This window comes from Equus asinus, chromosome 4, assembly GCF_041296235.1.
Source record: "Equus asinus isolate D_3611 breed Donkey chromosome 4, EquAss-T2T_v2, whole genome shotgun sequence".
Lineage (NCBI taxonomy): Eukaryota > Metazoa > Chordata > Mammalia > Perissodactyla > Equidae > Equus > Equus asinus.
The window spans coordinates 6,463,942-6,536,030 of record NC_091793.1 but is presented as its reverse complement, the minus strand read 5'-3'; positions in this window follow the sequence as shown (position 1 = coordinate 6,536,030).

Sequence of the window (72,089 nt, the reverse complement as noted above, 5' to 3'; positions counted from 1 at the left end):
GCATCAGCTCAAACTCCCACCTGCAGTGCAGGAGGCTTCCCTTCTCTCCACCTGCTCTCTGAAACTTGTTGTTTCGTGTCTTCACCCTTATAGCCATTCTGACCACTGTGAGCTGCTATCTCATTGCACTTCGGATTTGCATTGGCCTCACACTTAATGATGAGGAACATGTTTTCATACAGCCTGTTGGCCATCTTTCTATCTTCCTGGGAGAAATGTGTGTTTCCATCTTTTGCCCAGGTTTTGTTGGGCTCATTGTTTTTTTTCCTGTGGAGATGTATGAGTTCACTGGATCTTATGGCTGTTCACCCCTTCTCCGATGTCTGTTCTGCAAACATCCTCTCGCAGTTGTTGTGCTGTCTTTGCATTGAGTCGATGGAGTCGTTGGCCCGGTAGAAGCTTCTGCATTGGATGGAGTCACGCTTGTTTCTTGTTTCTTTTGTTGCCCTTACCCAGTCACACATGCTTCTTCCAAGTAGGCGGCTATGCCAGATGGCAAAGAGCAAGCTGCCTGCATTTTCCCACAGAAGTTTCATGGTTTCAAGTCTTCCATTCAAAGCTTTAATCCATTTCAATGTGGTATGTGTGCCTGGTGTAACATCATGGTCTAGTCTCATTGTGCCACTTGTGGCTCTGAAGTCTTCCCAGCACTGTTTCTTTTCGAGACTCTCCTTCCTCTGCTGTCTCCTCTTGGCTCCCGTGTCGAAAATGGGCTGCCCATATATGTGGCAGTTGACTGCTGGGCTCAATTCTGTTCCATGGGTCTGTGTGCCTATTTTGGGGGAAAGGCTGTGCTGTACCGGTACCTAGCGCTTTGTCCTATATTTGGCCATCAGAAAGTGTGATACATGCTGCTTTCTTCGTTTTCCTCAGGATTCCTTTTCCTATTCAGGGTCCTTTGTTGCCACATAGAAACTTTAGTATTCTCTCTTCTATTTCTGTGGGAAAGATTGCTGCAACTTTGGGACGACATGGAATGCAGACATTGCTTTTTCTGGTATGAATGCTTAAAGTGTGTTTGTTCTTCCATTCAAAGAACATGGAATAGACTTCCGTTTCCTTGTGTCTTGTGGAATTTCTTTGCCCAAAGCTTTGCTAGATTTCGGTAGACATAGCTTTCTCCTGTTTGGCCAATGTTATTCCTAGATGTTTTTTTCTTTTTATTGGCATTCTTTCTTTTTTGCTGTTCCTTTTTTCTATTCTTAGCAACATTTAATTGGTTTGTTTTGGCAGAAGTTTATGGCTGTGCTCACATCTGCTGGCCATGCTGCTGTATTTGCTGAGCAAGAGTAGCGCGGTATAACATTGCTTCCCATATGCCTCTACATTGGGTCGCACGCCTGGCCCAGAACGGCTGGATAAGCGGTGAGGAGGCTCACCCCCAGGATTCCACGTGGCCGACCCTGGGTTGCCGACTCAGAATGCAGGGACTTCACGGCTGCCCCACTGGCTGGCCCCTTTCATGTTCCATTGGCAACCTGCAGTTGAGTGGAATGTACTTTAACATGTTACTTGAGCCCAACTCTGGCCCTGTGTAGATGAGGCCAGCTTCTTTTTCTGGACCACTGTGATGTCGGAGTATTGTCAGAATCGTGTCTCTTTTCCAATCAGGCTTCAGGGACACAGGGTTTCAGAGCCCGCGTGGAGCAGTCTCAGAACTCACCCTTCCCAGTTAGCCCAGCTTTGACCTTCAATGCAAGTTTTGGGGTTGTGACTTTCTCGGACTTTCAAACGTTCAAGCAGACCCTAACTAAACACTGAAGTCTATCACTGTGGATTATTGAGGTGTGATTTCTGTTTGCCTTCCATTTTCTGGGAGCTTGCTTTCGTTTCCATAGTCTAATCGTCATGGTTCTGAGCTATCTCCCTTCGATATGCTTATCAGTGTGTTCTCCTTCATTTCAAGTTAGGAGTTTGGTATTTCTTTAATCACCATAAGTTCTGTTGGCTGATGTGTGAGTGCTTTCGTTACTGTTGGGTGTTGTCTTTGAATTTCCATCGGTCAGTTGAAGGAATCTTTGCCATCCTAGCCTAGATCCAACTGAGCACTGAGTAAACGTGGTCATCTTGGTTGGTTCGATATTGTGAGATCAGAAACCCCATGTTTGAGGTTGTCCTGGAAACCACCTTCACAGACACAATGGTTCCGAGACAAATTAGATGAGTCTGATGGATTCCTCTCTCCAGGTGAGAGATCCTTCTGTCTCTTTTCTAGATTTGGAAAGTTCAGAACTTCACACCTGATCTTTGAAGGCTCCACTAGATTACGTCTAGATACTGGCTTACTTTATTTCCACAGGTTTTGTTATTTGTTTAATTTACCTCCTCAGCTGTGGCATGCTTATATTCCTTTAAGTAGAATGGTAATGTTCTAAGTTTCAGCAAACATCGTTATGCGTGGTGTCAAATACCTAAACAATACTCCTTCTACGGCAAGAGATGGGGGAGGGAATCTCATTGATCTCAACTGAGCACTCTAGCCTGGGAGGACAGCCTTCACACAGTAACGAAGCTTTCTGCAAAAGGGTCCTTTTGCGCACTCTTCCTGAGTCCTTCGAAACCAAGAGACATACCCCAAGCATGACAGGGGCCCATTCCTTCCAGGCTTCAAAGAGATGCCTAGTGACACATTACCATGTACCCAGTGGGTGCCTATGACGCCAGAGCTATGGAAAGTGAGACTTCTCTTCACAGAATACTAGGGACCTAGGACCGGGGCCTCTATTCTTCTCTTCAATGTCTTCAAGAGATCATTCTTGACTTTGGATTATGAGTAAGGCAGAAGGCCAACATAGGTCTGATAAGCCCAAGGTCCGGCCTCTAGTTTCAAGTTTCAAGCTTGAATCAGCATGGCCTCCCCATCGACTTGAGGAGATGGCAATGTTCTCCTCTCAGTGCTTGTCCCTCTGTTATCACTTCTTCCCAATGATTCCTTTCTTATCCATTGAATTAGCGTCTCTTGCATCTCTTCACGTTTCTGTGCCCAGATCTGTTTGCAAAAGCTTTATCTGGGTATCTGTCACTTGAGTATCCAAGCCTAGGCCAATCCTCGGGCTGGAGACCTGCGGCCATCTTGGGTGACATGTTTATCGTGATGTCATAAACACCCTCAGAATTCTAAGCTGTCCTGAAAACCTCCATGCACACAGTTCTTCACGACCATCTCATACCAGTCTGACTACTTCCCCTTTCCAGGTAGGATAGTTTTCCTTGTTCTGGATTCCGTGTCTGTTTATAACTTTATCCTCGAACTTTGAAAGGTCTACTACAATCCCGCTGGACACCAGTTTCTTTCCTTTCAGATTATCCTGGGTTTTATCTCTCATCATTTGTGGATGAGTCCAAATGGGTGGACTTTCCCCAGAGAAAGCCCTGGAGTCCCTCCCGAGATTGATTTTCCTGGTCAATCCTCTGATGCGTAATGATCGTGTCATCTCCATTTCCACCTTGGCAGGTCACATGTTTTCCTTCCTTCATCATTTGGGGAAGTGTTCTTGATGCGTTCATAGATTGTAATATTCCCATGGTTCTTACTCGGATGTGTATTCATAACGTCTCTTCACAATTTCGACTTCTTTAGGATGTCTGTCTGCACCATACCGTGAAATCTATATTTGCTAATGCTACTAATCTGATCTGCACCCGTGATGCTCGCCGATGAAGCCTGTACCACCCAAGTGGAATGTGGGAACTTACCCAGTACACCACAGGGCCGGCACTGAATTGGATTCTTGGACCAACATTTTGCCTGAACTGGGGAAGATGTTGGCCTGCTTTGATTATTTGTAAAGGTAATTAGTAGTAACATCATGGACGGTAACCTTTTCCTTTGGATCCTGAGTTTAGCACGGAACATGTTCTCTTGGTAGAGTTGTTCTTCAGCTGTTTGCCACTGTCTACCTTTCTGTAGCATTATTAAGCACTTGGAGGTGATTAGCCATGCTTGGAAGTTCATCTTCTCTAATCTCTTTCAGCCTCCAAAGCTTTAGGCCATAAACCTGCTTGCCTTTTTGTAGTTTTGATTTTACATGAATTGATTGCCATAACCCTGCATTATAACACCCTATTGTTTTCAGATTTACAACCTCCTAGATTTAGACTTCTTTGTATGGTACATCATCTTCACCACCGTAAGCCTAATGACATGCCCATACCACACACTGGTGCCTAATCAACTCTTTCTTCCACTGTCTTCTGCCACCGATTCCCTCTGGGAACCCCCAATCCCTTGTCATGTGCTACCTGTTTGTTTCTCCTTATTTTACTCTTCTCCTTGTAAGTGAGATGCTACGGTACTTGACTTTCTCCCTGGGGCTTCTTTCAGTTCCCCTCATACCCTCAGGAGCCATTCTGGTGTCACAAATGGCTGGACTGCACCCTTTCTTGCAGCTGAGTGCTATCCCATTGTGCGGCTATAGCCAATCTTCCTTCTCCATTCATCCCTTGATGGGCCCCAGGGCAATATCCAAGTCCTGGACATCAGGATTAAGGCTGTGGTGAACACAGCGGTGCAGGGATTCCTATGCGTTGGTGTTTCCAAGTTCTCCGGAGAAATACGCTGCAGAGGAATAGCTGGATCATATGGTAGATGGATTCTGAAATTTCTGCGGAAATTCCACACCGCTTTGCATAGTTCCCGCACCGGCTTACACTCCCACCAACGGTGCAGGAGGCTTCCCTTCTCTCCACCTCCTCTCCGACACTTGTTGTTTCCTGTCTTGTTCCTTATGGGCATTCTGACCACAATGTGCTGTTATCTCATTGCCATTTGGATTTGCATTGGCCTTACACGTAATGATTATCAGCATGTGTTCATACAGCTGTTGGCCATCTTTCTATCCTATTTGGTAAAACTCTGTTTCCATCTTTTGCCCAGGTTTTAATGGGCTTGTTGTTTTTTCTCTTGGGTTGGCATGTGCGGTCGTTGGCTCTTTTGGCTATTCAGTCCTTCTCCGATGTGTGGTTTGAAACATCCACTCACAGTTGTTGTGCTGTCTTTGCATTGAGTGGATGGTTTCCTCGGCTGGGCAGAAGATTCTGCGTTGGACGCAATCCCATTTGTTTCTTGTTTCGTGTGTTGCCCTTGCCCAGTCACACATGCTTCTTCCAAATAGGCGGCTATGCCACATGGCCATGAGCAAGGTGCTGGTTTTCTACTAGAAGTTTCACGGTTTAAAGTCTACCATTCAAGGCTTTAATCCATTTCGAGGTGGTGTGTGAGCCTGATGTAACATCATGGTCTACTCTCATTGTGTCACATATGGGTGTGCATTTTCCCACCACCTTTTCTTCTTGAGACTGTCCTTTCTCCACTGATCGTCTTGCCTTCCTCGTTGCAAATGGGCTGTCCATATATGTGTGAGGTGACCTCTGGGCTCTAGATTCTTTTCTGTTGATCTCTGTGTCTGTTTTTGAGACCAGACTGTGCCATTTGGGTACGTAGCACTTCGTCCTACATGTTGAAATCAGTAAATGTGACATGTCCTGCTTTGTTCGTTTTCCTCAGGATTCCTTTGGGTATTCAGGGTCCCTTGTTGCTGGATAGAGACTTAAGGATTCTCTCTTGTATTTCTGTGGGAAAGATTCTGCAACTTTGACTGGGATTGCATGGGATCCAGAGATTGCTTTATCCGTTATGGAGGTTTCAAGTATTTTAGTTCCTACATTCCTATAGCACGGAATACCCTTTCATTTGCTTGTGTCTTCTGGAATTTCTTTCCCCAAAGTTTTGTTAGTTTCCGATTTCCATATCTTGCACCTGTTTAGCTAAGCTTATTTCTAGAGATCTTATTCTTTTTTTCCTGAGGTTCGGTTTTTCTGTTCTTTTCAAATTTTCATTAGTTTTGTTTCAGCTGATGTTTATGGCTGTGCTCAGATCTGCTGTCGATGTTGCTGTATTTGCTGAGGAATACTGACGCTGTCTGACGTTGCTTCCCAGCTGCCTCTACACTACCTCCCATGCCTCCCCGAGAATGGCTGGACCAGCGGTGAGGAGGTTCACCCCCAGGATTCCGCATGGCCACCCAGAACGTGCAGTCTTCACCACTGCACCACGGGCCGGCACCTTTCATGTTCCATTGGCAACCTGCAGTTGAGTGGAATGTGACTTGAATATGCTACCTGAGCCCAACTCGGGCACTGTGTAGATGAGGCCAGTTTGTTTTTCTTCTCCACTGTGATGTCAGAGGATTTGTCAGAATTGTGTCTCTGCTGTCCCTGCAAACTTCATAGACACAGGCTTTCAGATCCTGATTTTAGCAGTCTCATAACTCACCCTTACCAGTTTTCCTAGGTTTGACCTTCGCTTGGGTTTTTGGGATTGTGACTTACTCTGACTTTCGAACGTTCAGAGTATGTCTAAAACTGACATCTTTCTTTATGTATTATTCATGTGTGATTTCTGTGTGCCTTCCATTTTCTGGGAACATTTTTTATTTTCCGTGGTAGAATCATTGATATGGGCTCAGCGAGCTGAAGACTTGAATGAAAGATTGCTCGGACTCTCAAGATCCTGCATTGGTGTTCTTTTATTGAGAGAACAGTACAGGGTATCATGGGGACAGGACACATTAGCAGTGAAGAGCTACTGCTGCTGCTGCCTGGGGACAGGACCCATGGGTAGTCAGAGCTATTGCTGCTGCCCTGACTAGAGGGTTAGGGCTAATTTCATAAGGCATGGGTATATGACTTATTTTTACTCGAAAAAGAAATAATGATGTAAAATGTCTTTAAATGATTTCAGTACAGATGGGGTCTGGACATTGTGTTGTCATATTTTTAGATACGAATCTGGCCATATAGATCAGCATGTAGGTGAGAATGCCCTGGGCTTCTTGCCCTGGGGCAGCCCTAATTCATACCATAAAAAAATGCACTGGGTCATATAGTTTGGCATGTAGTCCAGGTCACCTTCAGCTTCCCTAGCTGGGGCAGCCCTGATCCACATCATACAACCTCCCTGAACCTATTTGGACTGGAAATCTTTGGGGATATGGATTATGGTCAGTCTTCTGTAACTACTTCTGGCTGTACAGGGTCGTAGAGCTGTCCCTAAATGGGGCCATAGGTGCACTTAGGCAGTTTAGTGGACCAGAAGGCTTGCCCCATTGAGTTCAAGCCTGACAAGTTATACAGATCCTCTGGAGATGAGAAACTCATTGACAAGAGGTGGTCCAGGAAGTGAAACATTTTTGACATGCATAAGACAAACAATGAAACAGACAACAAAATATCATAAGAAATACAAGCAGTATGTTTAACCCAATGAATAAGGTTTTGAAGTAGTGCAGAAACCTTGTCCTGACTAGGAGTTTAACCAATCATTTAGATTTAGGGTTGGTCAGACATGGATTTAATTTGGTGGCTGGGATACCAAGCCAGAAATATTTTGACGGTAGTCAGGAATATAGACACAACATTCAGTTTTTATAATGGCACAGGTGCCCCCCTGTGCTGCTGTCAAGACATCCAGAGCCATTTGGATTTGGAGGACTGCCTTACACACTTGGGATACTTCTAAATTGAGCAGCAAAATGCTACGTTGTGTATCATTTAATGCCTTCACACTAAATCTGTTTAGGACTTCCATGTGCAAGACGACACTTTCGATTCCAAATTGGTGAAAGAAAATTGCGGAAAGATGGTCATACCAGTGGAAGACCGTGATCGTCAAGTGTTGTTGCAAGTTGGGTAGGATAGCAGGAGGAGATATAGTAAATGTAGTTCCACCTTGCATGCAGACAAAGCCTAGAGTGCATCGTCCAATCCATGCAGGTGGCAGCCAAGGTCATAAATTGGAGCCACATATCCACTGAGCACTGTTATGGGCTAACCAACTCGTGTTGAGCCATGTATCCCAGTCAGTCTGAAACCAATCAGTATTTTTTTTAAGGCTATGATATGAGAACACATATAACAGGGATTTTTTCCCATAGGTCGAGTGCTATAAGGACATGTATCACAGGGGTGATTTTTTTTCCCCAAAACAAAGTGGCCTTTTACTGAGTTGCCCACTAGTAGAGGTGAACCAAATATATTCATCCCAAATTTTGTATTGTCCATCCTGTGTGTATTAATAAGTTGGGGACATTACCTTTGGAACTTGTTCTGTATGATCCTAGTGTGACAAGGCAAATCTAGTTAGTATTTGGACAGTAGTATTGAAGGAAAATGTTTGATTGTGGCCAGGGAACTCCGAGGTGTCAGAGATAGATGGCCACAAGGAGACATTACTATTAATAATACATGAATATTGTGGAAGAAAAGAGCTAGAATCTAATATCCATGAATGCCTACTATAGCTTCTACAGAAACATAATTTTTTCTCTCTTAAATCACTCTCATTTTTACAAAAGATAGCCAAATCAGGATTAACGGGTTTGCAAATCAAGTGTAGTTTCAATACAACTTGCTCCAATTATTTACATCAGAGCAGCAGGAATAGAACTTGTTCATACAGGCTTTTTTAAATGTGCTTCGCTGGATCTTTTCCTGCAGAATCTCAGATTGAACTGTGAAGGCCTCTAGAGGCCAGAAAAGCCAAGCCAAGGACTTGCCATCAGATTTGGCCTGAAGTAGCTACAGATTTGAGTGGTGTTCTCTTTGAGGTCTCCCCAAATATTCGGAGGTTCCTTGCACCTGCCAGATAAGCAAGCTTCCTTACTTACCGGGTAAGATTGCCAAAATCTCAGTAAACAAGGTACCAGGCCTGTGTTTCCGAGTGGCTGTATTCCAGAAAGTCCAATCTTTGTTCCTGAAACGCTGTCTTGTCATATCTGAGGCTGTGTGTTTCAAATATGACATTCCAGTCAAAGCCTTGGTAATATAACCAATGTGTCCTGTTATAAGGAGAACAGATTCTTATGGAACTTATGCAAATATTGCCACGAAATGACCATACTCAGTCACAAAGGGTTTCCAAATTCCTTAGGGATAAGGTAGGGAGAAAAAGATAAATGTTTCAGTTTTGCTCATAAAGGTATAATTTCACCAAATGGCTGTAAGTTATAGTTAGCATAAGAGAAAAGAGAAAAAGATTTCCTTCATTATGAGAAAACAAAACAACACATCAAAACTCAACAATATCTCAAACAGAAGTCCTACACATTTATAATCGTCCTAATCAGTGCACACAGTCCTGTATAATCAATTCTTGAGCTGAATCTTCTGTTAGCAGATCGATGAGCATAGTTTCTGTTAGAATTCTTTCATTTCTTACTCCGTTCAGTTTTACAATCTGAAGGTTTATCAGAAACATGTCGTTTAGACTCTTTGTGTCAGAATCCTTTCCAGGAATTTCTCAGAAGTTGAAACATATTTGCAAAAGGAAAAAGCATCAGAGTAAAACAACAACTATCTGCAAATGGACAAAGAACTCAAAAGGGCAATTGGCAAAGAAACTTGACTACTTCTGTGACATATAACACTGCCAGATAATAAGTGAACTTATCACTGACAACCAGGGCAGACCAGAATTTTAGGAATGCTATCTAATTTTGAGACGTCTATATTAATATCATTTACCCATCAAATACCAGCTAAGAAAGTCTATTGTCGCTTATTTCACAATGTTTCCCATTTAATTTAATAGACCAAATAAGCCAAATTACTTTAGCATTTTCCTCCTTGTAGGAAGAGAGAGCAAATTTCATTGAGAAGTCTCAGGGACCCTCTGAAAATCCTCAGAGTAATCATTCTTCTGTCTACCAGGTCTAAAGAACGCCTTCATTCAGGATTTGAATATTTTTGAGCGAGAAACTTGTCACAACACATCAAAAGTTTTTAAAATGTTGTTCAAATAGCAAACAACACTCACTGTGAAACAATGCTCAGGTATCTATTCAAACTGATAACAGAAAGAGTCAAAAATATTAAGAGTAACCTCAGCCATTATTTTCACAAAACAGATTTGTCTCTTAGGTAGACGTACTCAAAGGAACAGCTCTTACATCCTCTTTACCAAGAGCAGATCAAAAGTTCAAGAAAATGTATCCTTTTAGAGAAAACCAAATTTGAATTTCTGCACCTACTTATGGTTCACATTCAAACTCATTCACTTAATTGAACTTACTTTAGTCTACTTGAGCAGGCATAAAACTCATTTCAGAATTCCTCCTTCACAAACCTTCTACATCTTTCTTTTTCATTTTCAGTACTTGTCCCAAAGTCTTTCTTTTTTTCCTTTCTACTATATCAGGAGCAATTTATCTTTCTTAACCCATCAAACAAAAATATTTCCATTCTTTATACCTTTTTTACTGAAAACATACATTTTAACTTCCTTGAATACAGAGCTCTTTTGCTTAGTAATTTCCAGTAGCTTTAATTCCATAGGTTAGTTAGAACATTTAACGCTTAACGGACCTAGTAAACACTAAAAAGGTAAACAATTATGAAATGTCTTTTATATCAGCATTCTAAACACTTCACAACTTAAGAAACATGACACTTCGCAATAAAACACAAGGCATGCTTTTTGATACACGCAAACGCTTTTAGCCTCTTCAATAAGAAGCCAAAAGTAGATAACTTAGATATGTTTAAAAATAATCTGTGAGTGTTCTGTTCTATCCAAAAGTGACCCGCATATTCATCTTTTTATCATTTAACTTAACTTGGCAAAACTCAAGATTGTTACCAAAAAGGATTTCGAAGCTGTTGTTTTTCCCCAAGTATAGAGCCCATAAAAGTTATTGTACTCACTTTTATGAGTTTTATGTATTTAAACCATTTGTTTCCAACAATTATGTTAAGATTACTACGGAAACCTCATGAGGCATTAGACAAAACTGGTCATCATTTAAAGCTATTATTTTGCTGACAAATTTAACAGACAACGTGAACTTATATGACTCGTAAACCGAGTCTGACTGCCTGCATCCTATGCAAATACTGACAACTCTGACAAGAAGACAATTTTCAATGAAACCAACAAACTTAAACAAGCTTTCATTTACCAAAGGTTAATTCACTTCTTAACTTTGAAAGTCACTCTGTTAATTTCGACTACATTAGAATTTAAGAAAGCACTTACTTTAAGCCAACTAAACAGAGATCTTAATTTTGGCCAGAGCATCCAGGGGTTAAAGTATCACACGTATAATGTACACATAGACACATATACACAGAGACTGTACAACTATTGTTTTAAAAACTACTGCCATGAATCAGGTACAATAATATAAAGCTCACCAGTTATAAATCAACACTTTCTTTTGAGCCTTTTTACTAATACTTATGGAGAAGACCCTCAAGATGCTAGACTTTTTGCAAGGGCACACTTATGGCCATTTATCCTTTCCCCTCCTTTTTTTTTTCAGTTTTAAGAATGAGTGATATGCTAGATAGTAGTTCCTGGAGAGGGGGGAAGATAATCCTTTTCATGGTAAAGGAACAAGGTGGAATCTGAACTGCCTCTAGAACTGTATTTCCAGTCTTGCAAGGATTTTCTAAGGACAGTTGCTCTTGATTTCTCAGAAACTGGACTGTAACTTGAAGGACGTTCTAGGTTGATCTGCCTGTCCAACTTCACCAGAAAGGCACACATTTTCTACCAGCTGGCATTTCTGGGGCATAACCCATACAATTGAAAGTGTTTCTAATTAGTTAGAATGGCCCTGAGTGATGAGTCCTAAGGGATGCTTATCTCATTCCCCATGGCAGTAAAGCCAGTGTCCGACTGACAGTGAAGTGTAGAAGGGTGGAGTGCATACAAAGGGCTTGAACTGGCTGGAGGCCGGGGCTCCCAGTACCCGGGTTGAGAATGAAGTTCCTTGCAAAAGGTGTTCAAGTTTTCCGATTTTACAGAAGTTCCAGGTTCTGGTCAAGTCCAGCCTGAACTTAACCAAGACTTGGTGACAACAGAGGACATGATGAGCACAACAAAGAAAGGAAATGAAGACATCAGACCTCACCCTCATGGCCGCTCAAAGAGGGTTATCAAGAGAAGACTCACTCAACAGTTCCCGTGCTGGGGCACATTACTGTAGTATGACAGTTCACAGAATAAATCACAGGTCTGCCACCCTCATAGCCAACTCAGTAGGTGACTAAAACACTCAATGAGTCAACCCCCAAGAGAGGGCACCCTACTTGGGCTTTCCGGGGTGGTCAGGCCCAGAAATGCCAAGTTTGGACTCCCAGGGGTGGAGGCCATGACTGTTGACAGATTTCTTTGCTTCCCTGTTGCAAAGCTCAAAAGGAGATGAAAATCGCCATTGCAACTCTAAGAAAGATGAAAGAGACAGGTCCATTACCTTGAAAATCCCCCCTGAACCTGGGGCAGCATCCTACCTGTCATTCCTACTGTGGGGTTCCTATAACAAGGGGTGATGGGGGTGTCCCCCAGCATTGCATCCATTGCATATCTTCCCTGGTATGCCTGGAAGTTACAGGTGCCTGGTGAACATCTTTCCTATTCTGCGTGGCAGTAATAGGTGCCTGGTGAATGGTCCCCAAGAGAAAGGGAGAAGTTCAAGAGAGAACAGGATGGAGAAAATTAGTGAGGCATTTTCCGCCGCTCTGGGGGACATTCTACCCAATTGCGTGTTGGAGGCATTCTCCGAGAAGGGCTTCCCATACGCAACCAAAGGTTAGACTTTGGTACTTTCCTTGAACTGTAGTCCCAATTGGGACATTCACACAGTTCAGAGCATGGTCAGTTGCCATGGGAGGTATCCCAATCCAACCTTAGGTAAAGAAACCTTCCAGGGGAGTCTTGCAGATTGCTGACCATCCTAATGACTTAAGTGGCCGACCCATGCCCACCTAAAATTTGTTTATTAGAGATAGGGTCAGGAAGGAATGGAGTAACTCACTCTACATCGCCCTTAGGCGTAAGGTACTGATTCTCTTCAAGCTGAATGCCATGATTTGCCCCATCGAGTAGCCATGGGCAGCAAACGTGGATTCATACAGCTATCCAAGACAGTTCCTGATTGAGAAGTGAATTGTGATTCATCCTCGAAGCTGATGAGTCGGAAGAAAGATTTCTTGGTCTCTCAAGGCCTGGCAGAGGTGCTCTTTTATTTAGAGAATGGTACAGGATAACATAGGGACAGGACCCATGTGGAGTAAAGAGTTGCTTCATGGGGACAGGACCTATGGGTCGTGAAGAGCTGCAGGCATGGGAACTGGACGCACGGGCAGTGAATAGCTGCTGCTGCTGCATGGGGAAAGGAGCCAGGGGCAGTCAGATGTCCTGCTGCTGCCCTGAGTTGAGGGTAAGGGCAAATTTTATAAGGCATGGGTACGTGACATTTTTACTGGAAAAAGAAAAGATGATGTAAAAAGCCATTAAATGACTTCAGTACACATGGAGTCTGGTTATTGTGTGGTCGTATAACACTAGATACGAATTTGGCCATATAGATAGGCATGTAGGTGAGCATCACCTGGGCTTCTCTCACTGGGGCACCTCTAATTCATACCAAAAAAAATTCACCAGGTCGTATGCTTTGACATGTAGGCCAGGTATCCTTGGGCTTTTCGAGCTGGGGCAGCCTTAATCCACATCAATCGTCATTGTCTTTCTCAGCTATCTCCCATAGATACGCTTATCAGTCCGTTCTCCTTTATTCCAAGTTATGGATTTTGTGTTTCTTTAATCACCATATGTTCTCTAGGCTGATGTGTGAGTGTTTTCATGATTGTTGGGCATTGCCTTTGAATTTCCATCTTTCACGTGAAGGAATCTTTGCTATCCTAGCCTAGGTCCAACTGAGCACTGAGAACACGAGGTCATCTTGGTTGGTTTGACAGTCTGAGATCAGAAACTCCAAATTCTAGGTTGTCCAGGCAACCACCTTATGGACATAATGTTTCTGAGACAAATTAGAGAAATCTGATGAATTCCTGTCTCCAGGTAAGATATTTTTATGTCTCTTTTCTAAATTTGGGAAGGCTGGAACTTGACCCTGGATCCATGGTCCTCCTAGTAGATTACGTCTAGATACTGCTTTACTTTATTTCTGTAGGGTTTGTAAGTTGTTTGATTTACACCCTAAGCTCTGGCATGTTTATTTTTCGTTAAATATAAGTGTAAAGTTCTAATTTTCAGCCAACTTCCTCACATATGCTGTCAAAACACATAGTCAATAATCTTCTACGGCCAGAGATGGGAGAGAATTTCACTGGTGCCAAACTGAGCACTCTAGCTTTGGATGTCAGCCTTCACTTTGGATTGGTGATTCCCAGAGGGAATGAAAAAATCCAAAAAGGCGTGCTGATTTGGGGCATGAAGGATTTGAGGCTGAAAGAGATTAGAGAAGATGAACTTCCAAGGACTGTGAATCTCCTCCAAATGCTTAATGATGCTACAGAAAGTAGACCATTGCAAATAGATTATGGGGAATACTATGAAGAGAATGTGTTCCGTGCTAAACAGATGAACCAAGGGAAAATGTTACCGTCTATGATGTTACTAGTAATTACATTCACGAATAATCACAGCAGGCCATCTTCTTCCCAAGTTCAGGAAAAATATGTGTCCACAAGTAAAATTCAGGGCCAGCCATGTGTTCAGGAGTGTAAGTGCCCACATTCCTATTGGGTGGCCTGGGATTCATGGATTCGCATCACTGGTGCTGATCAGATTAGTAACGTTGGGAAAGATAGATTTCATGGTATGGTGTGTACAGAGATCACAAAGAAGTCGAAATTGTGAGCATACATCAGAGATAGGCAATAGGAAAAAAACATGAAAATATTGCAATCTGTGACACATCTGGTACACTTCCCTAAATACAGACTGAAGGAAGGGATGAGACCTGCATAGGTAGAATTGGCGGACTGCATGAGATGACACGATCATTGCACATCAGAGGCTTGAGTGGGCAACTTCAACTTTGGATGGACTCCAGGACTTTCACTGGGGAAAGCCTACACATTCGGCCATATTCACAAAATGTAACAGATTAAACCCAGGATAAACTTAAAGTAAAGAAACCATGTCTAGAGAGAATGTAGTAGACATTTAAAAGTTCAAGGATAAAGTTAGAAACCCACAAGAAATCCAGGAAATGGAAAACTATTCAAGCTGGAAAGGGAGAGTAGTCGTGTGCATAGAAGATGCTGGGACAGCTTAGAAGTTTGAGGGAGTTTATGACATCACAGTGAACATGTCACCCAAGATGGCCTCATGGTTATAGTCTGAGGATTGTCCTAGGCTACGATACTCAAGTTAGAGATACCCAGAAGAGAATTTAAAAACAGAAACCAGGCACTGAAACTTGAAGAGAGAGAATACACGCTGATTAAAGGGGTAAGAAAGAAGTCATTGTGAGGAAGCAATAATAGGGGGACAAGCGGTGAGTGGAGAATATTGTAATCTACTCAAGTGTATGGGGAGGCCATGCTGATGCAGGCTTGAAACTCGATTTGAAACCAGAGGCTGGACTTTGGGCTTATCAGACCTACATAATCCTTCTCCCTTAATCATAATCCAAAATTAAGAATGATCTCCTGAGGACACCGTAGACAATGATTGATGCTTCCTTTCCTATGCCCCTAGCATTCATTGAAGAGAAGTCTCACTTTCCATGGCTCTGGCATTACAGAGGCCCATTTGGTACATGCTAATGTGTCACAAGATATCTCTTTGAACACTTGAAGGAATGGACCCCCGTCATGCTTTGAGTATGTCCCATTGTTTGACAGGGCTCCAGAATTGTGCTGAGAAGCACCCTATTCCAGACGGCTTCGTTGCTTTGTGAGGGCTGCCCTACCAGGCTAGTATGCTTGGTTTGGCTTCAATGAAATTCTCTCCCCGTATCTCTTGAAGTAGAATGATTATTAATATCGTGTATTGACAGCATATGTAAGGAGGTTGGCTCAAAATTAGAACATTACAATTATGTTTATAGAAAAATAAACATGCCAGAGCTGAGGATGTAAATCGAACAAGTAAAACACTCTATAGAAATATAGTAAGCCAGCATCTAGACGTAATCTAGTGGAACACTCAAGGATCGGGAGTAAAGTTCGAAACTTCCCAAATCCAGAAATGAGACAGAAAAGTATCTTACCTGGAGCAGAGTTCATCAGATTTCTCTAATATATCTCGGAAACATAATGTCCGTGAAGGCGGTTGCCAGCACAACCTCGAATCTGGAGTTTCTGATCTCAGAATGTCAAAGCAACCAAGACGACCACGTGTTCTCAGGGCTCAGTGTCACCTCGGCCAGGATAGCAGTTTCCTACAGGTGACCGATGGAAATTCCACGACAACAATCACGAAAAGACTCAGACCTCGGCATACAGAACATATGGTGATTACAGAAATACAAAAGTCATAGCTTGCAATGAAGGAGAATGGACTGATAAGCCTATCGAAGAGAGATAGGTCAGAAAGACCGTAACGATTAGACTTTGGAAAAGAGAAAAAAATCCCTGAAAATGGAAGGCCAATAGAAATCACATCTGAATAATCCACAGTGAAAGACTTCAGTCATTAGACAGACTCTGACTGGACGTTTGAAAGTCCGAGAAAGTCACAACGCCAAAAACTGCAGTGAAGGTCAAACCTGGACTAACTGGGAAGGGTGAGTTATGGGACTGCTCCACGCGGGCTCTGAAAGCCTGCATCCACGAAGTTACACAGGACAGCAGACACACGATTCTGACAAATCCTCCATCACAGAGGGCCGGAAAAAGGAGCTGGCCTCGTCTACACAGGGCCAGAGGTGGGCTCAAGTAGCATATTCAAGTCACATCCCACTCAACTGCAGGTTGCCAATGGAACACGAAAGGGGCCGGCCAGTGGGGAAGTGGTGAAGTCCGCGCATTCTGGTTTGGAAGCCCGGCTTCGGCCACATGGAATCCTGCAGGTGAGCATCCTCACGGCTCGTCCAGCCATTCTGGGGCAGATGTGTGAGGTAGTGTAGAGGTAGATGGGAAGCGACATTAGACAGCTCCACTCTTCCACAGCAAATACAGCAGCATGGCCCGCAGATGTGAGCACAGCCATAAACTTCTGCCAAAACAAAGCCAATCGAAAGTTGCAAAGAATGAAAAATTGAACCTCAAAAAAGAAAGCATGCCAGTAAGAAGTAAAAGATATCTAGCAATAACCTTGGCCAAACAGGAGAAAGCTATGGAAACTGAAATCCAGCAAAGATTCTGGGGAAGAAACTCCGGAAGACACAAGGAGACGGAAGGCTATTCCGTGTTCTTCGAATGGAAGAACTAACACACTTGAAGCGTCCATACCACATAAAGCCATCTCTGGATTCCATGCAGTCCCAGTCAAAGTCGCAGCACTATTTCCCACAGAAATGGAAGAGAGAATCCTAGAGTTTCTATCCCACAAAAAAAGACACTGAATAGCCAAAGGAATACTGAGGAAAACGGACAAGGCAGCAGGCATCACACTTTCTGATTTCCAGATATAGGACGAAGTGCTAGGTACGGAAACAGCACAGCCTGGTGCCCAAAAGAGGCACACAGACCCATGGAACAGAATCGAGAGCCCAGAGGCCAACTGACACACGTATGGACAGCCCATTTTCGACCAGGGAGCCAAAAGGAGACAGCAGAGAAAGGAGAGTCTCGACAAGAAATGGTGCTGGGAAGACAGCACAGCCACATGGAACACAGTGAGAGTAGACCATGATGTTACACCAGGGACACACACCACCTCGAAATGGATTAAAGCCTTGAACGGAAGACTTGAAAACGTGCAGCTTCTAGGAGAAAACACAGGCAGCTTGCTCTTTGCCATCTGGCTTAGCCACCTGTTTGGAAGAAGCATGTGTGACTGGGCAAGGGAAACAAAGGAAACAAGAAACAAGTGGGACTCCATCCAACACAGAAGCTTCTGCCCAGCCAATGACACCATCGACTGAATGCAAAGACTGTGCAACAACTGACAGCAGATGTTTGCAAACCGCACATCGGAGAAGGGGTGAACAGCCATAAGATCCAATGAACTCATAGGTCTTCACAGGAAAGAAAAACAGCGAGCCCAATAAAACCAGGGCAAAAGATGGAAACAGACAGCTCTCCCAGGAAGATAGAAAGATGGCCAACAGGCTGTATGAAAACATGGTCATCAACATTAAGTCTCTGCTCAATGCAAATACGAACGGCACTGAGATAGCAGCTCACAGTGGTCAGAATGGCTATAAGGATGAAGACAGGAACCAACAAGTTTCAGAGAGGAGGTGGAGAGAAGGGAAGCCTCCTGCACTGCTGGTGGGAGTGTAAACTGGTGCAGCCACTACGCAAAGTGGTGTGGAATTGCCTCAGAAATTTCAGAATCCATCTACCACATGATCCAGGTATTCCTCTGTGGCGTACATATCCAAAGATCTTCGAAACACTAATGCACAGAGATCCGTGCATCGCTGTATTCCCCACAGCCTTACTACCAATATGCAACATTTGGAAGCCTCCCTGATGCCCATCAAGGGACAAATGGAGAAAGAAGATGGGCTATAGCCACACAATGGCATAGCACTCAGCTGTAGGAACAGATGCAGTGCAGCCATTTGTGACCACCTGAATGGCTCCTGAGGGTATCAGGGGAACTGAAACAAGCCCTGGGGTAAGGTCAAATACCACAGGATCTCACGTGCAAGGAGAAGAGGAAAAATGGACCAACAAACAGGTAGCACGTGACATAGGATTGGCAGTTCCCAGAGGGAAATGGGGGCAGAGGACGGAGGGACAAAGAGTTGATTAGGCACAAGTGTGTGGTGAGGGCCTGTAATTAGGCTTACACTGGTGAAGATTATGTAGCCTACACAGAAGTCTAAATCTATGAGGATGTAGATTTGAAAGCTATAGGATGTTAGAATGCAGGGTTACGGAGATCAATTCACATAAAATCAAAACACCAAAAAGGGGTGCAGATTTACGGCCTAAAGCTTTGGAGGCTGAAAGAGATTAGAGAAGATGAACATCCAAGGATTAACAATCCCCTCCAAATGCTTAATGATGATACAGAAAGGTAGACCTTTGCAAAGAGATGAAGAGGAATACTACCAAGAGAACATGGTCCGAACCAAATCATGAATCAACGGCAAATGTTACCGACCCTGATGTTACTACCGCTTCCCTTCACGAATGATCGAAGCAGGCCAACATCTTATCAAATTCAGGCCAAAGGTTGGTCCAAAAGCCCAATTTGGGGCCGGGCTGTGGTGTAGCAGGTAAGTGCCCACATCCGCTTGGGCGGACCAGGCTTCACCGGCTAGCATCACGTGTGCAGATCAGATTACTAGCATTAGGAAATACAGATTTCAAGGTCTGGTGGTCACAGAGATCATAAAGAAGTAGAAATGGTGAGGAGACCTTATCAGTACGCACCAGAAAAAGATCCACGAGACTATAACAAACTATGAACGCATAAGGAACACTTCCCCAAATGATGAAGGAAGGAAAACATGTGACCTGCCAAGGTGGAATTGTCAGACTGCTAGGAGATCACACGATCAGTGTGCATCAGGGGAATGCCTGGGCAACTTCAACATGAGAGGGCCTCCCAGACGTTCTCTGGGGAAAGTCCACCCATTTGGCCATATCCACAAAAGATAAGAGATAAAACCCGGGATAAGCTTAAAGGAAAGAAACCGGTGTCTAGAGGGAACTTAGTAGACCCTTCAAGTCCTTGGAGAAAGTTAGAAACCGACAAGAAACCCAGAGCAAGGAAAACTATCCTACCTGCAAAGGGGGACTAGTCAGATTGGGATGAGACGGCTCTGAAACACTGTGTGCATTGAGGTTGTCAGGACAACTTAGAATCTGAGGGTGTTTATGACATCACAGTGAACATGTCACCCAAGATGGCCGCATGTTTACAGTCCGAGGATTGGCCTAGTCTAGGACACTCAAGTGAGAGATACCCAGAAACAGCTTTTCCAAACAAAAACTTGAAAGGATGAAACAGACTCTGATTCAAGGGAGAAGAAAGGAATCATTGGGAACAAGCGATAATCGATGGACAAGCACTGAGAGGAGAACATTGTCACCTACTCAAGTAGATGGTGAGGTCGTGCAGATTCAATCTTGGAACTTGATTTGAAACAAGAGGCCAGACTTGGGGCTTATCAGACCTACATTGTCCTTCTGCCTTACTCATAATACAAAGTACAGAATGATCTCTTGGGGACGTTGAAGAGAAGAATTGAGGACTCCTTTCGTAGGCCCCTAACATCCTTTGAAGAGAACTCTACCTTTGCATAGCTCTGGCCTCACGGTGGCCCACTGGCTACATGCTAAGGTTTCCCAAGAGATCTCTTTGAAGCCTTGAAGGCATGGACGCCTGTCATGCTTGGGGTATGTGGCTTGGTTTGGAAGGGCTCTAGAAGTGTGCTGAAAAGCACCCTTTTCCAGAGGGCTTCATTCCTGTGTGAAGGCTGCCCTCCCAGGCTACAGTGCTCAGTTGGGCTCCAATGAAATTAACTCCCCCATCTCTTGCCATAGAAGGAGTACTGATTCTGTGTTTTGACACCATATGGAAGGAGGTTGACTGAAAACTAGAACATTACCATTATATTTAAAGAAAAATACACACGCCAGAGCTGAGGATGTCAATCAAACAGTAACAGACTCTGTAGAAATAAAGTAAGCCAGTATCTAGATGTAATCTAGGGGAGCGTTCAAGGTTCAGGGCTGAACGTCGAAACTTCCCAAATCCAGGGAAAGAGACGGAAGGATTTCTCACCTGGAGAGAGGAATTCATCAGACTCATCGAATTTGTCCCAGAACCATTGTGTCCGTGAAGGTGGTTGCCAGGACAATGTCTAACCTGGAGTTTCTCATCTCACAATGTCAAATGAACTAAGATGGACACGTATCCTCAGTTCTCAGTTGGACGTAAGCTAGGATAGCAAAGATTCCTTCAACTGACAGATGGAAATTCAAAGACAACATCCCACAATCACCAAAGCACCCACACGTCGGCCTACAGAACATATGGTGATTAAAAAAATACAGAATTGTTAACCTAGAATGAAGGAAAACCCACTGATAAGTATATCGAAGGGAGAGAGATCAGAAAGACCACTACGATTAGACTAAGGAAAGAAAACAAGCTCCCAGAAAATGGAAGGCAAACAGAAATCACACCTGAATACTCCACAGTGAATGAAGTCAGTGTTTACAAAGAGTCTGCTTGAACGTTTGAAAGTCCGAGAAAGTCACAACCCCAAAATTTGCAGTGAATGTCAAACCTGGGCTAACTGGGAAGGGTGAGTTCTCAGACTGCTTCAAGCTGGCTCTGAAACCCTGTGTCCATGATGCTTGCTGGGACAGCAGAGACCCAATTCTGACAAATCCCAGTGGACCGGAAAAACAACCTGGCCTCGTCTACACTGGACCAGATTTGGGCTCAAGTAGCATATTCAAGTCCCATTCCACTCAACTGCAGGTTGCCAATGGAACACGAAAGGGGCCGGCCAGTGTTGCATAGGTGACGTCCGCATGTTCTGTGTAGGCAGCGTGTGGTTGGCCGTGTGGAATTCTAGGGGTGAGCCTCCTCACCGCTCGTGCAGCCTTTCTGGGGCAGGCGTCCGAGGTAGTGTAGAGGCAGATGGGAAGCGACGTTAGACTGGGCCAGTCTTCCTCAGCAAATACGGCAGCATTGCCAGCAGATATGAGCACAGCAGTAAACATCTGCCTAAACAAAACCAATTAAAAGTTGCAAATGATAGAAAAACTGAACCTCAAAAAAAAATAACAGAATGCTTTAGAAGATTAAGGTATCTAGGAATAACCTGAGCCAAACAGGTGAAAGCTATGTAAACCGAGAAATAGCAAACCTTTGGGAAAGAAATTCCAGAGGACACAAAGAAATGGAAGGGAATTCAGTGCTCTTGGAATGGAAGAAAACGAAGAAAGCATGAGGTATCATCACAATGATTCCTTTCCCATGCCTTGGATCAGCGTCTCATTGGTCTCTTCAAGTTTCTGTGCCCGGTTTCTGTTTGGAAAAGCTGTTTCTGGGTATCTCTCACTTGATTCTCCTAGCCTAGGCCAATCCTTGGACTGTAAACCTGTCGCCATCTTGGGTGACATGTTCACCATGATGTCATAAACACACTCAGAATTCTAAGTTGTACTGACAACCTCCATGCACTCAGTGTTTCAGAGCCATCTCATACCAGTCTGACTACTCCCGTTTTCCAAGTAGGATAGTTTTCCCAGTTCTGGATTTCTTGTCGGTTTCTAACTTTCTCCTCGAACTTTGAAAGGTCTACAACATTCCCTCTAGACACGGGTTTCTTTCCATGAAGATTATCCCCGGTTTTCTCTCTTATCTTTTGTGGATGTGGCCAAACGGGTGGACCTTCCCCAGAGAAATTCCTGGAGCTCCTCCCAAGTTGAATTTGCCCAGGCAATTCTCTGATGCGCAATCAGCGTGTCATCTCCTAGGAATCTGACAATTCCACCTGGGCAGGTCACATGTTTTCCTTCCTTCATCATTTGGGAAATTGTACCTTATGCATTCATAGGTTGTAATATTCTCAGCGTTCATTTTCTGGTGTGTATTGAAAATGCCTCCTCAGAATTTCTACTTCTTTATGATCTCTGTGCCCACCATACTGTGAAATCTGTATTTCCTAATGCTAGCAATCTGATCTGCAACCCTGATGATAGCAGGTGAAGCCCGGGCCGCCCAATCAGAACTTGGGCACTTACTTGCTACACCACAGGGCCGACCCTGAATTGGGCTTTTGGACAAACCTTTGGCCTGATCTTGGGACGATGTTGGCCTGCTTCGATCATTCGTGAAGGCAGTTAGTAACATCATGGACGGTAGCATTTTCTGCTGGTTCATGAGTTTAGCATGGAACACGTTCTCTTGGTACTGTTCCTCTTCATCTCCTTGCAATGGTCTACCTTTCTGTAGCGTCATTAAGCATTTTGAGGTGATTACCAATCCTTCGAAGTTCATCTTCTCTCATTTCCTACAGACTCCAAAGCTTTAAGCCGTGAACCTTAACGTCTTTTGGGAGTTTTGATTTTACGTGAATTGTTTGCCATAACCCAGCATTATAACATCCTATACCTTTCAGATCTACATCCTCATAGATTTAGACTTCTGTGTACGTTACATCATCTTCACCACCGTAAGCCTAATTACAGGCCCTCACCACACACTTGTGTCAAATCAACTATTTCTCCCTCTGGGCCCCGCCACCTTTCCCTCTGGGAACCAGAAATCCCATGTCACGTGCTAGCTGTTTCTTGGTCCTTTTTTTCCTCTTCTCCTTGTAAGTGAGACCCTATGGTATTTGACCTTCCCTCTGGGACTTGTTTCCATTCCCCTAAAACCCTCAGGAGCCATTCTGTTGGTCACAAATGGCTGGAATGCTTCTGTTCCTGCAGCAGAGTGCTATGCCGTTGTGTGGCTATAGCCCATCTTTCTTGTCCCTTGATGGGCACCAGGGAGGCTTCCCTGACTTCAATATTGGGAGTAAGGCTTTGGTGAGCACAGCGGTGCACGGATCTCTGTGCATTAGCGTTTGCAAGTTCTTTGGATATATATGCCACAGAGGAGTACCTGGATCATGTGGTAGATGGATTCTGAAATTTCTGAGGCGATTCCACACCACTTCGTGTAGTGGCTGCACCGTTTTACACTCCCACCAGCAGTGCAGGAGGCTTCCCTTCTCTCCACCTCCTCTCTGAAACTTGTTGGTTCCTGTCTTCATCCTTATAGCCATTCTGACCACTGTGAGCTGCTATCTCAGTGCCGTTCGTATTTGCATTGAGCACAGACTTAATGATGATGAGCATGTTTTCATACAGCCTGTTGTCCATCTTTCTATCTTCCTGGGAGAGCTGTCTGTTTCCATCTTTTGCCCTGGATTTATTTGGCTCGTTGATTTTTCTCCTGTGGAGACGTATGACTCCATTTCATCTTTGGCTATTCACCCCTTCTCCGATGTGTGGTTTTCAAACCTGCTGTCGCAGTTGTTGTGACGTCTTTGCACTGAGTCGATGGTGTCATTGGCTGGGCAGAAGCTTCTGTGTTGGATGGAGTCCCGCTTGTTTCTTGTTTCCTTTGTTGCCCTTGCCCAGTCACACATGCTTCTTCCAAATAGGCGGCCAAGCCAGAAGGCAAAGAGCAAGCTGCCTGCGTTTTCTCCTCGAAGTGTCATGGTTTCAAGTCTTCCATTCAAGGCTTTAATCCATTTCGAGGTGGTGTGTGTGCCTGGTGTAACATCACGGTCTACTCTCATTGTGTTACATCTGGCTGTGCAGTCTTTCCAGCACCATTTCATGTCTAGAGTCTCTTTTCTCCGCTTTCTCCTCTTGGCTCCCTGGTCGAAAATGGGCTGTCCATAGATGTGTGAGTTGATTTCTGGGCTCTCGATTGTGTTCCATGCAGCTGTGTGCCTCCTTTTCAGGCCAGGCTGTGCTGTTTTGGTACCTAGCTCTTCGTCCTACATGTGGAAGTAAGAAAGTGTGATAATTGCTGCTTTGTTCGTTTTCCCCAGGATTCCTTTTGCTATTCAGTGTCCTTTGTTGCTGGATAGAAACTTTAGGATTCTCTCTTCTGTTTCTGTGGGAAAGATTGCTGCAACTTTGACAGGGACTGCATGGAATCCAGACATTGCTGTGTCGACAAAAAATAATCCATAACCAATCTGTAAATGAAAATTTGGGGGAGTTTATTCTGAGCTTCAATCTGAGGATTATAACCCAGGGCCTTTCTACCCAAAGGAAGAAAGAGCATCAGAGAAGTGGGGTGCACAGACTGGTTGTATTCCCCTCATAGAGGATGTTTCACATAGGATTGAAATGTCCCATTTACAATAGTCGCGAGACTGCTCTGTTGGCACAGCGATTGATGGAAATAGCAGGTAGGTCTTCTGTCTCAGTGAACACAGTAGGGTGGCAGTCTGTTGTCTCCAGCTGACTGGTCACAGGTGAGCTGGGTGGTCAAAGGTGAGTGCAGCAATCAGTTCCTAGCCTAGGGAGAAATGCTTATCCCTAAAGAAATGCTAATGTGGGGGGAAGTTGCACCTTTATCTCAAGGGCCATAGGAAATGTCTAAGCAGATATGCAATGCGTGCTAAATAGCCATAGTCAGGCCCTTTTGGAAAAAACAAAATCAGGCCGAATTAGGTCTATACCAAATGGCTTCCTCATATAGTCCAATATATCCAATTGCTTCTCATTTTTATTTGAGCTTTATGCCGTATGGACGTTTCAAGTGTGTCCGTTGTTCCATTAGAAGGGCACGGAATAGCCTTGCGTTTCCTTGTGTCTTGTGGAATTTCTTTCCCCAAAACTTTGCTAGTTTTTGGTTTCCATCGCTTTCTCCTGTTTGTCCAAGGTTATTCGCAGATATCATTTTCTTCTCACTGGCATGGGTTTTTTTTGAGGTTCAGCTTTTCTATTCTTTGCAACTTTTAATTGGTTTTGTTTGGCAGAAGTTTATGACTGTGCTCAAATCTGCTGGCCGTGCTGCTCTCATTGCCGAGGAAGTGTGGCTCTGTCTAACATCGCTTCCCATCTGCCTCTACACTAGCTCACACGCCTGTCTCAGAATGGCTGGACGAGTGTTGAGGAGGCTTACCCCCAGGATTCCACGCGGTGGACCCTGGCCTGCCGACCCAGGACACGTGGACTTCACCGCTGGCCCACTGGCTGGACCCTTTCGTGCTCCATTGGCAACCTGCGGTTGAGGGGAATGTGACTTGAATATGCTACTTGAACCCAACTCTGGCCCTGTGTAGATGAGGCCAGGCTGTTTCTGTGGCTCACTGTGATGTCAGAGGATTTTTCAGAATCGTGTCTCTGCTATCCAGTCTAGCTTGGTGGACACAGGGTTTCAGAGCATGCGTGGAGCAGTCTCATAACACACCCTTCCCAGTTAGGCCAGGTTAGACCTTCCCTGCAGTTTTTGGGGTTGTGACTTTCCCGGACTTTCAATCGTTCAAGTAGAGTCTGTCTAAGGACTGACATCTTTCACTGTGGATTATTGAGGTGTGATTTCTGTTGGCCTTCCATTTTATGGGACCCTGTTTTCTTTTCCATGTTCTAATCATCATGTTCTTTATGAGCTTGTCCTTTGACATGCTTATCAGTGCGTTCTCCTTCACTCCATTTTAGGAATTTTGTATTTCTTTAATCACCATATGTTCTGTAGGCCAAGGTGTGAGTCCTTTCGTGACTGTTGGGTGTTGTCCTGGAATTTTCATCATTCACTTGAGGGAATCTTTGCTATCCCAGCCTAGATCCAACTGAGCACTGACTACACGTGGTCATCTTGGTTCGTTTGACATTGTGAGATGATAAACTTCAGGTTCGAGGTTATCCTGGCAACCACTTTCATGGGCCCAATGGTTCCGACACAAATTAGATGAATCTGATGAATTCCTCTCTGCAGGTGAGAGACCTTCTGTCCCTTCTCTGGATTTGGAAAGTTTCGAGCTTGACCACTGATCCTTGAACTTTCCACTAGATTACGTCTAGATACTGGCTTACTTTATTTCTACATGGTTTGTTATTTGTGTGATTTACATCCTCAGCTGTGGCATGTTTATTTTTCTTTAAGTATAATGGTAATGTTCTAATTTTCTGCCATCCTCTCTATGTGTGGTTTCAAAACACATAATCAATACTCCTTCTACGGTAAGAGATATGGGGAGAGAATCTCACTGATCCCACTGAGCCCTGTAACCTGGGAGGCCAGCCTTCACAAAGGATGGAAGCCCTCTGCAAAAGGGTACTTTTCAGCACACTTCTAGAGCCCTTCCAAACCAAGAGACATACCCAAGCATGGCAGGGGGCCATTCCTTCAAGGCATCAATGAGCTCTCTTGTGACATATTGGCATATACCCAGTGGGCCCCCGTGACTTGAGAGCTGTGGGAAGTGAGAATTCTCTTCAAGAATGCTAGGGGCATAGGAAAGGAGGCCTCGATTCTTCTCTTCAATGTCCTCTATTGATCATTCTTGACTTTGTATTATGGGTAAGGCAGCAAGACAACGTAGATCTGGTAAGCCCTGGGTCCGGCCTCGTTTTTCAGAACACATTTCCAGCTTGAATCAGAATGGCCTCCCTAGACTTCCATAAATGACAATGTTGTCCTCTGAGTACTTGACCCTCTATTGTCTCTTCTTCCCAATGATTCTTTTCTCATCCCTTGAATTAGCATCTCTTTGATGGCTTCAAGTTTCTGTGCCCAGTTTTTGTTTGAAAAAGCTGTTTCTGTGTACCTCTCACTTGAATATCCTAGCCCAGGCCAATCTTCGAGCTGGAAACCTATGGCCAACTTTGGTGACATGGTCACCATGATGTCATAAACACACTCAGAATTCTATGTTGTCTTGACAACCTCCATGCACACAGTGTTTCAGAGCCATCTCATACCAGTCTGACGACTCCCCCTTTCCAGGTTTAATAGTTTTCCTTTTTCTGGACTTCTTGTCGGTTACTAACTTTATCCTCGAACCTTGAAAGTTCTACTACATTCCTTCTAGACAGTGGTTTCTTTCCTTTAAGATAGTCCTGGGATTTATCTCTTATCTTTTGTGGATGTGGCCAAATGTGTGGACTTGCCCCACAGAAAGTCCTGGAGTCCCTGCGAGCTGAAGTTACCCAAGCAATCCTCTGATGAGCAATGATCATGTCAACTCATAGCAGTCTGGTGTTTCCACCTTGGCAGGTCAGATGTTTTCCTTCCTTCATCATTTGGGGAAGTGTACCTGATGTCTTCATAGATTGTAATATTCTCATGGTTCATTTCCTGGTGTGTATTCATAAGGTATCCTCACAATTTCTACTTCTTCATGATCTCTGTCGGCACCATACCTTGAAATCTATATTTTCTAATGCTCCTAATCGGATCTGCACCTGAGATGCCAGCCTGCCAGTCCCAGGCCGCCCAAGTGCAACATGGACACTTACCCACTACACCAGAGGGCTGGCCCTGAAGTGGACTTTTGGACCAACCTTTGGCTTGAACTTGGGAAGATGTTGGTCTGCATTGATTATTCGTAAAGGTAATTAGCAGTAACATCATGGACAGCAACATTTTCAGTTGGCTCAGGAGTTTAGCACGGGTCATGTTCTGTTGGTAGTGTTCCTCTTCATCTCTTTGCAGTGGTCTACATTTATGTTGCATCATTAAGCATTTTGAGGTGATTATCAATCCTTTGAAGTTCATAATCTCTAAACTCTTTCAGCCTGCAAACTTTATCCCTTAAACCTGCTTGCCTTTATGGAGTTTTGATTTTAGGTGAATTGATTTCCATAACCTTGCATTAGAAAATCCTATAGCTTTCAGATTTACATCCTCATAGATTTAGACTTCTGTGTATGCTACATCTTCTTCCCCACAGTAAGCCTAATTACAGGCCCACACCCCACACTTGTGCCTAATCAACTCTTTCTCCCACCGTCCACTGCCACCCGTTCCCTCTGGGAACCACCAATCCCATATCACGTTCTACCTGTTTGTTGGTCCTTATTTTAATCTTCTGCTTGTAAGTGAGATGCGATGGTATTTGATTTCTCCCTTGGGCTTGTTTTGGTTCCCCTCCCACCTTCAGGAGTGATTCTGCTGTCATAAATCGCTGGACTGCACTCTTTCTTACAGCTGAGTGTTTTGTCTTTGTGTGGATATAGCCCAACTTCCTTCTCCATTGGTCCTTTGATGGGCACCAGGGCGGCTTCCAAATCTTGGATATCGGGAGTAAGGCTGTGGTGAACACAGCAGGGCACGGATCTGTGTGCATTAGTGTTTCGCAGTTCTTTGGAAAAACACACTGGAGAGGAATAGCTGGATCATATGGTAGATGGATTTGGAAATTTCTGAGGCAATTTCACACGGCTATGCCTAGTGCCCTCACCGGTTTGCACTCCCACCAGAGGTGCAGGACTCTTCCCTTCTCTCCACTTTCTCTCTGACACTTGTTGTTTGCTGTTTTTTCCTTATAGCCATTCTGAACACAGGGAGCTGTCATCTCATTGCCGTGAGGATTTGCGTTGGCCTTATACTTAATGGTGTTGAACAAGTGTTCATACAGCTGTTGGCCACCTTTCTGTCTTCTTGGCGTAAATCTCTGTTTCCATCTTCTGCCCAGGTTTTAATGGGCTTGTTGTTTTTTCTCTTGTGGAGACGTGTGTGGTCATTGGGTCTTTTGGCTATTCAGCCCTTCTCAGATGTGTGGTTTGAAACATCCTCTCCCTGTTGTTGTGCTGTCTTTGCATTGAGTGGACAGTTTCTCCGGCTGGACAGAAGCTTCTACGTTGGATGGAGTCCTGCTTCTTTCTTCTTTTCTTTGTTGCCCTTGCCCAGTCACACATGCTTCTTCCAAATAGGCGGCTACCCCAGATGGCAAAGAGCAAGCTGCCTGTGTTTTCTCCTAGAAGTTTCACTGTTTCAGGACTTCCGTTGAAGGCTTTAATCCATTTCGAGGTGGTGTGTGTGCCTGGTGTAACATCATGATCTACTCTTATTGTGTTACATGTGGCTGTGCAGTCTTCCCAGCACCATTTATTTTAGAGACTCTCCTTTCTCCACTGTCTCCTCTTGCCTTCCTCATTGCAAATGTGCTGTCCATATATGTGTGAGTTGACCCTTGGGTTCTGCATTCTGTTCCATTGGTCTTTGTGCCTGTTTTTGGGACCAGGCTGTGCTGGTTCGGTACCAAGCGCTTCGTCCTACATGTTGAAATCAAAGTGTGATACGTCCTGCTTTGTTCGTTCTCCTCAGAATTCCTTTGGGTATTCAGGGTCCCTTGTTGCTGGATAGAGACTTTAGGATTTTCTCTTCTATTTCTGTGGGAAAGATTGCTCTAAATTTGACTGGGATTGCATGCAATCCAGAGATTGCCTTATCCTTTATGGACGTTTCAGGTGTTTTAGATCGTACATTCCTAGAGCACGGAATACCCTTCTGTTTCCTTGTGTTTTCTGGAATTTCTTTCCCTCAAGCTTTGCTAGTTTTCGGTTTCCATAGCTTGCACCTGTTTGTCTAAGCTTATTCCTAGAAATCTTATTCTTCTTACTTGCATGTTTTTTTCCAGAGGTTCAGTTTTTCTATTCTTTGAAACATTTCATTGGTTTTGTTTTGGCAGATGTTTATGGCTGTACACACATCTGGTGGCGATGCTGCTGTATTAGCTGGGCAAGAATGACGCTGTCTGATGTTGCTTCCCATCTGCCTCTACACTACCTTGGACGCCTGCCCCAGAATATCTGGACCATCGGTGAGGAGGTTCACCTCCAGGATTCTGCATGGTCTGCCCTGGGTGCCGACCCAGAATTTGCAGACTTCACCACTGCACCACTGGCCAGCAAGTTTCATGTGCCATTGGAAACCTGCATTTGATGTGGAATGTGAGTTGAATATGCTATTTGGGACAAATCTTGCACTGTGTAGACGAGGCCAGTTTGTTTTTCTTCTCCACTGTGATGTCAGAGGATTTCTCAGAATTGTGTCTCTGCCATCACGGCAAACTTCATTGACACAGGTTTTCAGAGCCCCATTTTAACAGTCTCATACCTCACCATTACCATTTAGCCTAGGTTTGACATTTGCTGCAGTTTTTGTGTTTGTGACTTTCTCTGTCTTTCGAATGTTCAGGGTATTTCTAAAATGGACGTCTTTCATTGTGGATTATTCAGCTGTGATTTCTGTGTGCCTTCCATTTTCTGGGACGGTTTTTTGTTTTCCATGGTATAATTGTTGATATGGGCTTGGCGAGCTCAAGACTCAAATGAAAGATTTCTCGGACATTCAAGGTCTGGCATTGGTGCTATTTTATTTAGAGAATAATACGGGATAGCATGGGGACAGGACCCATGGGTAGTGAAGTGTTGCTGCTGCTCCCTGGGGATGGGACCCATGATCAGTCAAAGCTCCTGCTGCTGCCCTGAGTTGAGGGTTAGTGCTAGTTTTATAAGTCATGGGTACATGATTTATTTTTACTGGAAAAAGAAATGATGTGGTAAAATTCTTTAAGTGATTTCAGTGCTGATGGGGTCTGGTTATTGTGCAGTCATATAATTTTAGATACGGATCTGGCAATATAGATAAGCATGTACGTGATTATGCCCTGGGCTTCTCTCCCTGAGACAGCTCTAATTCCACTGGCTCATATAGTTTGGCATGTAGGCCAGATCACCTTGGGCTTCCCTAGCTGGAGCAGCTTTAATCCACATCATAAACACCCCCTGAACCCATTTGGACTGGAGAGGTTTGGGGATATGGACGATGGTCAGTCTTCTGTAACTACTTATGGCTGTACAAGGTCGCAGAGCTGTCCCTAAATGGGGTCATAGGTACACGTAGGAAGTTCAGTGGACTGGAAGCCTTCACCTGTGGAGTTCAAGGCTGACAAGGTATACAGAGCCTCTGGAGACGAGAGAATCATTTGACGAGAGGTGGTCCAGGAGGTGAAACTTTTTTCACATGCGGAAGACAAACAATGAAACAGACAACAAACTATAATAAGAAATACAAGCAGTATGTTTGACCCAATGTATAACGTATTGAAGTAGTGCAGAAACCTGGTCCTGACTTGGAGTTCAACCAATCGTTTAAAGTTAGGGTTGATAAGACATGGATTTAATTTGGTGGTTGGGATAGGAAGCCAGAAATATTTTGATGGTAGTCAGGAATATAGACACAACATTCAGTTTTTATAATGGCATAGGTGCTCCCTTGTGCTGCTGTCAAGACATCCAGTGTCATTTGGATTTGGAGGACTGCCTTACACATTTGGGATACTTCTAAATTGAGCAGCAAAATGCTATGTTGTGCATCATTTAATGCCTTCATAATAAATTTGTTTAGGACTTCCATGTGCAAGACGACACTTTCGATACCTAATTGGGGAAGGAAAATTGCGGAAAGATGGTCATACCAGTGGAAGACAGACCTGGTTCAGCGCTGCTGCAGTTGGGTAGGTTAGCAGGAGGAGATGTAGTAAATGTAGTTCTACCTTGCATCCAGACAAAGCCTAGTGTGCATCGTGCAATCCATTTAGGTGGCAGCCAAGGCCATAAATTGGAGCCGCATAGCCACTGAGCACTATTAGGGACTAACCAAAGCGTGCTGGGCTGTCTATCCAAGTCAGTCCCAAACCAATCAGTACTTTTTTAAGACTAGGATATGAGAACACATATAACAGCGAATTTTTCCCATAGGTCGGCTGATATTAGGCCATGTATCACAAGTGTGATTGGTTTGTTCCCAACAGAGAGTGACCTTTTACTGAGTTGACCACTAGTAGGAGTGAACCAAATACATTCATCCCAAATTTCATATCGTCCATCCTGTGTGTATCGATAAGTTAGGTAATTTACCTTTGGAACTTGTTGTTTCTGATCCACCTAGGACAAGGCAAATCTAGTTAGTATTTGGGGAGTAGTTTTAAAGGAAAATGTTTGATTGTGGCCAGGGAACTCGCAGGTGTCAGACATAGATGAGCACAAGGAGACATTACGATTAGTAATACATGAATCTTGCAGAAGAAAGAGCTAACATCGGGCTCTGAAAACCTGTGTCAATGAAGTGTGCCAGGACAGCAGAGACAGAATTCTGACAAATCTTCTGACATCACAGTGGAGAAGAAAAATAAACTGGCCTCATCTACACAGTGCCACATTTGGCCCAAGTAGCCTATTCAAGTCACATTCCACTCAACTGTAGGTTGCCAATGGAACATGAAAGGTGCCGGCCAGTGTCATGGTGAACACTGCACGTTGTGGTCAGCAGCCCTGGGCAGGCCATGCGGAATCCTGGGGGTGAACCTCATCACAGCTGGTCCAGCCATTCTGGGGCAGGCGTCTGAGGTAGTGTAGAGGCAGATGGGAACCAACGTCAGACAGCATCAATCTTCCTCAGAAAGTACAGCAGCATCGCCAGCAGATGTGAGCACAGCCATGAACATCTGCCAAAACAAAACCAATGAAAAGTTGCATAGGATAGAAAAACTGAACCTCAGAAAAAAAAAACATGCACGTAAGAACAATAGGATTTCTAGGAATTAGCTTAGACAAACAGGTGCAAGCAATGCAAACCGAAAACTAGCAAAGCTTTGGCGAAAGCAATTCCAGAAGACACAAGCAAACGGAAGGGTATTCCACGGTCTAGGAATGTAAGAACTAAAACAACTGAAACGGCCATAAAGGACAAATCAATCTCTAGATTCCATGCAATCCCAGTCAAAGTTGCAGCAATCTTTCCCACAGAAATAGAAGAGAGAATCCTAAAGTCTCTATACAGCAACAAGAACCCTGAATACCCAAAGGAATCCTGAGGAAAAAAGCAGGACGAACAAAGCAGGATGTAAAACACTTTCTGATTTCAACATGTAGGACGAAGAGCTAGGTGCCGAAACATAGCCTGCTCCCAAAAATAGGCACACAGACCAATGGAACAGAATCCAGAGCCCAGAGGTCCACTCACCCATATATGAACAACTCATTTGCAACGAGGAAGGCAAGAGGAGACAGTGGAGAAAGGTGAGTCTCTAAAAGAAACGGTGCTGGGAAGCCTGCACAGCCACATGTAACACAATGAGAGTAGACCATGATGTTACACCAGGCACACACACCCACTCGAAATGGATTAAACCCTTCAACTTAAGACTTGAAACCGTGAAACTTCTAGAATAAAACCCAGGGAGCTTGCTCTTTGCCATCTGGCATAGCCGCCTATTTGGAACAAGCATGTGTGACTAGTCAAGGTCAACAATGGAAACAAGAAACAAACGGGACTCCATCCAATGCAGTAGGTTCTGTCCAGCCAAGGAAACCGTCGACTCAATGCAAGGACAGCACAACAGCAGGAAGAGAATATTTCAAACCGCACATTGGAGAGGGGCTGAATAGCCAAAAGATCCAATGACCTCACACGTCTCGACAAGAGAAAAAACAACAAGCCCATTAAAACCTGGGCAAAAGATGGAAACAGAGATTTACCTCAAGAAGACAGAAAGGTTGCCAACAGCTTTATGAACTATGTTCATCATTATTAAGTCTAAGGCCAATGCAAATCCAAACGGCAATGAGATAGAAGCTCACTGTGGTCAGAATGGCTATAAAGAACAAGACAGGAAACAACAAGTGTTGGAGGGGAGGTGGAGAGAAGGGAAGAGTTCTCCACCGCTGGTGAGAGTGCAAACCGGTGAAGGCACTTGGCATAGCCTTGTGGAATTGCCTCAGAAACTTCAAAATACATCTACCATATGGTCCAGCTATTCCTCTGCAGCGTGTTTATCCAAAGAAATTGGCAACACTACTGCACAGAGATCCATGCAGCGCTGTGTTCACCACAGACTTCCTCCCAATATGCAAGACATGGATGTTCCTCTGGTGCCCATCAAGGGACCCATGGAGAAGGAAGGTGGGCCATATCCACACAATGGCCTAGCACTCAGCTGTAAGAAAGGGTGCAGTCCAGCCATTTGTGACACCAGAATGGCTCCTGTGGGTATGAGGGGAACTGAAACAACCCCCTGGGAGAATGTCAAATACCATAGGATCTCACTTACAAGGAGAAGATTAAAATAGGGACCAAGAAACATGTAGAATATGACATGGGATTGGTGGTTCCCAGAGGTAACGGGTGGCAGGGGATGGTGGGAGAAAGAGTTGTTTAGGCACAATGGTGTAGTGTGGGCCTGTAATTAGGCTTACAGTGGGGAAGATGATGTACCATACACAGAAGTCTAAATCTATGAGGATGTAAATCTGAAAGCTATAGGATGTTATAATGATGGGTTAGGGAAATCAATTCACCTAAAATCAAAACTCCATAAAGGCAAGCAGGTTTATGGCATAAAGATTGCAGGCTGAAAGAATTTAGAGAAGATGAACTTCCAAGGATTGATAATCACCTCCAAATGCTTAACGATGCTACAGAAAATTAGACCATTGCAAAGAGATGAAGAGGAACACAACCAACACAGCACGTTCTGTGCTAAACTCATGAGCCAACGGAAAATGTTACCGTCCACAATGTTTTTACTAATTACATTTAGGAATAATCAATGCAGGCCAACATCTTCCCAAGTTCAAGCCAAAGGTTGGTCCAAAAGTCCAATTCAGGTCCGGCACTGTGGTGTAGCTGGTAAGTGCCCATGTTTCACTTGGGCGGCCTAGGCTTGGTAGGGTGGCATCACGGGTCCGGATCAGATTAGGAGCAGTAGGAAATATGGATTTCAAGGTATGGTGCCAACAGAGATCATGAAGAAGTAGAAATTGTGAGGATACCTTATGAATACACACCGGGAAATGAACCATGAGAATATTACAATCTATGAACGCATCAGGTACACTTCCCCACATGATGAAGGAAGTAAAACATGTGACCTGCCAAGGTGGAATTGCCAGACTACTATGAGATGACACGATCATTGCTCATCAGAGGATTGCCTGGGTAACTTCAACTTTGCAGGGACTCCAGGACTTTCTGTGGGGAAAGTCCACACATTTGGCCACATCCACAAAACTTAAGAGATAAATCCCAGGACGATCTTAAAGGGAAGAAACCATTGTCTAGAAGGAATGTAGTAGACCTTTCAAGGTTCGAGGAGAAAGTTAGAAACCGACAAGAAGTCCAGAAAAAGGAAAACTATCGCACCTGGAAAGGGAGAGTAGTCAGACTGGTATGAGATGGGTCTGAAACACTGTGTGCATGGAGGTTTTCAGCACAACTTAGAATTCTGAGGGTGTTTATGACATCATGGTGACCATGTCACCCAAGTAGGCTGAGGTTTCCAGCCTGAGGATAGGCCTAGGACAGTATATTCAAGTGACAGTTACCCAGAAACAGCTTTTCCAAACAGAATCCTGGCACAGAATCTTGAAGAGATCAAAGAGACGCTGATTTAAGAGTTGAGAAAGGAATCATTGGGAAGAAGCGATACTAGAGGGGCAAGCACTGAGAGGAGAACAGTGTCATCTACTCAACAAAACAACACATCAAAACTCAACAATATTTCAAACAGAAGTCCTAAAAAATTATAATCATCCTCATCAGTTCACACAGTCCTGTATAATCAAGTCTTGAGCTGAATCTTCTGTCAGCAGATCGAGGAGCTTAGTTTCTGTTAGAATTCTGTAGTTTCTTACTCAGTTTAGTTTTACAATCTGAAAGTTTATCATAAATCTGTAGATTAGATCCTCTGTGTCAGAATCCTTTCCAGAAATTTCTCTGAAGATGAAACATATTTGCTAAAGAAAAAAGCAGCAGAGTAAAACAAGATCTAACTGCAAATTTGCAAAGGAATCAAAAGGGCAATTGACAAAGAAACTTGGCTACTCCTGTGACATATAACACTTCCAGATAATAAGTGGACTTATGACTGATAACCAGGACAGATCAGAATACTAGGAATGCTATATAATTTTAAGACATCTATATTAATAACATTTACCCATCTAATACCACCTAGGAAGATCTATCATCACTTATTTCCCAATGTTTCCCATGTAATTTAATAGACCAAATAAGCCTAATTAGTTTAGTATTTTCTTCCTTATAGGAAGAGAGAGCAAATGTATTTGAGAAGTCTCAGGGGCCCTCTGAAAATCCTCAGAGTAATCATTCTTCTGTCTACCATGTGAAAAGATAGCCTTCATTCAGGATTTGAATATTTTTGAGGGAGAAGCTTGTTCAAACATATCAAAAGTTTTTAAAATGCTTCTTCAAATAGGAAACAATACTCACTGTGAAACATGTTCAGGTATCTATTCCAAGTGATAACAGAAAAAGTCAAAAATATTAAGACTGACCTCAGTCATTATTTTCGCAAAACAGATTTGTCTCTTGGGTAGACTTACTCAAAGGAACAGCTTTCATTACCTCCTTATCAAGAGCAGATCAAAGGTTCAAGAACATTTATCCTTTTAGAGAAAACCAAATTTGAATTTCTGCACCTACTTATTTTTAACATTCAAACTCATTCACTTAATTGAACTTACTTTAGTCTACATGACCAGGCAGAAAACTCCTTTCAGAATTTCTCCTTCACAAATCTTCTAAAACTTTCTTTTTTGGTTTCAGATTTTGTCCCAAACTCTTTCTTTTTTCCTTTCCAGTACATTAGGACGAATTTATCTTTCTTAACCCATCAAACAAAAATATTTCCATTCTTTATACCTTTTTTACTGAAAGCGTAGACTTTAACTTCCTTGAATATGAGCTCTTTTCCTTAGTAATTTCCAGTAGCTTTAATTCCATAGTTTAATTAGAACTTTTAACCCTTAACAGACGCAGGAAACTCTAAAAAGGCAAAGAGTTATGAATCGACTTTTATATCAGCATTCTAAACACTTCATAACTTTAGAAACACGCCACTTTACAATAAAACACAAGGCATGCTTTTTATACACCCAAACGCTTTTAGCCTCTTCAATAAGAAGCCAAAAGCAGATAACTTAGATATGTTTATTAATAATGTTTCGGTGTTACATCCAATCCAAAAACAACCCAGATATTCAGATTTTTATCATTTAACTTAACTTGGCATAACTCAAGATTGTTACCAAAAACAATTTTGAAGCTGTTTTTTTCAACAAGTATACTGACCATAAAAGTTATTGTACTCATTTTTATGAGTTTTATGTATTTAAACAATTTGTTTCCAACAATTATGTTCAGATTACCTACAGAAACCTCATGAGGCATTAGACAAAACTGGTCATCATTTAAAGCTATTATTCTGTTGACAAATTTAACAGACAACGTGAACTTATATGACTAGAAAACCCAGGCTGAGTGCCTGCATGCTATGCAAATACCAACAACTCTGACAAAAAGACTATTTTCAATCCTTAATCCACATCAATCGTCTTTTTCTTTCTCAGCTCTCTCTCATAGGTATGCTTATCAGTCCATTCTCCTTCATTCCAAGTTATTAATTTTGTATTTCTTTAATCACCATATGTTCTGTAGGCCGATGCATGAATGCTTTTGTGATTGTTATGTATTGTCTTTGAATTCCCATTGTTCACTAGAAGGAATCTTTGCCTAGCTCCAACTGAGCACTGAGAACACATCGTCATCTTGGTTGGTTTGACATTCTGAGATCAGAAACTCCAAATGCTAGGTTGTCCAGGCAAGCAACTTATGGACATAATGTTTCTGAGACAAGTTAGACAAACCTGATGAATTCTTCTCTCCAGGTAGGATATTTTCATGTCTCTTTTCTGAATTTGGGAAGGCTCGAACTTGATCGTTAGAGTAGATTACGTCTAAGGACTGCTTTACTTTAATTCTGTAGGGATTGTTAGTTGTTTGATTTACATCCTCAGCTCTGGCATGTTTATTTTTCTTTAAATATAAGTGTAATGTTTCAATTTTCAGCAAACTTCCTCACATATGTTTTCAAAACACATAATCAATACTGTTCAAAAAGGCATGCAGATTTGCACCATGAAGCTTTTGAGGCTGAAAGACGTTAGAGAAGATGAACTTCCAAGGATTGTGAATCTCCTCCAAATGCTTAATGATGATACACAAAGGTAGACCATAGCAAATAGATTAAGAGGAATACAACGAAGAGAACGTGTTCCGTGTTAAGTTCATGAAGCAAGGGAAAATGTTGCCATGAGTAAGTTTACTACTAATTACCTTCACGAATAATCACAGCAGGGCAGCTTCTTCCCAAGTTCAGGCAACAGATTGGTCCAAAAGTAAAATTGAGGTCCAGCCATGTGTTCTGGTGTGTAAGTGCCCACGTTCCTAGTGGACAACCTGGGATTCATGGATTCAATTCATGGGTGCTGATCAGATTAGTAACATTAGGAAAGATAGATTTCATGGTATGGTGCAGACAGAGATCATAAATAAATGGAAATTGTGAGCATACCTTATAGATACGCACAAGGAAATAAACATGAAAATATTGCAGTCTATGACACATCTGGTACACTTCTCTAAATACAAAATGAAGGAAGTGATGTGACCTGCATAGGTGGAATTGTCAGACTGCACGAGATGACGTGATCATTGCACATCAGAGGATTGGCTGGGCAACTTCAACTTGGGAGGGACTCCAGGACTTTCTCTGGGGAAAGTCTACACATTTGGCCATATCTACAAAATGTAACAGCTAAAACCCAGGATAAACTTAAAGTAAAGAAACTAATGTCTAGAGAGAATGTACTAGACGTTTAAAAGTTCAAGGATAAAGTTAGAAACCGACAAGAAATCTAGGAAATGGAAAACTATTCTAGCTGGAAAGCGTGAGTAGTCAGACTGGTATGAGATCGCTCTGAAATGCCGTGTGCATGGAAGATGCCAGGACAACTGAGAAGTTTGAGGGTGTTTAGGACATCACAGTGAACATGTCACCCAAGATGGCCTCGTTAATAGTCCAAGGATTGTCTTAGGCTACTGATACTCAAGGGAGAGATACCCAGAAGAGAATTTAAAAACAGAAACCAGGCACTGAAACTTGAAGAGATAGAATAGACGCTGATTAAAGGGATAAGAAAGAAGTCATAGTGAAGATACAATAATAGAGGGACAATCACTGAGTGGAGACCACTGTGATCTACTCAAGTATAGGGGGAGGCCATGGAGATTCCAGCTTGAAACTTGATTTGAAACCAGAGGCTGGACTTGGGTCTTATCAGGCCTACATTTTCCTTCTGCGTTAATCATCATCCAAAATCAAGAGTGATCTCCTGAGGACATTGTAGAGAATGATTGATGCTTCCTTTCCTATGCCACTAGCATTCATTGAAGAGAAGTATCACTTTCCATAGCTCTGGCATTATGGAGCTCCAAAGGGTACATGCTAATGTGTCACAAGATATCTCTTTGAACCCTTGAAGGAATGGACCCCCGTCATGCTTTGCATATGTCTCATTGTTTGGCAGGGCTTCAGAAATGTGCTGAGAAGCACCCTTTTCCAGAGGGCTTCCTTGCTTTGTGAGGGCCACCATAACAGGCTAGTGTGCTCAGTTTGGCTCCAATGAAGTTCTATCCCCGTATCTCTTGGAGTAGAATGATTATTGATGACGTGTATTGATACCATATGTAAATAGGTTGGCTGAAAATTAGAACATTACAATTATCTTTATAGAAAAATAAACTTGCCAGAGCTGAGGATGTAAATCAAACAAATAACACACCCTATAGAAATAAAGTAAGCCAGTATCTAGACGTAATCTAGAGGAACGTTCAAGGATGGGGGTCAAGACTGAAACTTCCCAAATCCAGAAATGAGACAGAAAAGTATCTTATTTGGAGCAGAATTCCTCAGATTTGCCGAATTTGCTTCGGCTACATTATGTTCATGAAGGAGGTTGCCATGCCTACCTAGAATTTGGAGTTTAAGATCTCAGAATGTGAGACTAACCAAGATGAACACGTGTTCTCAGTGCTTATCTTCACCAAGGCTAGCATGGCAAAGATGGCTACATGGGACCATGTAAATTCAAAGACAACACCCAACAATGAAAAGCACTCACACGTAGGTCTATAGAACATAGGGTGGTTAAAGAAATAGAAAATTGATACCTTGGGATGAAGGACAACCGACTGACAAGCATACCAAAGGGGAAATCTGAGAACGACCATGATGATTATACTATGGAAAAACAAAATGTGCTCAGAAAAGGGAATGCAAACACAAATAACACCTGAATAATCCACAACAAAAGATGTCAGACTTTAGACAGACTCTGCTTGAACTTTTGAAAGTCAGAAAGTCACAAACCAAAAAACTGCAGCGAGGTAAAACCTGGGCTACCTTGAAAGGGTGAGTCTGAGATTGCTCCAAATGTGCTCTGAAACTCTGTGTCCATGATGCTTGCCTGGACAGCAGAGACACAATTATGACAAATTCTCTGACATCACAGTTGAGCAAAAATACAAACCGTCTACATCAACTCAGTGGCAGAATTGGGCTGAAGTAGCCTATTTAAGTCACATTCCACACAACTGCAGGTTGCAAGGGAACTTGAAAGGGGTCGGGCAGTGGAGAACTGGGGAAGTCCACGGGTTTTGGGTCGGCAGCCTGCACTTGGCTGGGTGGAATCCTGGGGGCAGACCTACTCACCACTGGTCCAGCCATTCTGGGGCAGGCGTGGGAGGGAGTGTAGAGGCAGATGAGAAGCGACGTGAGACAGGGCCACTCTTCCTCAGCAAATACAGGAGCACTTCCATCAGATGTGAGCCCAGCAATAAACCTCTGTCAAAAGGAAACAAATTAAAAGTTGCAATCAATAGGAAAATTGAACCTCAAAAAAAATGCCAGTAGGAATAATAAGATACCTACGAATAACCTCACCCCAACAAGTGAAAGCTCTGTAAATTGATGACTAGCAAACCTTTGCGGAAGAAAAATGGGAGAAGACACAAGGAGGCGGAAGGATATTGCATGCTCTTGAAATGGAAGAATTAACATACTGGAAACCTCCACACCAGCTAAAGCAATCTCTAGATTACATGAAATCCCAGTCAAAGTTGCAGCTATATTTCTCACAGAGATAGAAGCGAGCATCCTAAAGTTTACATCCAGCAACAAAAGGCCCTAAATAACCAAAGGAATCCTGAGGAAAAAGAACAAAGCTCAATGTATCACATTTTCTGATTTGAATATAGAGGACTAAGAACTAGGAATGGAAACGGCACAGGCTGGGATGCAAAACAGAGAAACAGAACCATGGAACAGAATCAAGAGCCCAGAGGTATACGTACACATATATGGACAGCCCATTTTCGACCACGGCACCAAGAGGAGACAGGGGAGAAAGGAAAGTCTCTACAATAAATGGTGCTGGGAAGACTGCAGAGCCTCACCTAAGACAAGGAGAATAGACCACGGTGTTACACCAGGCACAAACACCAACTCGAAATGGATTAAATTCTTGAATGTAAGACTGGAAACCATGAGACTTCTGGAAGAAAACGCTGGCAGCTTGCTCTTTGTCATCTGTCTTAGCCTCCTATTTGGAGGAAGACTTTCTGTCTGGGCAAGGGCAATAAAGGAAACAAGAGACAAATGGGACTACATCAAACGCAAAAGCTTCTGCCCAGCCAAGGAAACCATCGACTCAATGCAAAGACAGTACAATCACTGGGAGAGGATGTTTGAAAGCCACACATCAGTGAATGGGTGAATAGCCAAAAGATGCAGTAAAATCATCTGGGTCCACAAGAGAAAAAACATACGCCCATTAAAACCAGGGCAGTAGGTGGAAACAGAGATTTCGCCCAAGAAGAGATAGAGATGGTCAACAGGTGTATGAAAACATGTTCATCATCATTAAGACTCAGGGCAATTGAAATCCAAACGGCAGTGAGATAGCAGCTCAATGTGGTCAGAATGACTATAGGTAAAAAGTCAGGAAACAAGTGTCAGAGAGGAGCTGCAGAGATGGGAAGACTCCTACAGTGCTGCTGTGAGTGTAAGCTGGTGCAGCCACGATGCAAAGCCCTGTGGAATTGCCTCAGACATGTCAGAATCCATCTACTATATGATCCAGCTATTATTCAGTGGCGTGTTTATCCAAAGACCTTGGAAGAAGTCGTGCACCGATATATGTGCACCCCTGTGTTCACCCTGGCCTTACTCCCGTTATCCAAGACTTGAAAGCCGCCCTGATGCCCATCAAGGCAGAAGGAAGAATAAATAGGGAAGATTGGAGAAGGCAGCTGGGCTTTATGAACACAATGGCATATCAATGAGCCATAACAAAGTAGAGAATCCAGCCATTAGTGACCAGAAGGATGGCTCCTGAGGGTTTCATTGGAAGTGAAACAACTCGCAGAGAGAAACTCAAATACCATAGGAGCTCACTTACAAGGAGAAGAGACAAACAAGGACCAACAAACTGGAAAGCTTTGCGGAAAGAAATTAGAGAAGACACAAGGAAACGGAAGTCTATTCCACACTCTTTGAATGGAAGAACGAACACACTTGAAACGTCCATATTGGATAAAGCAATCTCTGGATTCCACGCAAGCCCCATCGAAGTTTCAGCAATCTTTCCCACAGAAATAGAAGAGAGAATCCTAAAGTTTCTATCCAGCAACAAAGGAGCAGGAAAGGCCAAAGGAATCCTGAGGAAAACGAACAACTCACCAAGTACCACATTTTCGAATTTCCACATATAGGACGAACTGCTAGGTACCGAAACGGCAAAGGCTGGCCACAAAAAGAGGGACATAGACACAAGGAACAGAATTGAGAGCCCAGAGGTCAACTCCCACATATATGGACAGCCCATTGTAGACCAAGGAGCCAAGAGGAGACAGCGGAGAAAGGAGAGCCTCGACAAGAAATGATGCTGGGAAGACTGCACAGCCACATGTAACACAATGAGAGTAGACCATAATGTTACACCAGCCACACACACCACCTGGAAATGGATAAAGGCTTTGAATGGAAGACTTGAAACGGTGCAACTTCTAAGAGAAAACGCAAGCAGCTTGCTATTTGCCATCTGGCTTAGCCGATTATTTGGAAGAAGTGTGTGTGACTGGGCAAGGGCAACAAAGGAAACAAGAAACAAGCAGGACTCCATTCAATGCAGAAGCTTCTGCCCAGCCAACGACTCCAGCGACTCAATGCAAAGACAGTACAACAACTGTGAGTGGATGTTTGCAAACCACACATCGGAGAAGGGGTGATTAGCCAAAATATCCAATGAACTCATATGTCTCCACAGTAAAAAAACAACGATCCCCATCAATCTGGGCAAAAGATGGAAACAGATATTTCTCCCAGGAAGATAAAAGATGGCCAACAGGCTGTATGAAGACATGTTCGTCATCATTAATTCTTTGGCAATGCAAATACGAACGGCAATGAGACAGCAGCTCACTGTGGTCAGAATGGCTATAGGGATGAAGACAGGGAACAACAAGTCTCGGAGAGGAGGTGGAGAGAAGGGAAGCCTCCTGCACTGCTGGGGGGAGTGTAATCAGGTGCAGCCACTACCCAAAGTGCTGTGCAATTGCCTTAGAATTTTCAGAATCCATGTACCATATGATCCAGCTATTCCTCTGTGGCATATATATCCAAAGAACTTGGAAACACTAATGCTCAGAGATCCATGCAGCACTGTGTTCACCACAGCCTTACTCCCAATATCCAAGACTTGGAAGCCTACGTGGTGCCCATCAAGTGACGAATGGAGAAGGAAGATGATCTATAGCAACACAATGGCCAATCTTCGGACTGTATAGATGTGGCCATCTTGGGTGACATGTTCATAAACACCCTCAGAATTCTAAGTTGTCCTGACAACCTCCATGCACACAGTGTTTCAGAGCCATCGCATACCAGTCTGACCACTCCCCATTTCCAGGTAGGATAGTTTTCCTTGTTCTGGATTTCTTTTCGGTTTCTAACTTTCTCCTCGAACTTTGAAAGGTCTACTATATTCCCTCTACACACCAGTCTCTTCCCGTTACGATTATCAAAGATTTTATCTCTTGTGATTTGTGGATATGGTGAAATGGGTGGACTTTCCCCAGAGAAAGTCATGGACTCCCTCCCAAGTTGAAGTTGCCCAGGCAATCCCCTGATGCACACTTATCGTGTCATCTCCTAGCAGTCTGACAATTCCACCAGGCAAGTCACATGTTTCCTTCCTTTGTCATTTGGGGAAGTGTAGCTGATGCGTCCATAGATTGTAATATTCACATGGTTTTTTCTGGTGCGTATTGCTCAGTTTCCCTCACCATTTCTACTTCTTTATGATCTCTGTGCCCACCAGACCGTGAAATCTGGATTTCCTAATGCTAGTAATCTGATCCACAACCGTGTTGCTATCCTGTGAAGCTCAGGCCACCCAACCGGAACGTGGGCACTTACCTGCTACATCACAGGTCCGCCAATGAATTGGACTTCTGGACCAACTTTTGGCCTGATCTTGGGAGGATGTTAGCCTGCTTCGATCATTCGTGAAGGGAATCAGTAGTAACATGAATGACGGTAACATTTACCTTTGGTTGATGAGTTTAGCATGGAACATATTCTCTTGCTAGTATTCCGCTTCATCTCTTTGCTAAGGTCTGCCTTTCTGTAGCATCATTAAGCATTTGGAGGTGATTACCAATCCTTGGAAGTTCATCTTCTCTAATCTCTTTCAGCCTCCAAAGCTTAGGCCGTAAATCTGCACCGTTTTTTGGAGTTTCGATTTTATGTGAACTGATTGCCGTAACCCAGCATTATAACATCCTATAGCTTTTCACATCTACATTCTCAGAGATTTAGACTTCTGTGTAGGTTACATCATCTTCACCACTGTAAGCCTAATTACAGGCCCTCACCACACACTTGTGCCTAATCAGCTCTTTCTCCCTCAGACCCCCGCATCCATTTCCCTTTGGGAACTACCAATCCCATGTCACGTCCTACCTTTTTGTTGCTCCGTTTTTCCTCTTCTCCTTGTACGTGAGATCCTGTGGTATTCAACCTTATCCCTGGGGCTTGCTTCAGTTTCCCTAAGACCCTCAGGAGCCATTCTGGTGGTCGCAAATGGCTGGACTGCATCCATTCCTACAGCTGAGAGCTATACCATCGTGTGGCTATAGCCGATCTTCCTTCTCCATTCATCTCTCGATGGTCACCACGGACGCTTCCAAGTCTTGGATATCGGGAGTAAGGCTGTGGTGAACACAGCAGTGCATCGATCTCTGTGCATTAGTGTTTCCATGATGTTTGGATATATATGCCACAGAGGAATAAGCGGATCATGTGGTAGGTGGATTCTGAAATTTCTGAGGCAATTCCACACCACTTTGCGTAGTGGCTGCACCGGTTCACATTCCTACCAGCAGTGCAGGAGGCTTCCTTTCTCTCCACCTCCTCTGTGAATCTTATTGTTTCCCGTCTTCATCCTTATAGCCATTCTGACCACTGTGTGTTGCTATCTCATTGCCGTTCGGATTTGCATTGACCAGAGACTTAATGATGATGAACATGTTTTCATACAGCCTGTTGGCTATCTTCCTATCTTCCTGGGAGAAATGTCTTTTTCCATCTTTTGCCCAGGTTCTATTGGGCTCGTTGTTTTTATTCCTGTGAAGACGTATGAGTTCATTGGATCTTTTGGCTACTCACCCCTTCTCCGATGTGTGGTTTGCAAACAGCCTGTCGCGGTTGTTGTGCTGTGTTTGCATTGAGTCAATGGAGTCGTTGGCTGGGCAGAAGTTTCTGCATTGGATGGAGTACCGATTGTTTTTTGTTTCCTTTCTTGCCTTTGCCCACTGACACATGCTTCTTCCAAATAGGCAGCCAAGCCAGATGGCAAAGAGCAAGCTGCCTGGGTTGTCTCCTAGAAGTTGCACGGTTTCAAGTATTCTATTCAAGGCTTTAATCCATTTCGAGGTCGTGTGTATGTCTGGTGTAACATCATGGTCTACTCTCATTGTGTTACCTGTTGGTGTGCAGTCTTCTCAGCACCGTTTCTTGTGAAGACTCTCCTTTCTCCACTTTCTCCTCTAGGCTCACTGTTCGAAAATGCACTGTCAGTAGATGTGTGTGTTGACCTCCAGCATCTCGTTCTGTTGCATGAGTCTGTGTGCCTATATTGGGGCCCAGGCTGTGCTGTTTCCGTACCTAGTGCTTCATCCTATATGTTGAAATCAGAAAGTGTGATACTTGCTGCTTTGTTCGTTTTCCTGAGGATTCCTCTGGCTGTTCTGGCGCCTTTGTTGCTGGATAGAAACTTTAGGATTCTGTGTTGTATTTCTGTGGGAATGATTGTTGCAACTTTGACTGGGACTGCATGCAATCCAGACACTGCTTTATGCGGTATGGACGTTTGAAGTGTGTTCGTTCTTCCATTGGAAGAGCACGGAATAGCCTTCCGTTCCCTTGTGTCTTCTGTAATATCTTTGCCCAAACCTTTGCAAGTTTTCTGTTTCCATATCTTTCTGCCGTTTGGCCACGTTTATTCCTAGATATCTTTTTCTTCCTACTGGCATGCTTTCTTTTTTGAGGTTCAGTTTTTCTATTCTTTGCAACTTTCAATTGGTTTTGTTTTGACAGAAGTTTATGGCTGTGCTCACATCTGCTGGCCATGCTGCTGCATTTCCTGAGGAAGAATGGCGATGTCTATCGTTGCTTCCCATCTGCCTCTACACTACCTCAGATGCCTTCCCCAGAATGGCTGGACGAGCAGTGAGGTGGCTCACCTCCAGGATTCCACATCACCGAACCTGGGCTGCTGAACCAGAATGTGCGGACATCACCACGGCCCCACTGGCTGGCCCTTTTCATGTTCCATTGGCAACCTGCAGTTGAGTGGATTGTGATTGAATATGCTACTTGAGCCCAACTCTGGCTCTGTGTAGATGAGGCCAGCTTGCTTTTCTGGCCCACTGTGATGTTGGGTGATTTGTCAGAATCGTGTCTGCTGTCTAGTCTAGCTTCCTGGACACAGGGTTTCAGAGCCCGCGGGGAGCAGTCTCATAAGTCACCTTTCTCATTTAGGCCAGGTTTGACCTTTGCTGCTGTTTTTGGCGTTGTGACTTTCTCTGACTTTCAAACGTTCAAACAGAGTGTGTCTAATGACTGACGTCTTTCACTGTGGATTAGTCAGCTTTGATTTCTGTTGGCCTCCATATTCCGGGATCCTTTTTTCTTTTCTATGGTCTAATTGTTATGGTCTTGCTGAGATATCTCCATTCGATTTGCTTATCAGTGCATTCTCCTTCTTTCCAAGTTAGGAGTTTTGTATGTCTTTAATTACCATAGGTTCTGTAGCCCGAGGTGTGAGTCATTTCGTGATTGTTGGGTGTGGTCTTGGAATTTCCATCGGTCACTTGTAGGAATCTTTGCTATCCCGGCCCAGGTGACACTTAGCCCTGAGAACACATGGTCGTCTTGGTAGGTTTGAGATTCTCAGATCAGAAACTCCAGATTAGAGGTTTTCCAAACAACCACCTTTACGGACATTGTGTTTTCGAGAGAAATCTGATGAATTCCTCCCTCCAGGTAAGTGATTTGTCTGTCTCTTTTATGGATTTGGGAAGTTTCAAACTTGACCCCTGATCATTGAATGCTCCAACAGATTACGTCTGGATACTGGGCTTACTTTATTTCTACATGGTTTCCTATTGGTTTGATTTTCATTCTGAACTTTGGCAGGTGTATTTTTATTTAAACATAATGGCAATGTTCTAATTTTCAGCAAACCTCATTCCATATGTTGTCAGAACAAGAAATCAATACTGTTTCCATGGCAAGAGATGGGGTAGAGAATTTCATTGGAGCCCAACTGAGCACTGTAGCCTGGGAGGGCAGCCTTCACACAGCAACGAAGCCCTCTCGAAAAGGGTGCTTTTAAGCACACTTCTACAGCCCTCCAAACCAAAGGACACACCCTAAGCATGACAATCATCCATTCCTTTGTCTTCACAGAGATGTCTTGGGACACATTAGCGTGTACCCAGTGGGACCCCGTGACGCCAGAGCTATGCAAAGGGAGACCTCTCTTCAAAGAATGCTAGGGGTCTAGGAAAGAAGGCCTCAATTGTTCTCTTCAATGTCCTCAAGAGATCATTCTTGATTTGGGTTTATGAGTAAGGCAGAAGGAAAATGTAGGTGTGATATGCCCCAAGTCCAGCCTCTTGTTTCAAATCAAGTTGCAAGCTTCAATCAGCACGGCCTCAACATCTACTTGAGTAGATAACAATGTTCTCCTCTCAGTGCTTGCCCCTCTAGTATCCCTTCTTCCCAATGATTCCTTTCTTATTCCTTGAATCAGTGTCTCTTTGCTCTCTTCAAGTTTCTGTGTACGGTTTCTGTTTGGAAAAGCTGTTTCTGGATATCTCTCACGTGGGTATCCTAGCCAGGGCAATCCTCGGACTCTAAACTTGCTGCCATCTTGGGTGACACATTCACCGTGACGTCATAAACACCCTCAGAATTCTAAATTGTCCTGAAAACCTCCAGGCACACAGTGTTTCAGAGCCATCTCATATCAGTCTGACGACTCCATCTTTCCAGGTAGGATAGTTTTCCTTGTTCTGGATTTCTTGTCAGTTTCTAACTTTCTCGTGGAACTTGAAAGGTATGCTACATTCCCTCTACCCACTGGTTCCTTTCCTTTAAGATTATCCCTTGTTTTATATCTTATCCATTGTGTATATGCCCAATTGGGTGGACATTCCTCAGAGAAAGTCCTGGGGGCACTCCCAATTGGAAGTTGCCCAGGCAATCCCCTGATGCACAATGATCGTGTGATCTCCTAGCAGTCTAAAAATTCCACTTGGCAGGTCACATGTTTTCCTTCTTTCATCATTTGGGGAAGTGTTCCTGATGCATTCATAGATTGTCATATACTCATGGTTCTTTTTCTGGTGCATATTGTTAAGATCTCGTGACAATTTCTCCTTCTCTATGATCTCTGTGCCCACCATACCTTGAAATCTATATTTCCTAATGCTAGTAATCTCATCAGCACCCCTGATGCTAGCTGGTGAAGCCCGGGCCACCCAAGTGGAATGTAGGAACCTACCTGCTACATCACAGGGCCGGCCCTGAATTGCACTTTTGGACCAACCTTTGACCTGACCTGTGAAGATGTTGGCCTGCTTCGATCATTCATGAAGGAATCAGTAGTAACATCATGAACGGTAACATTTTCTGTTGGTTCATGAGTTTACCACAGAGCATGTTCTCTCGGTAGTATTCCTCTTCATCTCTTTGCAAAAGTCTACCTTTCTGTAGCATCATTGAGCATGTTGAGGTGATTACCAATACTTGGAAGTTCATCTTCTCTAACCTCTTTCTGTCTCCAATGCTTCCGGTTGTAAATCTGCATCCCTTTTGGGAGTTTTGGTTTTATGTGAATTGATTGCCGTAACCCAACATTATAATGACCTATAGCTTTCAGATCTACATCCACATAGATTTAGACTTCAGAGTAGGTTACATCATCTTCACCAACGTAAGCCTAATTACTGTCCCTAACCACACACCTGTGCCTAATCAACACATTCTCCCTCTGGCCACTGCCCCACTTTCCCTCTGGGAAATGCCAATCCATTGTCATGTGATACCTGTTTCTTGGTCCGTTCTTGCTCTTCTCCTTGTACGTGAGATCCTGTGGTATTTGACCATACCCCTGGGGTTTCTTTCAGTTCCCCCAATACCCTCAGGAGCCATTCTGGTGGTCACAAATGGCTGGCCTGAATCTGTTCCTATAGCAGACTGCTATGCCTTTGTGTGGCTATAGCCCATATTCCTTCTCCATTCATCCCTTGATGGGCACCAGGCAGGCTTCCAAGTCTTGGATATCGGGAATAAGGCCAGGGTAAATAGAGGTGTGCACCAATCTCTGTGTATGAGTGTTTCCAAGTTCTTTGGATAAACACACCACAGAGGAATAGCTGGATCATATGGTCGATGTATTCTGAAATGTCTAAGGCAATTCCACACCGTTTTGTGTCGTGGCTGCACCTGTTTCCACTCCCTCCAGCAGTGCAGGAGGCTTCTCTTCTCTCCACCTCCTCTCCGAATCTTATTTGCTGTCTTCATCGTTATAGCCATTCTGACCGCCGTGATCTGCTATCTCATTGCCTTTCAGATTTGCACTGACCAGAGACTTAATGATGATGAACATGTTTTCATACAGCCTGTTGGCCATCTTTCTATCTTCCTGGGAGAAATCTCTGTTTCCAGCTTTTGCCCAGATTTTAATGGGGCTTGTTTTTTTTTTTTTTTCTTGTGGAGCCGTATGAGTTTATTGGATCTTTTGGCTATTCACCCCTTCACCAATGTGTGGATTGCAAACATCCTCTCCCAGTTGTTGTGCTGTCTTTGCATTGAATCAATGATTTCCTTGGCTATGCAGAAGCTTTTGTGTCTGATGTAGTCCCATTTGTTTCTTGTTTCCTTTATTGCCCTTTCCCAGACAGATATGCTTCTTCCAAGTATGAGGCTAAGAAAAATGACAAAGAGCACCCTACCTACGTTTTCTTCCAGAAGTCTCATGGTTTCCAGTATTACATTCTAGACTTTAATCCATTTCGAGTTGGTGTTTGTGCCTGGTGTAACACCATGGTCTACTCTCCTTGTCTTACATGAGACTCTGCACTCTTCCCAACACCGTTCATTGTAGAGACTTTCCTTTCTCCACTGTCTCCTCTTGGCGCTGTGATCGAAAATTGGCTGTCCATATATGTGACCCTATACCACTGGGCTCTTGATTCTGTTCCATGGTTCTGTTTCTCTGTTTTGCATCCCAGCCTGTGCTGCTTCCATTTCAATTTCTTCGTCCTATATGTTGAAATCAGAAGGTGTGATACATGGAGCTTTGTTCTTTTTCCTCAGGATTCCTTTTGCTATTCGGGGTCTTTTCTTGCTGGATGTAAACTTTAGGATGCTCGCTTCTATCTCTGTGAGAAATATTGCTGCAACTTTGACTGGGACTGCATGGAATCAAGAGATTTCTCTATGTGGTGTGGACATTTCAAGTGTGTTAATTCTTCCATTTCAATAGCATGGAATGTCCTTCCACTTCCTTGTGTGTTCTCCCATTTCTTTCTGCAAATGTTTGCTAGTTTTCTGTTTACAGATCTTTCACCTGTTGGGGTGAGGTTATTCCTAGGTATCTTATTCTTCTTACTGGCATCCTTTTTCTTTTTTATTGAGGTTCAATTTTTGTATTCTTTGCAACTTTTAATTTGTTTCCTTTTGAAAGAGATTTATCACAGTGCTCACATCTGCTAGAAGTGCTCCTGTATTTGCTGAGGAAGTGTGGCCCTGTCTAACGTCGCTTCTCATCGGCCTCTACATTACCTCCCTCACCTGCCCCAGAATGGCTGTACCAGTGGTGAGGAGGTTTACCCCCAGTATTCTACCCTGCCAACTCCTGGCTGCCAACTCAGAATGCGCAGACTTCCTCAATTCTTTACTGACCAGCCCCATTCATGTTCCCTCGGCAACCTACATTTGAGTGGAATGTGACTTAAATAGGCTACTTCAGCCCAAGTCTGGCACTGAGTAGATGTAGCCAGTTTGTATTTTTGGTCAACTGCGATGTCAGAGAATTTGTTATAATTGTGTCTCTGCTCTCCCGGCAAGCTTCATGGACACAGGGTTTCAAAGGACGTTTGGAGGAGTCTCATACCCACCCTTTCCAGGTAGCCCAGGTTTTACCTCACTGCAGTTTTTTGGTTTGTGTCACTTTCTGACTTTCAAAAGTTCAAGCAGAGTCTGTCTAAAGTCTGACACCATTCGTTGTGGATTATTCAGGTGTTATTTGTGTTTGCCTTCCTTCTTTTGAGCCCGTTTTGTTTTTCCATAGCATAATCATCGTGATCTTTCTCAGATTTCCCCGTTTGGTATGCTTGTCAGCCAGTTCTCCTTCATCCCAAGGTATCAATTTTCTATTTCTTTAACCACCCTAAGTTCTATAGGCCTACGTGTGAGTGCTTTTCATTGTTGGGTGTTGTCTTTGAATTTACCTTGGTCACTTGTAGCAATCTTTACCATGCTAGCCTTGGTCAAAATGAGCACTGTGAACACGTGTTCATCTTGGTTGGTCTGACGTTCTGACAACTTAAACTCCAAATTCTAGTTTGTCATGTTAACCTTCTTCATGAGCATAATGTACCCGAGACAAATTAGACAGATGTGATGAATTCCGTTATAGGTAAGATATTTTTCTGTCTCATTTCTGGATTTGGGAAGTTTCGATCTTGACCCCCGATCCTTGAACGTAACACTAGATTGCGTCTAGATACTGGCTTACTGTATTTCTATAAGGTGTGTTATTTGTTTGATTTACAACCTCATGTTTATTTTTCTATAAAGATAATTGTAATGTTCTAATTTTCAGACAACCTCCTTTCACATGGTGTCAATACACGTCATCAGTAATCATTCTACTCCAAGAGATGGGGGAGAGTATCTCATTGGAGCCAAACTGAGCACACTAGCCTGGTAGGGCATCCCTCACAAAGCAATGAAGCACTCTGGAAAAGGGTGATTCTCAGCACACTTCTGGAACCCTGCCAAACAATGCGACATACCTGGAGCATGATGGGGTTCTAGTCCTTCAAGGGTTCAAAGAGATGTATTGTGACACATTAGCATGTACCCAGTGGGCCTCCGTAAAGCCAGAGGTATGGAAAGTGAGACTTCTCTTCAATGAGTGCTAGGGGCATAGGAAGGGAAGCATCGATCCTTCTCTAGAATGTCTTCAGGAGATCATCCTTGATTTGGGATTATGATTAAGGCAGAAGGACAACGTAGGTCTGATAAGACCCAAGTCCCGCCTCTGGTTTCAAATCAAGTTTCAAGCTTGAATTAGCATGGCCTACCCATATTCTTGAGAACATCACAATGTTCTCCACTCAGTGCTTGTCTCTCTGTTATTTATTGCTTCTCCTCAATGACTTCTTTCTTATCCCTTTAATCAGTGGCAATTCTAACTCTTCAAGTTTCAGTGCTGCTTTCTGTTTTTAAATTCTTTTCTGGGTAACTCTCACTTGAGTATCGTAGCCTAGGACAATCCTCGGACTATAAAGATGGGGCCATCTTGGGTGACATGTTCACTGTGATGTCATAAACACCCTCAAACTTCTGAGTTGTCCGGCATCTTCCATGCACACAGTATTTCAGAGCCATCTGATACCAGTCTGATAGTTTTCCATTTCCTGGATTTCTTGTCTGTTTATAAGTTTATCTTTGGACTTTTAAATGTCTACTACATTCTCTCTAGACACTGAATTCTTTACTTTAAGTTTATCCTTGGTTTTATCTGTCACATTTTGTGGATATGGCCACATATGTAGACTTTCCCCAGAAAAAGTCCACGAGTCCCTCCCAAGTTGAAGTTGCCCAGCCAATCCTCTGATGTTCAATGATCGTGTCATCTTGTGCAGTCCGACAATTCCAACTATGCAAGTCACATCACTTCCTCCATTCTGTATTTGAGAAGTCTACCAGATGCGTCATAGATTGCAATATTTTCATGTTGTTTTCCTGGTGCATATCTATAAGGTCTGCTCACAATTTCCACTTATGTATGATCTCTGCCCGCACCATACCATGAAATCTATCTCTCCTGATGTTACTAATCTGATCAGCACCCGTGATGCGAATCCATGAGTCCCAGGCCACAGACTAGGAACGTGGGCTCTTACACACCAGAACACATGACTGGCCCTGAATTTTACTTTTGGACCAATCTTTTGCCTGAACTTGGGAAGAAGCTGGCCTGCTGTGATTATTCGTGAAGGTAATGAGTAGTAACCTCACAAAAGGTAACATCTTCCCTTGGTTCATGAGTTTAGCACAGAACACGTTGTCTTTGTAGCATTCTTCTTAATATATTTGCAATGGTCTACCTTTCTGTAGCATCATTAAGCATTTGGAGGAGATTCACAATCCTTGAAAGTTTATCTTCTCTAATCTCTTTCAGCCTCAAAAGATTTATGCCGGAAATCTGCACAGCTTTTTGGATTCTTTCTTTCCCTGTGGGAACCACCAATCCAAAGTGAAGGCTGCCATCAAAGCTAAAATGCTCCATTTGGCCCCAATGAAATTCTCTCCCCCTATCTCTTGTCATAGAAAAGTATTGATTATGTGGTTTGCCACCGTATGAAGAAGTTGGCTGAAAATTAGAACATTACACTTATATTTAATGAAAAATAAACATGCCAAAGCTGAGGACGTAAGCCAAACAACTAGCAAACCCTACAGAAATAGAGTAAACGAGTATCTAGACGTAATCTACTGGAACAATGAAGGATCCGATGTCAAGGTCTAGCCTACCCAAATTCAGAAAAAAAGACATAAAAATATCTTACCTGGAGAGAGGAATTCATCAGATTTGTCTAATTTGTCTCAGAAACATAATGTCCATAAGGTGGTTGCCAGGACAAACTAGAATTTGGCGTTTCTGATCTCAAAATGTCAAACCAACCAAGATGACCTCGTGTTCTCAGTGCTCAGTTGGACCTAGGCTAGGATAGCCAAGATTCCTTCAAGTGAACGATGGAAATTCAAAGACAAAACCCAACAATCACGAAAGCACTCACATCGGCCTAGACAACATATGGTGATTAAAGAAATACAAAATTCCTAACTTGGAATGAAGGAGAACACACTGATGAGCATATCTATGGGAGACAGCTGTGAAAGACCATGAGGATTGATGTGGATTAAGGCTGCCCCCATTCGAAAGCCCAAGGTCAGCTGGTGAACATGCAGAACTATATGACCCGTTGAATTTCTTTTGGTATGAATTAGAGGTGCCCCAGTGAGAGAAGCCCAGGTCATGCTCACCTACATGCCTATCTAAGGGGCCAGTTTCGTATCTAGTCTTATATAACCACACAATATCCAGAACCCATCTGAACTGAAATCATTTAATGACTTTTTACATCATCTTTTCTTTTTCCAGGAAAAATAAGTCACGTACCCATGCCTGATAAAATTAGTCCTTAACCTCAACTCCGGGCAGCAGCAGGAGCTGTGACTGCCCATGGGTCCTTTCCCAATGCAGCAGCAGCAGCAGCTCTTCACTGCCCATGTGTCCTGTCCCCATGCCTGCAGCTCTTCACTGCCCATAGGTCCTGTCCCCATGCTATCCTGTATCATTCTCTAAATAAAAGAGCACCACAGCCAGACCTTGAGGGTCCAAGAAATCTTATTTTCAACTCTTGAGCTTGCCGACCCCACATCATATCTTGTGGCCCATATGGGGAACGTGCTTCGTTGGTTTGTGAGCTCGAATTCTGGTAAGTGACCTTTCCTTCCTTGTGCCTCTCTCTTTTTCGAGGATGGATCTAAATTCACTTCTCCATCAGGAACTGTCTTGAATAGCTGTATGAATTCGTGTTTGCTGCCCATGGCTACTCTATGATACAAATCTGGCATTCAGCTTGAAGAGAATCAGTACCTTAAGCCTAAGAGTGATGTAGAATGAATTAATCCATTCCTTCCTGACCCTATCTCTAATACATAAAGTTTACGTGGGAATGGGTCAGCCATTTAAGTCATTAGGATGGTTGGCAATCTCCAAGACTCTCGTGGAAGGTTTCTATCACTAAAGCTGGATTGGGACACCTCCCATGCACTTGACCATCTGAACTGTGTGAATGTCCCAATCGGGACTTCAGTTCAGGGAAATTACCAACGTCTAACCTTTGGCTGAGTATTGGAAACCCTTCTTTGGAGAATCGCTCCAACACGCAATTGGGTAGAATGACGCCAGCGTGGCGGAAACTTCTTCACTATTTCTCTCCATCATGTTCTCTCTTAAACTTCTCCTTTTCTCTTGGGGACCACTCACCAGGCACCTATTACTTCCAGGCAGAATAGGAAAGATGTTCACCAGGCACCTGTTACTGCCAGGCATAGCAGGGAAGGTATCCAAGGGATGCAATTCTGGGGGACACCCCCATCACCCCTTGCTATAGGCACCCCACCATAGGAACAACAGGTAGGATGCTTCCCTAGGTTCATGGGGGATTTTCAAGGTAATGGACCTGTCTCATCTTTCTTAGAGTTACAATGGCCATTTTCGTCTCCTTTTGAGCTTTGCAACTGGGAAACAAAGAAATCTTTCAAGAGTCAAGTCCTCCAACACTGGGAGCCCCAACTTTGGCTTTCTGGGTCTGATCACCCCGGTGATGCCAAGTAGGGTGCCCTCTGTTGGCGGTTGACTGATTGAGTATTTTAGTCACCTACTGAATGGGCTATGAGGTTAGGAGACCTGCGATTTATTCTGTGAACTGTCATGCTAGGGTAGTGTGCCCCAGCATGGGAACTGTTGTGTGACTTTTATCATGATAACCCTCTGGAACGGCCATGTGGGTGAGGTCTGGTGTCTTCTTTTAATTTCTTTGTTTTGCTCATCGTGTCCTCTGTTGTCACCAAGTCGAGCTTAAGTTCAGGCTGGACTTGACCAGAAACTGGACATTCTGTAAAACTGAAAAACTTGAAAATATTTTGCAAGGGACTTAACTCTCAACCCGGCTACTGGGAGCCCCGGCCTCCAGCATGTTCCAGGCCTTTGTAGGCACTGCACCCTTGTCCAGTTCACTGTCAGTCCGACACTGGCTTTACTGCCATGGGGAATGACGTAAGCATCCCAAGAGACTCACCACTTCGGGTCATTCTAACTAATTAGAAATACTTTCAATTGTATGGGTATACCCCAGAAACTTCATCTGGGAGAAAATTTGTGATGTATCTCTGTGCCTTTCTGGTGCAGTTGGACAGGTAGATCAACCTAGAATGTCCTTCAAGTTTCAGTCCAGTTTCTGAGAAATCAAGAGCAACTGTCCTTACAAAATCCTTGCAAGACTGGAAAGACAGCTCTAGAGGCAGTTCAGATTCCACCTACTTCCTTTATGATGAAAAGGATTCTCATTCCCCCTCTGAAGGAACTACTATGTAGCCCATCACTCAACCTTAGGAGTGAAAAAAAAAAAAGGAGGGGAAATGATAAATGGTCATAAGTGCGCCCTTGCAAAAAGTCTACCATCTCGAGGATCTTCTCCATAAGTATTAGTAAAAAGGCTCAACACAAAGTGTGGATTCATAACTGGTGAGCTTTATATTATTGTACCTGATTCACTGGAGTAGTTTTTAAAACAATGGTTGTACAGTCTCTGTCTATGTGTGTCTATGTGTACATTATACGTGTGATATTTTTACCCCTGGATGGTATGGCCAAAATTAAGATCTCTGTTTAGTTGGCTTAAAGAAAGTGCTTACATAAATTCTAAATGTAGTAGAAATTAACTCAGTGCCTTTCAAAGTTAACGTGATGTGAATTAACCTTTGGTAAATGAAAGCTTGTTAAAGTTTGTTGGTTTGATTGAAAATCATCTTGTTGTCAGAGTTGTCGGTATTTGCATAGGATGCAGGCATTCAGCCTTTGTTATCTAGTCATATAAGTTCACTTTCTTAAATTTGTCAGGAAAATCATAGCTTTAAATGATGACCAGTTTTGTCTAATTCCTCATGAGGTTTCCATAGGTAATCTGAACATGGTTGTTGGAAACAAATGGTTTAAATACATAAAACTCATAAAGGTGAGTACAATAACTTTTATGGTCAGTATACTTGTTGAAACAAAACAGCTTCAAAATTTTTCTGTGTAACAATCTTGAGTTTTGCAAAGTTAAGTTAAATGATAAAAAGATGAATATGCGGGTCATTTTTGGATAGGATGAAACACTGAATCATTATTAATAAACATATTTAAGTTATCTACTTTGGGCTTCTTATGGAAGAGGCTAAAAGCGTGTGGGTGTATCAAAAAGCATGCCTGTGTTTTATTGTAAAGCTGCATGTTTCTAAAGTTATGAAGTGTTTAGAATGCTGATATAAAAGACAATTCATAATTGCTTACTTTTTAGTGTTTAGTAGATCTGTTAAGGCTTAAAAGTTCTAATTAACTTATGGAATTAAAGCTACAGGAAATTAATAAGGAAAAGAGCTCTGTATTCAGGGAAGTTAAAATGTATGCTTTCAGTAAAAAAGGTATAAAGAATGGAAATATTTTTGTTTGATGGGTGAAAAAAAATAAATTTGTCCTAATGTACTAGAAAGGAAAAAAGAAAGTTGTTGACACATTCTGAAAACGAAAAAGAAAGTTGAAGAAGGTTTGTGAAGTAGAAATTCTGAAAGGAGTTTTATGCCTACTCAAGTAGACTAAAGTAAGTTCAATTAAGTGAATGAGTTTGAATGTTCAAAATAAGTAGGTGCAGAAATTGAAATTTGGTTTTCTCTAAAAGGATACTTTTTCTTGAACTTTGGATCTGCTCTTGGTAAAGAGGTTATAAAAGCTTTTTCTTTGAGTAAGTCTACCTAAGAGAGAAATGTGTTTTGTGAAAATAATGACTGAGGTCACTCTTAAGATTTTTCACTCTTTCTGTCATCACTTTGAATAGATACCTGAGCATTGTTTCACAGTGAGTGTTGTTTCCTATTTGAAGAAGCATTTTAAAAACTTGGATATGTTTTGACAAGTTTCTCCCTCAAAAATATTCAAATCCTGAATGAAGTCTTTCTTTTGACCTGGTGGACAGAGGAGAAATTACTCTGAGGATTTTCAGAGGGCCCCTGAGACTTCTCAAAGAAATTTGCTCTCTGTTCCTGTAAGGAGGAAAACATTAAACTAATTAGGCTTATTTTTTCTATTAAATTACATGGGAAACATTGTGAAACAAGTGATGATAGATATTCTTAGGTGGTATTAGATGTGTAAATGTTATTAATATAGATGTCTTCAAATTATATAGAATTCCTAAGATTCTGATCTGTCCTGGTTATCAGTCATAAGTCCACTTATTATCTGGAAGGGTCATATGTCACAGAAGTATCCAAGTTTCTTTGTCAATTGCCCTTTTGAGTCCTTTGTCCATTTGCAGATAATTGTTGTTTTTCTCTGATGCTTTTTTCTTTTGCAAATATGTTTCATCTTCTGAGATATTCCGGGAAAGGATTCTGACGCAGAGGATCTAAACTACAGGTTTCTGATAAACTTTCAGACTGTAAAACTGAGCTGAGTAAGAAACTACAGAATTCTAACAGAAACTAAGCTCCTCGATCTGCTGACAGAAGATTCAGCTCAAGAATTGATTATACAGGACTGTGTGAACTGATGAGGAGGATTATAATTTTTTAGGACTTCTGTTTGAAATATTGTTGAGTTTTGATGTGTTGTTTTGTTTTCTCATAATGAGGGAAATCTTTTTCTCTTTTCTCTTCTGCTAACTTTGACTTACAGCAATTTGGTGAAATTATACCTTTATGAGCAAAACTGAAACATTCATCTTTTTCTCCCTACCTTATCCCTAAGGAATTGTCAAACCCTTTGTGACTGAGTACGGTCATTTCTTGGCAATATTTGCATAAGTTCCATAAGAATCTGTTCTTCTTATAACAGGACACATTGGTTATATTACCAAGGCTTTGACTGGAATGTCATATTTGAAACATACAGGCTCAGATATGACAAGACAGCATTTCAGGAACAAAGATTGGCCTTTCTGGAATACAGCCACTCAGAAACACGGTCCTGGTACCTTGTTTACAGAGATTCTGGCAATCTTACCTGTTAAGTAAGTAAGCGTGCTTATCTGGCAGGAGCAAGTAACCACCGAATACTTTGGGGGGCCTGAAAGAGAACTCCACTCAAATCTGTAAGTACTGCAGGCAAAATCTGATGGCAAATCCTTGGCTTGGCTTTTCTGGCCTCTAGAGGCCTTCACAGTTCAATCTGTGATTCCTCATAAAAATTTCCAGCAAAGCATACTTAAAAAAGCCTGTATAAACAATTGCTATTCTTGGAGCTGTTATGTAAATAATTGGAGCAAGTTGTATTGAAACTACACTTTACTTGCAAACCTGTTAATCCAGATTTGGCTATCTTTTGTAAAAATGAGGCGGATTTAAGAGAGAAAAAATTATGTTTCTGTAGAAGCTATAGTGGGCATTCATGGATATTAGATTCTAGCTCTTTTCATCCACAAGATTCATCTATTACTAATCATAGTGTCTCCTTGTGCTCATCTATGTCTGACACCTGCGAGTTCCCTGGCCACAATCAAATATTTTCCTTTAAAACTACTCCCCAAATACTAACTAGATTTGCCTTGTTACAGGTGGATCTGAAACAACAAGTTCCAAAGGGAAAGTCCCCAGCTTATCAATACACACAGGATGGACCATATGAAATTTGGGATGAATGTATTTGGTTCACTCCTACTAGTGCTCAACTCAGTAAAAGGTCACTCTCTGTTGGGAACAAAGCAATCACACCTGTGATACATGGCCAAATAACAGCCGACCTATGGGAAAAATTCGCTGTTATATGTGTTCTCATATCCTAGTCTTAAAAAAGTACTGATTGGTTTGGGACTGACTTGGATAGACAGCCCAGCACGCTTTGGTTAGTCCCTAATGGTGCTCAGTGGCTATGCGGCTCCAATTTATGGCCTTGGCTGCCACCTAAATGGATTGCACGATGCACACTAGGCTTTGTCTGGATGCAGGGTAGAACTACATTTACTACATCTCCTCCTGCTATCCTACCCAACTGCAGCAGCGCTGAACCAGGTCTACTTCCACTGGTAGGACCATCTTTCCGCAATTTTCCTTCCCAACTTAGGAATCGAAAGTGTCGTCTTGCACATGGAAGTCCTAAACAAATTTATTATGAAGGCATTAAATGATGCACAACATAGCTCTTCGCTGCTCAGTTTAGAAGTATCCCAAATGTGTAAGGCAGTCCTCCAAATCCAAATGACACTGGATGTCTTGACAGCAGCTCAAGGGGGCACCTATGCCATTATAAAAACTGAATGTTGTGTCTATATTCCTGACTACCATCAAAATATTTCTGGCTTCCTGTCCCAACCACCAAATTAAATCCATGTCTTATCAACCCTAACTCTAAACGATTGGTTGAACTCCAAGTCAGGACCAGGTTTCTGCACTACTTCAATACGTTATACATTGGGTTAAACATACTGCTTGTATTTCTTATTATAGTTTGTTGTCTGTTTCATTGTCTGTCTTCCACATGTGAAAAAAGTTTCACCTCCTGGACCACCTCTCGTCAAATGATTCTCTCGTCTCCAGATGCTCTGTATACTTTGTCAGCCTTGAACTCCACCGGTGAAGCCTTCCAGTCCACTGAACATCCTACCTGTACCTATGACCACATTTAGGGACAGCTCTGCGACCTTGTACAGCCATAAGTAGTTACAGAAGACTGACCATCGTCCATATCCCCAAACCTCTCCAGTCCAAATGGGTTCAGGGGGTGTTTATGATGTGAATTAAGCCTGCCCCAGCTAGGGAAGCCCAAGGTGATCTGGCCTACACGACAAACTATATGAGCAGGTGGAATTACGGCTGACTCAGGGAGAGAAGCCCAGCACATCCTCACCTACATGATGATCTACAGGGCCAGATCCGTATCTAAAGTTATATGACTGCACAATAACCAGACTCCGTCTGCACTGAAATCATTTAAAGACATTTTACCACATCATTTCTTTTTCCAGTAAAAATAAATCATGTACCCATGACTTATAAAACTTGCCCTAACCCTCAACTCAGGGTAGCAGCAGGAGCTTTGACTGCTCATGGGTCCCATCCCCAGGGAGCAGCAGCAACTCTTCACTACCCATGGGTCCTGTCCCCATGCTATCCCATACTATTCTCTAAATAAAAGAGCACCAGTGCCAGACCTTCAATGTCCGAGAAATCTTTCATTCGAGTCTTCAGCTCGCTGAGCCCATTTCAAAAATTATAACATGGAAAACAAAAAACCGTCCCAGAAAATGGAAGGCACACAGAAATCACACCTGAATAATCCACAATGAAAGATGTCCGTTTTAGATGACACTCCCTGAACATTTGAAAGACAGAGAAAGTCACAAACCCAAAAACTGTAGCAAATGTCAAACCTAGGCTAACTGGTCAGGGTGAGTTATGAGACTGTTAAAATCTGGCTCTGAAAACCTGTGTCGATGAAGTTTGCCGGGATAGCAGAGACACAATTCTGAGAAATCCTCCGACATCACAGTGGAGAAGAAAAACAAACTGGCCTCGTCTACACAGTGCAAGATTTGTCCCAAATAGCATATTCAACTCACATTCCACATCAAATGCAGGTTTCCAATGGCACATGAAAGGTGCTGGCCAGTGGTGCAGTGGTGAAGTCCGCAAATTCTGGGTCGGCACCCAGGGCAGACCATGCAGAATCCTGGAGGTGAACCTCCTCACCGATGGTCCAGATATTCTGGGGCAGGCGTCCAAGGTAGTGTAGAGGCAGATGGGAAGCAACATCAGACAGTGTTATTCTTGCCCAGCTAATACAGCAGCATCACCACCAGATGTGAGCACAGCCATAAACATCTGCCAAAACAAAACCAATGAAAAGTTTCAAAGAATAGAAAAACTGAACCTCTGGGAAAAAAACATGCAAGTAAGGAGAATAAGATTTCTAGGAATAAGCTTAGACAAACAGGTGCAAGCTATGGAAACCGAAAACTAGCAAAGCTTGAGGGAAAGAAATTCCAGAAAACACAAGGAAACAGAAGGGTATTCCGTGCTCTAGGAATGTAAGATCTGAAACACCTGAAACGTCTGCAATGGATAAAGCAATCTCTGGGTTGCATGCAACCCCAGTAAAATTTGCAGCAATCTTTCCCACAGAAATAGAAGAGAAAATCCTAAAGTCTCTATCCAGCAACAAGGGACCCTGAATACCCAAAGGAATTCTGAGGAGAACGAACAAAGCAGGACGTATCACACTTTGATTTCAACATGTAGGACGAAGCGCTTGGTACCGAACCAGCACAGTCTGGTCCCAAAAACAGGCACAAAGACCAATGGAACAGAATGCAGAACCCAAGGGTCAACTCACACATATATGAACAGCACATTTGCAATGAGGAAGGCAAGAGGAGACAGTGGAGAAAGGAGAGTCTCTAAAATAAATGGTGCTGGGAAGACTGCACAGCCACATGTAACACAATAAGAGTAGATCATGATGTTACACCAGGCACACACACCACCTCGAAATGGATTAAAGCCTTCAACGGAAGTCCTGAAACAGTGAAACTTCTAGGAGAAAACACAGGCAGCTTGCTCTTTGCCATCTGGGGTAGCCACCTATTTGGAAGAAGCATGTGTGACTGGGCAAGGGCAACAAAGAAAGGAAGAAAGAAGCAGGACTCCATCCAACGTAGAAGGTTCTGTCCAGCCGGGGAAACCATCCACTCAATGCAAAGACAGCACGACAACAGGGAGAGGATGTTTCAAACCACACATCTGAGAAGGGCTGAATAGCCAAAAGACCCAATGACCACACACGTCTCCACAAGAGAAAAAACAACAAGCCCATTAAAACCAGGGCAGAAGATGGAAACAGAGATTTACGCCAAGAAGACAGAAAGGTGGCCAACAGCTGTATGAACACTTGTTCAACACCATTAAGTATAAGGCCAACGCAAATCCTCACAGCAATGAGATGACAGCTCCCTGTGTTCAGAATGGCTATAAGGAACAAAACAGGAAACAAGTGTCAGAGAGAAGGTGGAGAGAAGGGAAGAGTCCTGCACCACTGGTGGGAGTGCAAACCGGTGAGGGCACTAGGCATAGCCTTGTGAAATTGCCTCAGAAATTTCCAAATCCATCTACCATATGATCCAGCTATTCCTCTCCAGCGTGTTTATCCAAAGAACTGCGAAACACTAATGCACACAGATCCGTGCCCTGCTGTGTTCACCACAGCCTTACTCCCGATATCCAAGACTTGGAAGCCACCCTGGTGCCCATCAAAGGACCAATGGAGAAGGAAGTTGGGCTATATCCACACAAAGGCAAAACACTCAGCTGTAAGAAAGAGTGCAGTCCAGCGATTTGTGATTGCAGAGTCACTCCTGAGGGTGGGAGGGGAACTGAAACAAACCCAAGGGAGAAATCAAACACCATCGCATCTCACTTACAAGCAGAAGATTAAAATAAGGACCAACAAACAGGTAGAACGTGATATGGGATTGGTGGTTCCCAGAGGGAACGGGTGGCAGTGGACGGTGGGAGAAAGAGTTGATTAGGCACAAGTGTGGGGTGTGGGCCTGTAATTAGGCTTACTGTGGGGAAGAAGATGTAGCATACACAGAAGTCTAAATCTATGAGGATGTAAATCTGAAAGCTATAGGATTTTCTAATGCAAGGTTATGGAAATCAATTCACCTAAAATCAAAACTCCATAAAGGCAAGCAGGTTTAAGGGATAAAGTTTGCAGGCTGAAAGAGTTTAGAGATTATGAACTTCAAAGGATTGATAATCACCTCAAAATGCTTAATGATGCAACATAAATGTAGACCACTGCAAAGAGATGAAGAGGAACACTACCAACAGAACATGACCCGTGCTAAACTCCTGAGCCAACTGAAAATGTTGCTGTCCATGATGTTACTGCTAATTACCTTTACGAATAATCAATGCAGACCAACATCTTCCCAAGTTCAAGCCAAAGGTTGGTCCAAAAGTCCACTTCAGGGCCAGCCCTCTGGTGTAGTGGGTAAGTGTCCATGTTGCACTTGGGCGGCCTGGGACTGGCAGGCTGGCATCTCAGGTGCAGATCCGATTAGGAGCATTAGAAAATATAGATTTCAAGGTATGGTGCCGACAGAGATCATGAAGAAGTAGAAATTGTGAGGATACCTTATGAATACACACCAGGAAATGAACCATGAGAATATTACAATCTATGAAGACATCAGGTACACTTCCCCAAATGATGAAGGAAGGAAAACATCTGACCTGCCAAGGTGGAAACACCAGACTGCTATGAGTTGACATGATCATTGCTCATCAGAGGATTGCTTGGGTAACTTCAGCTTCGCAGGGACTCCAGGACTTTCTGTGGGGCAAGTCCACACATTTGGCCACATCCACAAAAGATAAGAGATAAATCCCAGGACTATCTTAAAGGAAAGAAACCACTGTCTAGAAGGAATGTAGTAGAACTTTCAAGGTTCGAGGATAAAGTTAGTAACCGACAAGAAGTCCAGAAAAAGGAAAACTATTAAACCTGGAAAGGGGGAGTCGTCAGACTGGTATGAGATGGCTCTGAAACACTGTGTGCATGGAGGTTGTCAAGACAACATAGAATTCTGAGTGTGTTTATGACATCATGGTGACCATGTCACCAAAGTTGGCCATAGGTTTCCAGCTCGAAGATTGGCCTGGGCTAGGATATTCAAGTGAGAGGTACACAGAAACAGCTTTTTCAAACAAAAACTGGGCACAGAAACTTGAAGCCATCAAAGAGATGCTAATTCAAGGGATGAGAAAAGAATCATTGGGAAGAAGAGACAATAGAGGGTCAAGTACTCAGAGGACAACATTGTCATTTATGGAAGTCTAGGGAGGCCATTCTGATTCAAGCTGGAAATGTGTTCTGAAAAACGAGGCCGGACCCAGGGCTTACCAGATCTACGTTGTCTTGCTGCCTTACCCATAATACAAAGTCAAGAATGATCAATAGAGGACATTGAAGAGAAGAATCGAGGCCTCCTTTCCTATGCCCCTAGCATTCTTGAAGAGAATTCTCACTTCCCACAGCTCTCAAGTCACGGGGGCCCACTGGGTATATGCCAATATGTCACAAGAGAGCTCATTGATGCCTTGAAGGAATGGCCCCCTGCCATGCTTGGGTATGTCTCTTGGTTTGGAAGGGCTCTAGAAGTGTGCTGAAAAGTACCCTTTTGCAGAGGGCTTCCATCCTTTGTGAAGGCTGGCCTCCCAGGTTACAGGGCTCAGTGGGATCAGTGAGATTCTCTCCCCATATCTCTTACCGTAGAAGGAGTATTGATTATGTGTTTTGAAACCACACATAGAGAGGATGGCAGAAAATTAGAACATTACCATTATACTTAAAGAAAAATAAACATGCCACAGCTGAGGATGTAAATCACACAAATAACAAACCATGTAGAAATAAAGTAAGCCAGTATCTAGACGTAATCTAGTGGAAAGTTCAAGGATCAGTGGTCAAGCTCGAAACTTTCCAAATCCAGAGAAGGGACAGAAGGTCTCTCACCTGCAGAGAGGAATTCATCAGATTCATCTAATTTGTGTCGGAACCATTGGGCCCATGAAAGTGGTTGCCAGGATAACCTCGAACCTGAAGTTTATCATCTCACAATGTCAAACGAACCAAGATGACCACGTGTAGTCAGTGCTCAGTTGGATCTAGGCTGGGATAGCAAAGATTCCCTCAAGTGAATGATGAAAATTCCAGGACAACACCCAACAGTCACGAAAGGACTCACACCTTGGCCTACAGAACATATGGTGATTAAAGAAATACAAAATTCCTAAAATGGAGTGAAGGAGAACGCACTGATAAGCATGTCAAAGGACAAGCTCATAAAGAACATGATGATTAGAACATGGAAAAGAAAACAGGGTCCCATAAAATGGAAGGCCAACAGAAATCACACCTCAATAATCCACAGTGAAAGATGTCAGTCCTTAGACAGACTCTACTTGAACGATTGAAAGTCCGGGAAAGTCACAACCCCAAAAACTGCAGGGAAGGTCTAACCTGGCCTAACTGGGAAGGGTGTGTTATGAGACTGCTCCACGCATGCTCTGAAACCCTGTGTCCACCAAGCTAGACTGGATAGCAGAGACACGATTCTGAAAAATCCTCTGACATCACAGTGAGCCACAGAAACAGCCTGGCCTCATCTACACAGGGCCAGAGTTGGGTTCAAGTAGCATATTCAAGTCACATTCCCCTCAACCGCAGGTTGCCAATGGAGCACGAAAGGGTCCAGCCAGTGGGCCAGCGGTGAAGTCCACGTGTCCTGGGTCGGCAGGCCAGGGTCCACCGCGTGGAATCCTGGGGGTAAGCCTCCTCAACACTCGTCCAGCCATTCTGAGACAGGCGTGTGAGCTAGTGTAGAGGCAGATGGGAAGCGATGTTAGACAGAGCCACACTTCCTCGGCAATGAGAGCAGCACGGCCAGCAGATTTGAGCACAGTCATAAACTTCTGCCAAACAAAACCAATTAAAAGTTGCAAAGAATAGAAAAGCTGAACCTCAAAAAAAACCCATGCCAGTGAGAAGAAAATGATATCTGCGAATAACCTTGGACAAACAGGAGAAAGCGATGGAAACCAAAAACTAGCAAAGTTTTGGGGAAAGAAATTCCACAAGACACAAGGAAACGCAAGGCTATTCCGTGCCCTTCTAATGGAACAACGGACACACTTGAAACGTCCATACGGCATAAAGCTCAAATAAAAATGGGAAGCAATTGGATATATTGGACTATATGAGGAAGCCATTTGGTATAGACCTAATTCGGCCTGATTTTGTTTTTTCCAAAAGGGCCTGACTATGGCTATTTAGCACGCATTGCATATCTGCTTAGACATTTCCTATGGCCCTTGAGATAAAGGTGCAACTTCCCCCCACATTAGCATTTCTTTAGGGATAAGCATTTCTCCCTAGGCTAGGAACTGATTGCTGCACTCACCTTTGACCACCCAGCTCACCTGTGACCAGTCAGCTGGAGACAACAGACTGCCACCCTACTGTGTTCACTGAGACAGAAGACCTACCTGCTATTTCCATCAATCGCTGTGCCAACAGAGCAGTCTCGCGACTATTGTAAATGGGACATTTCAATCCTATGTGAAACATCCTCTATGAGGGGAATACAACCAGTCTGTGCACCCCACTTCTCTGATGCTCTTTCTTCCTTTGGGTAGAAAGGCCCTGGGTTATAATCCTCAGATTGAAGCTCAGAATAAACTCCCCCAAATTTTCATTTACAGATTGGTTATGGATTATTTTTTGTCGACACAGCAATGTCTGGATTCCATGCAGTCCCTGTCAAAGTTGCAGCAATCTTTCCCACAGAAATAGAAGAGAGAATCCTAAAGTTTCTATCCAGCAACAAAGGACACTGAATAGCAAAAGGAATCCTGGGGAAAACGAACAAAGCAGCAATTATCACACTTTCTTACTTCCACATGTAGGACGAAGAGCTAGGTACCAAAACAGCACAGCCTGGCCTGAAAAGGAGGCACACAGCTGCATGGAACACAATCGAGAGCCCAGAAATCAACTCACACATCTATGGACAGCCCATTTTCGACCAGGGAGCCAAGAGGAGAAAGCGGAGAAAAGAGACTCTAGACAGGAAATGGTGCTGGAAAGACTGCACAGCCAGATGTAACACAATGAGAGTAGACCGTGATGTTACACCAGGCACACACACCACCTCGAAATGGATTAAAGCCTTGAATGGAAGACTTGAAACCATGACACTTCGAGGAGAAAACGCAGGCAGCTTGCTCTTTGCCTTCTGGCTTGGCCGCCTATTTGGAAGAAGCATGTGTGACTGGGCAAGGGCAACAAAGGAAACAAGAAACAAGCGGGACTCCATCCAACACAGAAGCTTCTGCCCAGCCAATGACACCATCGACTCAGTGCAAAGACGTCACAACAACTGCGACAGCAGGTTTGAAAACCACACATCGGAGAAGGGGTGAATAGCCAAAGATGCAATGGAGTCATACGTCTCCACAGGAGAAAAATCAACGAGCCAAATAAATCCAGGGCAAAAGATGGAAACAGACAGCTCTCCCAGGAAGATAGAAAGATGGACAACAGGCTGTATGAAAACATGCTCATCATCATTAAGTCTGTGCTCAATGCAAATACGAACGGCACTGAGATAGCAGCTCACAGTGGTCAGAATGGCTATAAGGATGAAGACAGGAACCAACAAGTTTCAGAGAGGAGGTGGAGAGAAGGGAAGCCTCCTGCACTGCTGGTGGGAGTGTAAAACGGTGCAGCCACTACACGAAGTGGTGTGGAATCGCCTCAGAAATTTCAGAATCCATCTACCACATGATCCAGGTACTCCTCTGTGGCATATATATCCAAAGAACTTGCAAACGCTAATGCACAGAGATCCGTGCACCGCTGTGCTCACCAAAGCCTTACTCCCAATATTGAAGTCAGGGAAGCCTCCCTGGTGCCCATCAAGGGACAAGAAAGATGGGCTATAGCCACACAACGGCATAGCACTCTGCTGCAGGAACAGAAGCATTCCAGCCATTTGTGACCAACAGAATGGCTCCTGAGGGTTTTAGGGGAATGGAAACAAGTCCCAGAGGGAAGGTCAAATACCATAGGGTCTCACTTACAAGGAGAAGAGGAAAAAAAGGACCAAGAAACAGCTAGCACGTGACATGGGATTTCTGGTTCCCAGAGGGAAAGGTGGCGGGGCCCAGAGGGAGAAATAGTTGATTTGACACAAGTGTGTGGTGAGGGCCTGTAATTAGGCTTACGGTGGTGAAGATGATGTAACGTACACAGAAGTCTAAATCTATGAGGATGTAGATCTGAAAGGTATAGGATGTTATAATGCTGGGTTATGGCAAACAATTCACGTAAAATCAAAACTCCCAAAAGACGTTAAGGTTCACGGCTTAAAGCTTTGGAGTCTGTAGGAAATGAGAGAAGATGAACTTCGAAGGATTGGTAATCACCTCAAAATGCTTAATGACGCTACAGAAAGGTAGACCATTGCAAGGAGATGAAGAGGAACAGTACCAAGAGAACGTGTTCCATGCTAAACTCATGAACCAGCAGAAAATGCTACCGTCCATGATGTTACTAACTGCCTTCACGAATGATCGAAGCAGGCCAACATCGTCCCAAGATCAGGCCAAAGGTTTGTCCAAAAGCCCAATTCAGGGTCGGCCCTGTGGTGTAGCAAGTAAGTGCCCAAGTTCTGATTGGGCGGCCCGGGCTTCACCTGCTATCATCAGGGTTGCAGATCAGATTGCTAGCATTAGGAAATACAGATTTCACAGTATGGTGGGCACAGAGATCATAAAGAAGTAGAAATTCTGAGGAGGCATTTTCAATACACACCAGAAAATGAACGCTGAGAATATTACAACCTATGAATGCATAAGGTACAATTTCCCAAATGATGAAGGAAGGAAAACATGTGACCTGCCCAGGTGGAATTGTCAGATTCCTAGGAGATGACACGCTGATTGCGCATCAGAGAATTGCCTGGGCAAATTCAACTTGGGAGGAGCTCCAGGAATTTCTCTGGGGAAGGTCCACCCGTTTGGCCACATCCACAAAAGATAAGAGAGAAAACCGGGGATAATCTTCATGGAAAGAAACCCGTGTCTAGAGGGAATGTTGTAGACCTTTCAAAGTTCGAGGAGAAAGTTAGAAACCGACAAGAAATCCAGAACTGGGAAAACTATCCTACTTGGAAAACGGGAGTAGTCAGACTGGTATGAGATGGCTCTGAAACACTGAGTGCATGGAGGTTGTCAGTACAACTTAGAATTCTGAGTGTGTTTATGACATCATGGTGAACATGTCACCCAAGATGGCGACAGGTTTACAGTCCAAGGATTGGCCTAGGCTAGGAGAATCAAGTGAGAGATACCCAGAAACAGCTTTTCCAAACAGAAACCGGGCACAGAAACTTGAAGAGACCAATGAGACGCTGATCCAAGGCATGGGAAAGGAATCATTGTGATGATACCTCATGCTTTCTTCGTTTTCTTCCATTCCAAGAGCACTGAATTCCCTTCCATTTCTTTGTGTCCTCTGGAATTTCTTTCCCAAAGGTTTGCTATTTCTCGGTTTACATAGCTTTCACCTGTTTGGCTCAGGTTATTCCTAGATACCTTAATCTTCTAAAGCATTCTGTTATTTTTTTTTGAGGTTCAGTTTTTCTATCATTTGCAACTTTTAATTGGTTTTGTTTAGGCAGATGTTTACTGCTGTGCTCATATCTGCTGGCAATGCTGCCGTATTTGCTGAGGAAGACTGGCCCAGTCTAACGTCGCTTCCCATCTGCCTCTACACTACCTCGGACGCCTGCCCCAGAAAGGCTGCACGAGCGGTGAGGAGGCTCACCCCTAGAATTCCACACGGCCAACCACACGCTGCCTACACAGAACATGCGGACGTCACCTATGCAACACTGGCCGGCCCCTTTCGTGTTCCATTGGCAACCTGCAGTTGAGTGGAATGGGACTTGAATATGCTACTTGAGCCCAAATCTGGTCCAGTGTAGACGAGGCCAGGTTGTTTTTCCGGTCCACTGGGATTTGTCAGAATTGGGTCTCTGCTGTCCCAGCAAGCATCATGGACACAGGGTTTCAGAGCCAGCTTGAAGCAGTCTGAGAACTCACCCTTCCCAGTTAGCCCAGGTTTGACATTCACTGCAAATTTTGGGGTTGTGACTTTCTCGGACTTTCAAACGTTCAAGCAGACTCTTTGTAAACACTGACTTCATTCACTGTGGAGTATTCAGGTGTGATTTCTGTTTGCCTTCCATTTTCTGGGAGCTTGTTTTCTTTCCTTAGTCTAATCGTAGTGGTCTTTCTGATCTCTCTCCCTTCGATATACTTATCAGTGGGTTCTCCTTCATTCTAGGTTAACAATTCTGTATTTTTTTAATCACCATATGTTCTGTAGGCCGACGTGTGGGTGCTTTGGTGATTGTGGGATGTTGTCTTTGAATTTCCATCTGTCAGTTGAAGGAATCTTTGCTATCCTAGCTTACGTCCAACTGAGAACTGAGGATACGTGTCCATCTTAGTTCATTTGACATTGTGAGATGAGAAACTCCAGGTTAGACATTGTCC